Consider the following 72,089-nt stretch of genomic DNA (forward strand, 5'->3'; position numbering starts at 1 on the left):
TTGTGCATAGAAGGTACACTGAAAACTTTGAGCAAACAAATGCTCCATCCACATGCTTAATGCTGTGAAAAAATGACCTTAGAAAAATTACCTAAAAAAGCCTGAAGGCTCCTGTCTAGCAGTACACTTTGTATTTACTAGACACCTCTGATTCAACACATAGAGAATTTACTTGTGTTTTATACCTGGGAAGACCCTACATAAACAATTTCAGAAGAAAATATTTCTATACTACAGAAAATAGACATGAATTAAATAAACAACCAGGTTTACTTGTAAAAGCAAAAGGTCCAAAATAAAATAAATAAATTCAGGAATAGACTATCCAATGATAGTAAAAGGCATTGTGTTATTTTTCTTCTTTATGGAGAATATTCATTATTTTACAGAATTCAAGAAATTCAAGAGGCTTTACAGAAGCAGACAATATTTTAAGAGTATTTTTAATATTTTATACCTCTATAATTTGTGAAAACAACACATTTATGAAAGTCTGTTTAAACCAATGCTATTTTTTATCTTCACCCCCTATAAAATACTGGGTTTCTGTTGTTTTAAACTATATTATAAACTCTGTGGTTAAATTGTTTCTAGTATGTGGAATTCTGATCATAGCAGATCCTCATAAGAGCCACTAAATACCTGCAGCTTGTCTAAAATTAATTTATAATCACACAGAAACTGGATCTATATGCCTGACCTTAATCTCATGAAATCCAGGAGGAGAAAGAACAAAAATCTTACTGTGTAAGTGCTAAAAATATCACATATCGGAATTTCTTTTTTTGTCATTTAAACGAGAATAAGGCATGGGGTCAGATAAGTTCATAGAAATGCACTACAAGATGCATATATATATGCTTTTTTTGGCCCTGAACTCTGTCAGCCCCACCTAATGTCACCTAAGCCAGGAAAGAAAACATAAACTCACTCTGTAAATACTGTTGCTCTTTTACCAGCTGTACCAGTTTGGGTATTTCATAATGGGCTAATTTATCTTTCAAATAGAAATTAATGACATGGAGAACTGGTCTATTTCCTTGGTATAAAAAAGTATGCAAGTTATGTATATTTGGACACACACAAATATATTTTGATTATTGAATATATATTGATACAGGGAGAAGGACAGGAATATACCTAAACTAGATTTAAAAAAAACAATCAAACACTCTTGAAAAACTTTATAGACATCGTATACTGCCATAATATAGAAAACATGGCTGTGCTCATTCTGAACAAAAATCCACATATTCAAAAATCCTGTCTTTGGTAGTCACCAGAATAGATCATAACATACACACAAACACACATATATATATATAGTAAGTCCTCCACATTTTGCTGTCTCACCCTCAGTGATGATAATTTGGTGTCTAATTAATGTAAATCTCATTGATAATTTTTGAACCCATTAAAAACTACACAACATCATATGGCAATGGGTTCCACGCTCCACAGGTGTGCTGGAGCCAAATGAACAGACACCCAAAGCACAAGGCTTGTGCATAAGTCCTCTGCGATGCTTAACATTCTTACTCATAACCTCTAAGTGGCTCAGCAGAAAAGTTTCCCATTTAGATCACACACCACATTCTCACAGTGAACTGTATAACAAGCTTATGTATGGACTACTTTACTTGAGTGATATGAATCAACCATCTGGGACCAGTGCCTCCTATCTTGGCATTGCTTTGCTTACTTGGAGGTGGTTGAAAAATGGTCATTAACTGTAGATTTATACATATAAGATACATATATATATAGATATATATATAGAGAGAGAGAGAGATGTGTAACAATGCCAACTGGCACCGTGAGCCTGGGAAAAGGTTCTGTTGATGCGGACTTCTTTTAATTTCAGTGCTGGATTATGAATATGTTCAGATCACCAGAACACTTTAATTAAACTTTGTTGTAGACTTCTGCTGCAATACTTCTGCTGTAAATTGCCTTACAGATTTTTTGTCTCTGTTGCCTAGAAAGGGATTACATAATTCTTTAGACTTAGGCTATGATTCACAAACCAACACAAATTTTCCCTCCAAAATTGGGAGGATGATCTTTTTGTCATGTCCTGGTATATCTAATAAATGTTTGTACAACACACATTTGAGCAGCTTGTGGGAGCCTTATTATTTGAAGCAAAATGAAAAGGCAATAATTGTGAGACAACAAAAATTGGGGGGGGGGGGGATATTGAATAAATGGTTTCGCTCATAAGAATTCAGTCTAATAGTATTATCCTTATTTGTTTTCCAGGTAGACAATCTGTCTAAATGTGTTTGTCTAATAAACCTTAAAATGCAATGAGCCTCAAAAATCCCTGACTAGAATGGCTGATTTTCAATTTTATTAAAAATTCTTACATCTCATAAGTACTTTTATCACTACAAATGAATTCAAAGTCAAGAAGTTATTCATGGAATATGAAATTAGAAATTCTGGAGGAAAAAGAACTGCTAGAAAATTGAAACACATTAAAAATATTGTATGTAACAGAAACTGTTTATGGCATAACACAAGTAATAGAATATAAAGGCCCAAATAAAAGATAACAAAACCAATTAAGAATAAAATTAATTTTACCAGGAGAAATCGTTATTAATAAAATAAAAACAGTCTGTTCTAATGATTTTTTTCTTTGAAACTTGTCAAAATAAATGCGGTTCTGTAAGACATTTGGGCCTTCTTAACACTGAAACTCTGAACATCCCTTCTTACAGAGAACAGTGACTTGAAATATGGTGTGGTATAGGGAAGTAAAAAGGTGGCATGATTCAGTCTGATTCACTTCACATTAACAAAAATACTTAAGCTGTCACCAGGACTCATTCTGGTCTTACATGGCTCACAGATTTTTGTCAAATTGTGTTCATTTTCATGTTTATTGTTCAGTCTCATATTCTTGTTATGGATTTTTAGCTTCTCAGTTTTCAGAATTTTTTTTTCCACTTTTCTTTTGAAAAGACTAAGGAGTCATTTTTAGCATCTCAAACATTATGCTGTTATTCAGTAGTATTACAGGATATGAAATAATTCAAATAGGAGCAATATTCCTCTCTTAATTGAAAAGGCATTTCAGAAAATTGAAAATTTTATTTTAATAATATAATTTTAAGTTACTGACAATCTCCATTCCAAGAAATGAAATTCAGTCACATAAGGAGGAAGGTCTGGGTCCATAAAAAGATGACTTCAGAGAATGTTCTGAGTTGGAAGGAAACCACAAGGATCATCAAGTCCAACTTTTAAGTCAATGACCCATACAGGGACTGAACCCATGACCTTGGCATTATTAGCCCCATACTCCAAACAACTTTTTTCTAAAACTGAACATCCAGAAATTGATGTACCTAGACAGTGACTATGTGTATAGAAAAAAAAAGGAAGGAGTCAAAACATTAACTTGAAAGACAACTATCACTATCAGACCACACGTAAAATTGGAAAGTAGAATAAGGAGGGCTCATTGGATTCATGGTTCCCTGCTAATTCCTTATTTTTCAGAGTAGGAATGAAGGTTTTCTGGGATTTCTCCTTTTTTTTTTTTTTTTAATGTTCTTCTTTTTAAATGTTAAAATATAATAAAAACTTTTTTTCTCTCCTCAGCTGGGTATTACTCAAAGAAGGCCCATTAGGAGTATTTATCAAATGAGACAATTAATAAGACTCTAGCATTTCAACAAATATCAAAACCCATGACTTTTGTCTCTGTGGTTTTAATCCTTGAAGGAAGTAAACAAATCACTTGCACTAGAATTGCACAGTTCTAAGAAACCCAAGTTACTCTACTGAGTGGCTGGTCTGATTTTAATTGCTCACATTAGCTTTTTAAGAAGCCCTTCACAATTTGAGTGTAAGCCTACAACATCTTCTTTCCAAATGTGTAGATATTTGCACTGCTTGATGGATTGAAAACCAAATTAACAGAATAGACAGTCAGTCCTGTATATACTATGTTGCCAAAGTTGCAAGAGGCATGGGAGGGGTTCACATATTTTTGTTTCATTTTTGCTGCCAGCTGCCATACTGCTGGGGTGTTTAAAGACAGTGCCAAATACAGGGTTTTAAAGGTTCTCCTATAATTATATCAGATAGAGAAAGGGCAGGGCATGCTTTAACACTGAATCCTTCCTTATTCATTTAGAGCCTGGCTCTAGCCTTGAGAAGTTTAACACCTTGCAGAACTGCCTTCCTAGCAAGGCCTAATGCTCATGTTCTTATTCTTTCAGCCGACTATAATTTTTTAAAATGTGTTATTGATTCTCAGGCATGGGATTAACCCCAAACATCCTAACTTATCTAATAACTTTTTAAAAGTTATTTTACTAGTAATACTTATATCCTCACTGAGCATTATCTTACAATGATTGCTTTGAGCTTTTTATTTTTTTTCCCTGAAAGTATTAGGTATCTACTGTGAAATACAAGCAGCTTATTGATCCTCAGTTATTTGACCTATATGCAAGACAAAGGGATTGAAAACTTTTTAGTTGTGATGCCTAAGATACAGGCCGAATCAATATTGAGCATGACAGAAGGAATTTGGTGAAGGAGAGACATTCTGGAGAGCTAGAAAGCCTCTCTGAATAGGGATCCAAGACAGGGTTCCTAAGTTTTTGTCTTTAGCTTCCTAGGCAGCTATAGTCTTCCCCTTTTCCCTAGATATTTGTTGCTACATTATTTTCTGTATTTCAAAACTTTTCTTTCAGTAGTAGTAGATGTTTCCAAATGGACAGGAAACCTCTCTCTTAGCATTCCTTCTCTAATATCAGTTGAAGGCAATCTAAAAACCAGTCATCGCCTCTCTTGCCTCTGATTTACTGTAACAACCTCCCACGTGCTCTGACAAATCTTTTCAGAAAAACTGTATACTTTTCAGACATTCTTAAGAATCAGGAAATTGCACTGTGCAAGTTTCTCATTTCTTTTTTTTAATGTCTTCAGTAACTTCCCTTTCCTAATTTATAATGCAAAGTGATCTAGTCTTCACTGTATGATCTTCATTAAGCTACTAATCCAAGCTTTTTATTCTCATATAATGTTAATGCATTAACTGCCATTTCCGTTATGACAATAATACTAACTTAAATTTCTATTTCTTGTATTAAAAAAAAAAAAAAAAGACAGGCAACCACAGGACTATTTTACTTACTACAAATCTCACCATGAAAGTCTTGACATCTCCAGCATGTAGTATGAGCCCCATAAAAGTAGATTTTTCACAACTATTTTCTAGTACTCTACTCTGATGTATCCTGTTTTCACTTATTTTCCCCAAGTACATTACATTTTTTGCATGTACTGCTGTTGTCTTGGATGAACAAAATAATCTAGCCGCTCACCTACCATGAGCTGACATGATGTTGTGCTTTAAAAATGAGCCTGTGTTCATTCAGTTTCTTACCCTCTGAGTTAGTTAGATGTTTCTTGGTAACCAGTCTATATCTTGAATTAATTTGTATACATAGCTAGGTATAATATCTGAAATAAAGCCTAGCTGCATAACCTCATCTTCTTATGCAGTAATTGATGCTTTTCAACTTAATACATGCAGAGAGATAATACAGAAACTGCATTATGAAAAAGCCTCTTGGACATGGTAAAAACTGTTTTATACTTTCTGAATGCTTAAGTTTCTTGTTAAGGAAGGTTTGGTCACACCAGATTAAGTATGTGACCTGAAATCTGTTCTTTAATTACCCCATGCAAATCTGGGCATTTGTGTCATTTCTCTATCTTTGTTTTCCACCTGTTCTTCTCAGTAGAAGCTGGGGAAATGCAGTAAGCTAAATACCAAAGTGCACGTGCTGCCTAACTGTGTTTATACATCCTGCTATATGCATTGCCTGATAATCCATTCACAGGTATGATGTCACTTATTTAGTTTTCATAGCAACTTGGAAATTACCTTGCAGAGAATGAAGAGATGATAAAGAAAATGAGGCCTGGGTTGCTTTTTGAAAAATCGTTTTTGAATGAACAGGATGGCATATGTTTCAGATCATATTCATTTACAAAAACAGATTAAAACTACCTCGAGTCTGTTCCCACTTTGATGCCACTGTGTTCTATGAGAAACAGTGCAGTATAAGCCATGGACTAAGTAAATGGAGGGTTATGGAAGAGGAAGCACCACAGACATGAAAGAAAAGAAAAACAACCAGACATTTTGCCAGCAAAAAGGTCTATTAGAAAGCAGTAAATGTAATCACATTCGTATACAAATAACTTGAAAATGTTAATAAGCATTTGGCATTGCACCCTGAGCAGGAGTGTGTGCAAGATTTAATCTGAACAGCTTCAGCATCTAAGATTCAGTAGTATTATTATTTCTTAACTCTGAACAGAAAATACAGAGTACCTGTACATTATTATTCATCTCTCAAAGCAGCCTAATCAAATATTCATGGACTCAATTAGTATCTTTTCATGCCTGTGATTTCAGAGAATAGTTGTTTTGGGTATTTTTGAGTCTAACTAATGCAGTGGACAAAAACCCCTTATGGCAAGTGCTAGTGCACATTTCATTCTGATGAAAAAGATCATAAATGTGGTAAGATTTGGTTTGACTCTACCACTGAATAATGCAATATCATTAACTATCTCACATTTTCTTAAGTGAACATACCAGCTCAAATCAGCATATCAGTACACCCAGAACAAGGTACCCAAAGCATGTGCTCAGTCTTCTGCAAACAGGCCATTAAGGAAGACAGATCCTTTATGGTACACTACTGCCTGCTGTGACAGTTCTTACAAATTTTTGTGTGAACTTGGGTACTTTTTTTCCTTAAGGATGGGTTGTCTGAAAAGGTGGACCATTGAAACACAAATAGAAGTCCTCATGCTTTTAAGAAAATTTTCTTGAAAACGGAAGGAAAGTAAATTTATGAATCACAGAGGAAAAATATTTCATAATTACCTCCCCCCCAGGTTTCACTAAGACTGAGATGCTAACTCTGGATTTCTAACACAGCAAATGTCTACAAAGAGCCTTTTCCTATGGGCAATATTTTGTCCTTATTGCAAACTTGGGTAAAGGACTAGGTTGCAACAAATTTCCTACGAGTAACTGTAGTGAGCTGGCAACAAATCCAGTGTGGTTTGAATGAGAAGAGCACACACATCCCTTACAGTCAAGTTATCTCTGCTGGCTCCAGGGGTAAATCGCAGAGCTATCCTTCTATTGCTTCCTCCTGGGTCTTGAGGACTGGTACATACTGCTTTATCTAGGAACACAATATATATTCAAATATATTTTTCCAAGATTACAGGTATGAACGTGGAGCCTTTTTTTCTGCCATCTTGCAAGATGTGTCATTTAGATTCTTGAATGGAATAATGGAAAGAGCCTGTGCAGCCACAAAAACATGTTAGAAATCCTGGGTTAGTTTATCACAATACTTCTAAACAATTTCAATCTATGATACCCAGGATTATATTCAACCAGGCTGATCTTTGGGATACAGACTTATAAGCTTTGTTTTATGGAAACAGTGTGTGCACTCAGATTTTAAAACATTCCAGCATCTCTAAAGAGTCCAGATTGTTCTTAACATTTATGCCAAACTATCAACAGTTTAAGAAACAGTTGCCAAAGGTCATTCCAGCTACAGCTGTTTGGAAATGCAAAGGGGTTTACTGATTTTTTTTCCTTTGCATAGCTCTTTAAAAAATATTATTACATCACAAAAATAAAGACCATGACAGATGTTAATCATGGCTTGGTCATAGGGGGTGGAGGAGAACAGATGGGGGGAGCTAATCAGGGTTGGTTTGAGGGTGAAAGACTCCACTGCAATGCTATTGTTAGGTCCCTGTGTGGTAATACTGCTCTCATGATGTGACTTTGACCTGGCACTGTACTTGTCTCCCAAAGAATTAGGGAAGCTGGCTCAGCTGGTTGGGAAAGAAATCATTAGGCATGGCACTTTAGGTGGCATAAATTTCACAGCTCCAAAGCAATCTGGAGTCCTCCCAGAAACACGGGTATCATATTCAAACAACTCACTAACCCCAGAGGCCAGCTCTGACTGCTCTTATGAAGTTCTGTGAATCATGATCTTTAGGAAAACTAAGTGGCTGAGATCCAATTTAGCATCTGGATTATATTAGTTCACATTTTTAAGGACAAAGGTTATAATAACAAGATCTTGTGTTACCCAATTGACTCAATTTACTCAATTAGGTAACATAGTTACCTTAATGGTTCTGTAACAGTTTGCTGGTGTTAGGAGCAAGGTAATTTCTTTCTTCTAGGTAATACAAAAGAAGGGAATTCCATAGATGAAGGTAGACTAGTAGAAAATAAGCAGTTGGGATAAGAGAGAAGGCATAATAGGCACACTGTTGCTGAGAAGCTAGGAGAAATGACAACAGACGTTAATGATAGAGATGAAGTCTGAGTCAGAGTACTTCAGGGCCTTGAAAGCATAAGCAAGAAGTTTAAACCTGATACACCAGGCAAAAGAAAACAGAGAACACAAAAGACAAGTGTGTGTGTTAATACATACTTGCACTTGCATGTGTTTAGAGAACTTAGGACTGAAACGATGGGATTTTTCTGCCTGCCCAACACTCCACAACATTTCTTTTTTTATGGGATAACATTCGTGAATCTCATAACAGGCTACTGAGCAAGAAAATTGATTTCATCTTTCAGAATGTTAAAGTTGTTCTTATTTCTACTCTACAGTGATATACCTTGGTATTGAGAAATTTTAGTTGCATACAGTTCACATTAACGTAGCAGACAGAATCTGGCTTATAAGCAGTAAAAGTGGTTAAAAATATTTTAAGGTATAAGCTACTTTATCCACAGTTTCTACAAAGTATTTACCTTGATACATCTAAAAACTGTAACATTTAATGGATGCTTTTACATGCAAATGGATTCTGCTTACTATCAGAATAAGAGGTAGAAGGCTGGTGGACTGTTTTGAAGTGTGAATAAGGGCCCTATGTTTGTTTTTTTCGAGGCTGAACTCTATAGTTCCTCACACTGCTGCTCATGCAACTTGGGCCAACCAAAACTCACACAGCCTCAAGAGCTGCCAAGAGCCCTTATCAAAGCTTGTAGCAGCTTCTCACGCGATTTATGGAGTCTCAATAATACACACGCGCGCATATCCCCCCCTCCACGGAGCGGAGCTGTAGCTGTTGTAGGACCCGTTCTTCGCGGGGGGGGATAGAGTGAACCAGTCCTCTCCGGAAAGCCCGGGAGTGAGAAGAGGGCATGAATCTGGTCTCTTCTCTGGCTCTTGATCTCTGGGGTTCATCTAGACACTCGGGAGAACGACTTAATGACCTGCTCCGCCCCTACTCCCCCCGCCCAGGCAGATCCGGGCGGCTCTCGGTCACACGAGAAGGGAGTGGGGGGAATGAGCCGCAGAGGCGGCAGCAGCAGCAGGAGGAGGAGGAGGAAAGGAGGGAGGGCAGGAGGGAGGGAAAAAGGAAAGCGGGCAGGTGACACTGTGCTGGGTTGCTCGGGGAGGGTGGCAGCAGCGCGGCGGCCATGCACGTCAATGGCAAGGTGGCTCTGGTCACCGGCGGGGCACAGGGCATCGGACGGGCTTTCGTACAGGCGCTGCTGGGCAAGGGCGCCAAGGTAAGTCCCGGGAAGCGCGCCATCCTCTCCCTTCCCCTCCCTCTGCCTCCAGCCGGCACCCACGGGCGGGAGGTGGCGGCTGCCCCCGGGGCTCGGCTCGGCTCGGCTCGGCGGGGGACCCGTCCCTCTGTCCATCCGCCCGCCCGCCCGCTACTCGTTTTCCTCTCTCTCCGCTCAGGTAGCCCTCCTGGACCGCAACTCCGAGGCCGGACAGGAGAGCAAGGCGGCCCTGGACGAACAGTTTGAAGCGCAGAGGACGGTGTTCATCCAGTGTGACGTGACGGATCAGGAGCAGCTGAAAGGTAGGGAAATTCAGAGCGGCGCTCCGGTGTAAAAGCGCAGGGACCGGAGCGAGCCCGGGCTGCCGCACCGGTAAGGCTGCAGCGAAAGGTTATGGGGGACAGCCTGCTCCCGGTCGCTTCTGACAGTGACTCAAAAAGGATTTGTTTCCGAACCTGCAGATGTGAAATATTACTATCAGCATTACTACCACAATTTCACCCTGTTGCTTGGCACGTGGGAAAGAAAAGCCCAAGAAATCCTTTCCATTGAGTTTTGTGTGTGATATTTTTGCACGAAAGCCTCAGCAGAAGATAATTGTTATTTTATGAGTAATATATATAAACTTTAAAGCTCAGACTTGGTTTTTATGAGGCTTCAGTACAGATTCCAAGCTGCATTCCCTCGTCACAGGAGTAATAAATTCAGCGCTGGGTTGCAGTGCTCCTTCCATCCAGCACACTTACTTTCATTGCATGCTGCCACAGCTGAAAGCAAAACTGGCAAAAATTAGCATGCTACTATATCATGATGTTACCTATGGGCTGATAACACCTCACATACGTTTTGCAGGTGCAGGGAATGCAAAGAGCTTCCCTCATGAATGATTTGCATTTCTGTCTTTACTTAGTGAATAAGTAGTGTTCCCTACTCAGTTCCTAGAATATCATATAATGTTGATACACCCTTCACAATATTTCATAACAGGCACATCACTTCATCAAAGTTTCATTATTAAATGATACAATTGTAGCTAGTGACTCAGATTCAGATTCTGATATCCCTTTTTTCAGTGTTCTTTCCCCAGGTTAATTTCTGCCTTTTAGGTCTGTTTTAGTTCACCAAACTTCACTGGTCACTTTCTCAAGAGAGGTCATTGAACATATCCATTCCTCTTTTAGAAAAAATTACAGTAATTCCAGTATTCAGCAATATTGTTTACAGTTCCAAGCTACCATGATTATGCCTAAGTCCATAGTTTTATGGACTTAGGACATAGTTTTAAGTCCACAGTGTCTGTCTGTAAGAGAAATGTTGGACTTTAAATATGAGATCTTCTTCAATCAGTGAAGTCTTTATCAGCTAGGTTGACTTGACTGTTTCTCCATATGGGAGGAGTAACCTAGGAGCAAGAAAAAGCATCCCAGGGGTAGGAGTAACATCTGCTGTAGCATGGGTGTTACCCCAGTGTGCCTTCTCTCCCACAGTTCCTCCTTTCTTTAGTGCCAGGCTAGTGCCGGACCAACAGGGTGTGAACTGGGAGCTGGAATGATCAGGATGGGTCAGCAAGGGAGGTGTTAGAACCAAATTAGTAGGAAAAGAGCAATCAGAGTAGGATTGGAAAGGGCTCACAAACAGAGCAGCTGTTGCATGTGATTCTCTGATAATCATTATTAATCCTGTTGTATGTTTCTTACCATAAATTTGCAATCATATGTTATGATCTTTTGGGGTTTCTAAGTTGTTTTTGGTGTTGTCTGTTGTTTGGGTTTTTTTAACTGCTTCATTTTCAATGTTTTCGCTTGCAATTTAATGGTACTACTTAATTAATTTAGATTAATTTCACACCTAGTGTTTAAAGGTCTTATCAGAGGAATCAAGTACTGTATTTTATGTTAAAGGTCATATGCAGGAATGTAGTTCCTCCTTTTATAACTTTAGCCCTTACAGTAGGAAACAAGTCCCAGTACTAGAACTAGTATCTGTTGGTACACGAGGCTTCAAGGTAGGAAATCAGCTACTCATCTACTTTCAAGTCTTACCTTGACTTTTTCCTCCAGTGGTTCTTTCACAGTCTCCCACAAAAGTCTTCTATTTTGTCCTACTTTTGAAAAATCCCCATACATTTACTTTTGCTTTCCAAGGATATCCTCTGTAAGTACTGTTTGTGCTTGCTTTCCACTGTTTTTCTTACCTTTCCTTTAAAATAGAAACTCCTCTTCCATTTCTCTTTCTTCCCTCAATGTTTCATATGATCATCTGCTTTTAATTTTTATGGTTCCCTAAGCACTAACTAGCATGCAATGTAAAGGAATTGTTCTACATTTGAAAAAGTAAAAATGAGTCAGCTTATACTGATGTGTGAGTGAGAACTTCACTAAGAATTTACAGTGATTTTCTTCTTTTTGTGGATAGGTAAAAGATGAGATTACCATAGAGAGACTTACTGGAAATATTCCATAGATATCAAAACAGCTGAAAAGCATTTGGCTCTTTTCTCAGTGTGTAAACTGGAAAACTAGAGTTAGCTAATGAACAAATAATTAGCAAAATTACTATTATCCATGGTGGTTTTTTAAGGCAAAAGATTCTATTAAGAATTAGGTTGATGAAAGATGTTATTTAGAGAAGGCCTAAAAGGGAATCAGCCAGTTTCCAAAATTTGGAAGTTAACTGAGGACCCAAATGATATTTATTTCACTCACTGAAATTAAGGTAAGTACTCAGTTATGCTCACAATAACGCCAAAGGTTTCCATTTGCCCTTGTTGATGCAGGATTGGAAAGATGAGAAGTGACTAAAGAGTTAAGTTGAGAAAAGAGAGAAAAAAATTAGCAACAAACATAAGAAAAGCCAAAAAGGCAGACAGCCAAAACTAGAGGATTTAGTAATATTACAATATTCTAGTATGGAATAGGAATATTAGAAAAATCTGCACAATAAAGGCAGTTGGACAAATAAAACCTTTTCCATCAGCTGCCTAGCTCTTGTTTTGATGTCAAGAACATGATGGACCTGCAGTATTCAGGCAAAGAAAAGGTTGTAACAGTACTGATCATATGGTGAAAGAAAAAACTTTGTACATCCTTGCAACTGCTGTAAAAACATGTCAATGTCTGAAAGCTGTTACTATGCTCCTGAATAGCCAAATACTAAAGATCAGAGAATGAAGATGTTCCTGGGATCATCTTTCAGAGAAGTAGTTTCATTAAGAATTGTCAAGTATAATTACAGTACCCCTGAAACACTGTAGATTTTCAGTCAGTCATCAAGAAATGTTTTTTAAAATAATACTGGGGAGGTGGTGTCTTGGTTTACATAATTACAAATATTTAGTGGTAAGGATCAATATTTGGAGGGAAAACCAAACAAGTTATATGTACGTGTCAGATAATGTCTTTAGTCCTGGAAAATCTTAGTTTGGAATGAACATCTGGAAGTCATCTCATCCAACTACCCTGTCAAAGCAGAGGCGGGCTTGATGAGTTTGCTCCTCATTGTGACATCATCATGTTTTTCCATACACATCTTTTATCTCGGTTCTAAACCTTGTCACCTGGGAGAACACAATGTCATTGTGGAATTTTCCCAGTTCTTTATTTTTAAATTCTTTGGAAGACAGGTCACTATTTTTATCATCAGAATGAAGAAGATTTGAATTTGAGAAGTACATTATTAAAGTTACCTGACAAGAAGGATGTATAACATTGTATCCATAAATATATACATTTAAACAAGAATCATGATGAATTCTTTGTATTTGAAATATTCATATTAATTATTCACTAAATAAAAATTTTGTTCTTATATTTGTACTGAATCAAGAAAATTGTTCTGAACACATGCAGCTTTTATTTTTCATTTAAAATAGAAGGTGTCAAATCTTGAATTCACTAACTGTGTCCAGCTGTTACAATTCAAGCTGTAAATGTTTATATAATTAGGGTGTCAAACATCTAATGCAAAATGTATAGATGCTAAAAACTTTCATTAGCTCCTGTTATCAGACATCATAAAACTGAATGAAAAGGCAACTATGGTACCTTAATCCTTTCAGTTTCCCTCATTATGTCTAATATCAGTGCATATTAGATAAAGAATTTAATTGCATATTGCTCATTAGTGGCTAAGAAAACAATGAAGACATTTTGGTAGACTAATAAAGCATTAATTTGTATGCATGCACTGCATTTTTATGTCTCACTTTCCACAAGTGCTAAGAAATTTCACCTTTTGGTCTTCCTATAGGTGCTTTCAAAAAAGTAATTGAACATTTCGGAAGGCTGGATATTGTGGTTAACAATGCTGGAGTGAACAATGAGAAGGACTGGGAAAGCACTATACAAACTAACTTGGTAAGCATTATCTCCTTTCATATGTTCATGTTTAAACCTGGAATACACTTAACAGCCCTTGACTTGTACAGATTGGGCTATATGACAGAGCATTAATTATCAGATTGGTAAGCACAGGTATTGAAACAATAACCATGTAACTGCATGTGTACTAACCAAAGAAAGGGTGTGTGATGGGCCCTTTAAACTGTCTGGGACATGCAGCACTGCACAGAAGTACTCAGACTATCAACAGAAAACATTCTCTTTCTATAAAACAATAAAATTCTAAAGAGGAGAAAGAGAGAGAGAAGAGAGAAAGAAACATTCGACTGTTCAAAGCAGTAGAGCTGCATCCACAGTAGACCCAGTCTGTTCATATGAAGATTTTAGAACATTGTAGTTACTTATGAGACTCAGCTGGCCTGAATTAGAGGATAAGTTGCCATTTGCTGTTCAACCAAGAGCTCCACATTTTCTTCACCAATGAAGCAAGCATATAATCTGAGCCATTTCACCATCATCACTGGTAGAAGCACACCTTTTAAGAGCACTTGTTAAAAACCAGTAGATTCAACGAGCCTGTAAAATTCATTTTTGAACAGGCTATTACCAGTTCTTTGATATAAGAACCACACTATCTGTTTCTTAATTTATTTTTTTTTAATTTAGAGTATATTGGTGGGATATTTAAGTTCCAAAGGAAAGACCAATTTTCTTGGTTAAAAAAAATTCTGACCAGCTAGTATTCTACCACTTGTGAAGTCCTAATTCAATAGTGATTCAACAAGTCACCCCATGATCACACTTACTGCAAAGAAAGTAGCAAAAGGATGCTTTGAAGAGTGAAATGTGAAGTTTTCTCATTTAAAATTTGTTGTGCAAAAAGAAAGCTCAGAATGAGAAAACTGAGTTTGCTTTTGTCAAAACTTTAAAGGATGAAAGTGCGTGTCTTTGAATCCTAATGCCTCCATGAAATGCCTCCACTTCTTGAAGTGCCTTCAGGAAATCTTGAAGATATTTACCATCCAGGTAAATATCTTAGAGTGGTGACCTAATAATTTTTCAGTGACAAGAGCTTCAAACAGAAGACATCGAGAACCTCCTTCTACCATTTTGCAGATGACACCAAGTTGGGTGGGAGTGTTGATCTGTTGGAAGGTCTCTACAGAGGGATCAGGACAGGCTGGATAAACGGACCAAAGCCAAATGTCTAGGGGGGTAATAAGGCAAAATACCCAATCCTGCACTATGTTCACAACAACCCCATGCAGAACTGCAGGCTGTGGGAAGCATGGCTAGAAAGCAGCCCAATGGAAAAGAATCTGGGGGTGCTGATTGACAGCCAACTGAACATGAGCCAGCAATGTGCCCAGGTGGCCAAGAAGGCCAATGGCATCCTGGTTTTTATCAGAAATGGTGTGGCCAGCAGGACCAGGGCAGTGACTGTCCCAGTGTACTTGGCACTTGTGAGGCTGCACATCAAATTCCATATTCAGTTTGGGCCCCTCAGTACCAGAAAGACATTGAGGTATTGGAGCATGTCCAGAGAAGGGCAGCTAAGCTGTTAAAGGATCTTCTAAGGAGCAGCTAAGGGAGTTGGGATTGTTTAGCCTGGAGGAAAGGAGTCTCAGGGGAGACCTTATAACTCTCTAAAACCACATGAAAGGAGGTTGTAATGAGGTGAGGGTCAGCCTCTTCTTCCAGGTTAGTGATAGGACAAGGAAACGTTCTGAAGTTGTGCCAGGGAAGGTTTAGACTGGATCTTAGCAAACATTTCTCCACCAAAAGGGTTTTCAAGCACTGGAGCAGGCTGCCTAGGGAAGTGGTTGAGTCAGTATCTCTGGAGGTATTTAAAAGAGATATAGATAGGGTGCTTGGGGTCATAGTTTAGTGGTAGCCTTGGCAATGTTGGGTTATCAGTTGGATTTGATGGTCTTAAAGATCTTTTCCAACCTAAACAATTCTATGATTCTATTCTTTTTTTTTTTCCTTATTACAAGTGATAGAGCAAAAGCAGACCCAGGCGAGTTTGAACCATCTCAAGTAGCAGAGAAACAGAAATCCAAGGCTAAAAAATGTATATACTTAAAAATGTCTCTATTTCCCTCATGTAGGATATTTTAAGTATTCTTTGTATTATTCCTAATAACAGGAATAATTACTACAGCCACACAGTTTGATACACATAATACACATATTTTTTATTTTATAAAGGGAAAATAAACACTCTACATGTCAGTTGTTGTCTTAGTGATATCATTTATATATTGAAAAGGTAAATATTTCCTGCCCCAGTTTAAAGTACAAAGTACAAAAGTAGAGCAGTACAGAGCAAGATAAATCAGAACAAACATATCTGGGGTGTGTTCTTTATGGCTAAAACAGTTCACAGAACCGGTTGGTCTTCAGGAATATTTTTAAAGGAGTGTAAGGGAGTTCTCTGCTAGTACTGCATGAGAAAGCTTGAAGAACAGAAATGAAGAAGCAGGTTCAAAAAGTGGGACTTAATTTACAAGGAAAAAGAGGGAAAACCCACAATTCCTACTTGTATCAGTTACAGTTTCCCGAGAGCAAGGAAAGACAACTTGATAAAGATGGGGATGGGGCAGGGGAGGAGAAGGAGTATCAACTGCTAAAAAAGTATTTCTCTTGTGGTGTTTTGCACCATTTTGCTCCAATTTGTGCTAAACGTCCATCTTTTCATTAGTTTATAAGTATTTCTGTCATTTTCTTTAGTTAATTATTCCAGAAATGCCATCTATTCCTCACCTCAAAACTCCAAACTCATGGCGTGGACTTGATCGATATCAGCTTAATCAACAGCCGCTTCAATTGCTCATACCCACACGAGTGTTCACCTTGTTACTATGGTAAAAACAAACAAACAAACAAAATCCATACAGGAATTCCACTTTAAACAGATATTACCAGTGTATTTTCAGCAGTTCATCACACACACACACAAATGCACAGAGGCAATATGACACAGACGTTCTTACGCAGAGTCCCACCTACAGCCCTCCAGCATGAGAATAGTGTTTATTGCATTCCACTTCGTATGGGCTTTTACCTTAGGGATCCAAAAATTTTATAATCAGACTTTTTTCTCTTCAAATCCCTAAAGCAAGAAAAGGGCCCAAATCTTTATGAGTCTTGAAAATATATGTTAGTTTAACACAATTGGTTATTACAAGAAATTTTGATAATTTTGTCTTGTGTTGATGATGTAGGCTTTCTGGAACCACTGATATTAGAGTGGTCACTGTAACTACAGTATCTTTTCTTTGTAAAAGTGCACTTAGCAGATTTTATACTAAAGACAATACCCCAAATTACATGCAGGTTCCCTTTTTATCTTTGTGTCAGAGATTTCTGAAAACTGACATAGCTTGCAGTATGCAGTTAAAGTAGCAGTACTGGTATCACATTTTCTTGCATTTTAAATACTACATTAAACAAAAATTCAGAAGCACTTTATGTGACAATTTGACTAACTTTTGTTTTATTATGCCAAAAAAATATATTTTGTAGATACAATTAAACCAATTGCCCAAATGTAATTAAATAGATTTAAGAAAAAATTTGAACACAAAATCACAACTATCTCCTGTTTTTGTGATGATTTTGCATGCTATAACACATTCTAGCAAACCTTTAAATTGCAGGCCATAAATTGGGCACATCAAAAAAAACCCCAGTCACATAGGATCCAATTATTTAGGCCTTCCCCAGAAAGAAGTAGAATTCAAATGCATTACTAGACAAAATGTAGAAATACCCAACAATTCCAAGTTTTTCCATTTTTTATGGGTTTGCATATTTTATTTCCATAAATGACAGAGGTAACAAGTTTCAATAAATTTAGAAAAGTTACTAAAAGTCTACCAAACTCATCATTTGTCCCTGCAAAGTACTTGGATTGGAACTACAGAGAAGATAATGCAACACTGTATATTTATGTGTGACTCCTTTCAGTATAGCTCACAGTGCAACAAATGTTCCAGTAATTAGCAAACCTTGCAAAATCAGTTTGCTCATCAGTCAGGAACTATTCCTCAAAAGGCCCGTTAATGCCTTGGCAGAAACCAGAGGGGTAACCAAGTAAACGTCAGAAGTGATTAATTGAATTTATTTTTGGGACAAAGACTTCATGATCATCACAAGGCTGTTCCACCATGCAAACCACAAAAAGGATGCCTTGGGAGTATGCTGCAACCGTCATCTGGTCCATACACATTGCTTGCCTTTCCCAGTGTACCAGGAGAAATGACAAGGACTGAACTTTCATCCCAAAATAATGGATTCAGCAGCTGAAAATAACCACTGAATTCCACAATACAGACAAAGACAAGCATTTTCTTAATGCCACCAACACAGAAATAAACCAAAACAAACAGTGCTATCTGTAGAAGATAAAATGGTATATGTGACTGACTTACCAAGCTTGCCTTCTAAGACAACTAGAAATGCACTAGCTTAGTTGCCTATTCTGCAGTATAATTTTATGTCAGGGAACCAAGGGTCTATGGAGAGATGTGGCCAAAAAGTAAGAGACACTTCCTTTGAAATTAGTGACATGAGGGTCAATACTGTAAGTGCATAAAGAAGTATATAGGTATAATTATTTTTGTTGTTCATATTGCATTAGGAAGGACACAGTGACCTACCTTAACTGCACAGTAAGTCAATGAACTTTTTAGCTTACAGTTTTAAAGTCTGTTTACAGCAACCACAGTTGAAGTACAAGGAAAAGAAAATGTCTTTCAGCTAAGAACTTAGCCTAGCTATTCAAAATGCAATACCATTCTTATGTCCTTCAGGAATGGAGGTGTATGGAGTGGGGAAGTAAAGAAAACTGCACCATAAAAAACCTAAAAGATAGTGTTTCACTCCAACCTTGTAAAAAAAGCTATTGACTTGTAGCAAATGAACAAATCCTACTGCACATTCCTTTCTCCTTTCTACCTCTTCTTTCCTAGACTTCTTTTTTTTTTTTTCACCGTTTGAGTTGGAAATTCAAACTCAAGCGCCTCAATTTCATTTCATAGCAATTAAATTAACTTCTACATAGCAATACCAAGGGACTTGCATGCTTGCTACAACTTGTCTACTTCTAGAAAATATACATTAAAAAAAAAAAAAAAAAACAGTCACGTAGGATCCAATTATTTAGGCATTCAAATGCATTACTAGACAAAATGTAGAAATACCCAACAATTCCAAGTTTTTCCATTTTTTATGGGTTTGCATATTTTATTTCCATAAATGACAGAGGTAACAAGTTTCAATAAATTTAGAAAAGTTACTAAAAGTCTACCAAACTCATCATTTGTCCCTGCAAAGTACTTGGATTGGAACTACAGAGAAGATAATGCAACACTGTATATTTATGTGTGACTCCTTTCAGTATAGCTCACAGTGCAACAAATGTTCCAGTAATTAGCAAACCTTGCAAAATCAGTTTGCTCATCAGTCAGGAACTATTCCTCAAAAGGCCCGTTAATGCCTTGGCAGAAACCAGAGGGGTAACCAAGTAAATGTCAGAAGTGATTAATTGAATTTATTTTTGGGACAAAGACTTCATGATCACCACAAGGCTGTTCCACCGTACAAGCCACAAAAAGGATGCCTTGGGAGTATGCTGCAACCTTCATCTGGTCCATACACATTGCTTGCCTTTCCCAGTGTACCAGGAGAAATGACAAGGACTGAACTTTCATCCCAAAATAATGGATTCAGCAGCTGAAAATAACCACTGAATTCCACAATACAGACAAAGACAAGCAGTTTCTTAATGCCACCAACACAGAAACAAACCAAAACAAACAGTGCTATCTGTAGAAGATAAAATGGTATATCTGACTGATTTACCAAGCTTGCCTTCTAAGACAACTAGAAATGCACTAGCTTAGTTGCCTATTCTGCAGTATAATTTTATGTCAGGGAACCAAGGGTCTATGGAGAGATGTGGCCAAAAAGTAAGAGACACTTCCTTTGAAATTAGTGACATGAGGGTCAATACTGTAAGTGCATAAAGAAGTATACAGGTATAATTATTTTTGTTGTTCATATTGCATTAGGAAGGACACAGTGACCTACCTTAACTGCACAGTAAGTCAATGAACTTTTTAGCTTACAGTTTTAAAATATGTTTACAGCAACCACAGTTGAATTACAAGGAAAAGAAAATGTCTTTCAGCTAAGAACTTAGCCTAGCTATTCAAAATGCAATACCATTCTTATGTCCTTCAGGAATGGAGGTGTATGGAGTGGGGAAGTAAAGAAAACTGCACCATAAAAAACCTAAAAGATAGTGTTTCACTCCAGCCTTGTAAAAAAAGCTATTGACTTGTAGCAAATGAACAAATCCTACTGCCCATTCCTTTCTCCTTTCTACCTCTTCTTTCCTAGACTTCTTTTTTTTTTTTTTTCACCGTTTGAGTTGGAAATTCAAACTCAAGCGCCTCCAATTTCATTTCATAGCAATTAAATTAACTTCTACATAGCAATACCAAGGGACTTGCATGCTTGCTACAACTTGTCTACTTCCTAGAAAATATACATTAAAAAAAAAATCAGCCCCACCTTCCTGTCCAACAGCAAAATGCCAAAATTTTCCATGGGTACCGCTAGCACCACTTAGTTTCAGACTTTTGAACTTCGTCTTACGCAGTTCACAAGGTACTTTAAATGTTTCCTTATAGATAGTCATCAATTTACAACATCACAGTATGAAAGGCAAATGATCTTGGGTCAAATTCCAGCTCTGTGCTAACCTGCTTTATGAAACCACAAGTCCAGGGCTCTTTCATTTTTATTCATTATCCCTAGCTCTGAACTATGTTAGCTCAGGAACCAACATAAAATATTAGGACTGATTACCCTTTTTTTCTCAAAGGTATTCATATTGCTGTACCCCCTCAATAGCAATATAGTACTTATATTCAACACTGAAGGTGCTGATATATTTTCCCAGCATGAAATACTAGCATGTATAAGGAGACAGCAGAACTATCAGACAGAGGTGGAAGGGAAACCTCATTAAATAGGTATGACAAACTATTTCAGTTGGAACACCCGCCTTGAAACACTAGAAGAAAGCACTTTGTACTAAGTTACCTTCAAAGAAATTGTCACTTGCAAAAGATGACTATTAATGATGTTCTGATGGGCACTATCAAGGAAGAACTAATTTTGCCCATTTGAAATCATTAAATGAGTTACTGGTTATTGATGTGATACTCTCAAAAGCAACTGCAAATGCTCAGAGTACTTGTACAATAATTTTACAATGTTTACCATGCTGTCAGATACCGCTTTGGGTTTATTAATTTATAGTAGGTCTGATTTGCTCTAATCTAAATCTACAATTTATGAAAACTAATGCTAGGAGATGCATCCACACTCACATTATAACTGTATTGGAAAGAATCCTAAATTTTCCACTGGCACTTAAAGAGTAAAATTGCCTATCTTGAGAGTACACTCAAACTTCTAGAGCACCTTGATGGCCCATCTTCATTATGTGCTATAGTAAAGCACTGTATATTGGTAAGAAAATAAACAGCAATATTGCTAAATCACAAGGGTTTCAACAGCTAGAAGGACAGTGATTTAGATCATTTTCTGATTTTAACGATACTGGTTTTCCATAGCTAGGGTCGAAAACACTGGGCGAGTGTCAGCTGTCCCAACTTTTGATTAACCTACACTTAATTACAAATCTGACTACTTTCATACTCTTTGTTCTTGACATGTTTATGAACAACATCTATTCAGCTAAATGCAGTTTTAAACAAAAGAACTGTAAAAATTTCAGCTCTAAATTGCTTTCCTGTACAAAGTCTCACAGCATATTTTTATCTTAAACCAAGTCAGACAATTTTTTTTTAATTAGGTAATTTTAAATTTAACTTTCCCAGAATTTCTATTTGCAGCAGATAAGCTATGAATTATTGTTGGTTAAGAGCACAGAATTAAATTATTTTAAAAGTTCAATTAGAGAACTACACAGTCTGAAGTGACCTTCAGTTTCTTCCAGTTTACGTAAAGGACATTACAGACATTTTTAATCATATCAAAATACCAGAAAACTCTGCAGAAAACACATAATTCTTTTCCCATCTTGCTTTTTACTGTGCATTTCATGGTATAAGGAAGCAATAGATGATGATTTTTCTTCTAGAGTGCAGACTAAGTATTCTGACGTCAACAATTAGGAATCCAAAGTCACGTATGAGAGGAGGCCTGAGGCTGCAATTTGTGCACTTGCAAAGACAGATTTCATAACAAAACCAAAAGCAAATATGCTATTGTTCTTTGAAAACAGTAATGTAAATACTGGTTTTCTTTGGGAAACCTCTTTCCCATTTGAGTGTTTGACACCCATATGTGAGGAGCCAGTTTCCCTTCATGAACTCAGCTGGATCAACAGGCTCAAGTGGAAAGTGGCGCTAAGACTGCTAAGCAACAACATTGTGTGAATTCCATACTATAGTAAGTTCTGCCACCACTGTCTTCCTTGGGGAAATATTGAGAGAATTTCCTCTCCTGGAGAGTGGTGGGTTCTGGCAAGAGAATGGGAAATCTATTACGCAATACTTTTCATCTGAAGTGCCATCTGCTGAGTGTGCAGACAGATAGGTCACCCTGCATGTGGGGTTCAGAGTTTAGCTATCTAAAGAATATAGTAATTCTTTATTTTATCAGCCCAAACAACATAAATAGCCATTTCACCCAAAATCAGCCACACTCAATGAGGTATTTCCAAGGATTACAAGTAAGGATTACAAGGATAATAGCAGGTGTAAGAGGTAATATCCAAATGGAAGTCTGCCTTTATTTTGAAGATCACCTCTCACAATACCTTTATGTAAAAGAGAACATGTTCCCAGTCACTTGAAGAAATACTAAGATAATGGATTCTAGAGAGAAAAAAAGAACAATACAGTAATTTTCATAGGAGAGTCAAGCAACCCACTTCTTTTCTTGTTTTATAATTGTGGTTTGGACATGGGCTCATCTAGCTCTATTATCTCTTTGAATTAGAAGGCTGAAGGAATAGAAAAATCCTTAAGGAACCCCAAGCTGCTTCCTTCTTCAACTGATTTATGTTCTCTAATCATCCTAAGTGGAATTCTCTTTTTCTGCTCAGCAGGCTGAGCCGCTGCTCCAGGGCATGACGAGACCTGCACCTGCTCTCCATAGACAGCATTAACCCCTTTCTTTCTAAAATATCTTTTTCACAATCCCTTTCTTTCTAAATATCTTCTGTACAGCCTATCATATATACATATTAAAAAATACAACCCACTCCCAAGTCCAAATCTAATTTCAATTGAGTTGCCAGTAAGTTTATGATCAGAATAAGTATAACTTATGGCAACACTAGTAGGCATTAACAATCTTGGGTTTAATAAATCAAATTTATACATGACAATTAACATTAAACAGCATTAAACCCCTTTATAAGGGGCTTTGCTACTTTCCAGGACATGCAAGACAAATCAGATTGTTTGGTATGTTTCAAGACTGAACAACACTCCAGAGATTTTTGAAACAGAAAGTTTCTGTTAAAGCATTTAATCAATAGCATCCTTTTGATAATAATCAAAATATTTTTAAAAAACATGTTAGCTGAAACAAAACTTTCCAGGAGAGAAACAAACAAAACCTTTTTTATGCAGTAACCCTGTAACTTTTCACAAAAGTTACTATCTTCCACAAGGAGCCTCGTCTGCTGCCTTTCTCTTACTGTTTGTTTAAATCTCAGGTAAAGTGACTCACTCTCTGGGAGAAATTCTCTCTCATGATTCATCCAGGAGGTTGATAACCTCAGGCTTGTTGTATATTTGGACATCTCAGTTTAAATGCTGAAGTTCAGTGAGAGGAATCCCAGCAGAACTTCTAACTGCAGTAGGGATCAAAAGCAGATTTTAAGGAATCAGGATTATACGGGTTTCAGAAATTTTCTTTTTCCTCAAAGCACTTTCTTAAAAAAAAAAAAAAAAAAAAAAAAGTAAAATTCACATGCTGCAACTAATATTAAGCTAACAACATTTCACATCTCTTAGAATGTTTTTTTTACCTTATCTATATTAGCCTGTTTGGGCTAACTTTCATTTGAGAGGACTAGTAAAGGTCCGATAGCTTTAGTCAGAAAATAATACAAATTTTTAACATCCTGGGATCAGAAATATATTCTTAACCCTAAAAAGTGTGAATTTCTTGTGACTTGAGCCAAATGAAGTTTTAAGTGTTAATGTTATTTTCAGATACAGCCTGGACAGTTTTTTATTACATATAACAGTGTGTCTTGACAAGAATGATGGGATTTAGATCAGTTCTTCTGTCACTTACATTTTTAGATAAGGTGTGGGTTTCATCTATAATTTACTTAATTAATTTCTTTCATGACTCTTATTTCACTTTGCAATATTTTAGTTTGATTAATGATATCTGCTTAAGAAAAATAAGCAAACTGTGATTACTTCTATTTGTTGTAGTCTCACTTCTGAATTTATGGAGTTGCAATACTGTGAAATGTCTTTTGTGTTTATAATCTTCAAAGTATAAATAGCAATACAGGTTCTAAGCACCACAATAAAAGCAAGTTTCAGTTTGTAGGAGTACAATAGAAAGATACTTTGAATAACATCAATAATTCAGTAAGATATTTTAATAGCTTCAAATAATCTTTGAATATCTTTGATAATTTCTTCCTCTTATACCAGACATCTGTGATTAGAGGAACCTACCTTGGCCTAGAATACATGAGAAAAGGAAATGGAGGCAATGGAGGAGTAATCATTAATATCTCATCCTTGGCAGGTGAGAATATTTTCTGCATAAACAGTTTCTACTGCTTTTTTTTTCTAAAGTAAATGAATCATACTTATCAGTCATACTTTTTCTTCCTTCTTATGGCTCTTGCCTGTTTATATTTATTATGACCTGTTTTTCATCATAGTAACAGAAGCACATCAAATGTCCACAACTTTCGTTTGCTTTTTTTAAGCACAGTTCAATAGAAAAATCATTAATTTTCCTAACCTATCAGTCTCGTATTTAAAATCTTGGGCATATGAATTCCTCCATTCAATTCCACAGGAGCACAGTTGTAGGAATATCTAAAACTAGATAGTATCTACTTTACTAGTAATTGTCATGCACCTACTCTGTTCCAAGTCCTTTCAGATGTGACCTACCTGTGCTTGAGAAGCCATAAAATTAACATTCATATTTCACCAAGCTTAAGCAAGTGTTTTCCTTGCTCACTCTTTGTCTGTGTTATAATTGTATTTCAGTTTATTGGCATAAAAATAGCATTATATGGGTCAGGGTTATTGCTGCTCAGTTGTGGGGCAGAATTCTGCACTTTCCTGTAGGTACAATCAGTGTTGCAATGATTGGGCTCACAGCAAAAAAGCACAGCTGAAGGGGAAACTATACATGGAGAAGGATGTCATCTGACAGCTTTCCTCAAAAAATGTGTGGGAAAGCACTTGCATTCTCTCTTTTCTGCTTGAAGAGTTTTTTCTCCTTTTTTCTCTTTTGGGAAAAATAATACATATGCTAGCTTACACTTGGATTGTCAGAGCTTTCTTTGGTATCTGTGCAGATTACCAAATTAGAACAATTTTATTCTGGGATGTTCCTATCTGCCTTAACAATGAAAAGCCAGCTAAGAGCACTGGCCATAGTTACTGCTTGTGGATAGGTGTAGATGTTCTGAGTATTAAGTTCTCCTGTAAACCCTAGCTTTCATGACAAAAAGTCTAGTTCACCCTATTAAGATAATGCATATGGATCTTGAGGATCTGACTTCATACATGCACATATCTCATACGGGTGAGAGGTTCTTTATTAAAAGCCTCCATGTATGTTTAAGTCAGCATTTATAATACTGCCTGACACATTGCCCACTGACGCCTCTAAGTTTATCCCTATTGGCTCGAATGGACATTGTGTTTGGATCAAATTAACCTGAAGGAATTGTTGTTGCAGTACAAGAGTTCATCAGCACAAGTAAAAGATTAAACATTTTCATGAGAACACTGGTGCCCAGGCAGTTCTCAAGAAAGGGCAGAGGTAGCAAGTAGTTTGATTTGTTTTCTAAATAGTCTCACATGAAGACAAAATGACTTTGTTTTTAATACCTAAAAGCTTGGCTGTTCTGTTTGTTAAGAGCTTGTAAGAGCTGTTTTAATTATTGGATTAAAATTTGCATTTATTTACTTAATTTTTTATCATTAACATTGGGCCATTATGATTGTGGGTATCTGACAAAACAAAGTGTTCTTTGTTTTATTTTCTTTTACATGGCTTGTGTTTAGGAATTGTTTCCAAGGGCATAAGGAAAAACACGCTTTAAAAGCTAACATATACTAATTTATATTGTTTACTTATTTACTACTACTTATTCTTTATGACTCTAATTCTCCTTTCCAGTTTGGAGGTCTAAGTTCTGTAGTTTATTCCCTATATTGAAAGGCAAACTGCCACTGGCTTGTTTAATATTCTGAGTGTTTTCTTTTCTTAGAACTAGCTTCTGTTGATCATTAAACTTTTGAGTAGCTTTGATCCCCTCTGTGCAAGTTCTCTGTAAGACGCAGACAGCAACTACTGCTGTGTCTTGCTGAGCAACAAGAAGAATCGTATCTGGCGCTTACATAACATTCAATAATATTTGCTTTACACATAAATAAATTTCCAGTTCTCTGTCATAGGAATTTTTCCCAATGATTTGGACTAGAGGTAGAATCAAGCCTTAGTTTTACATTTCCAAACACCGTTGGTACTACTTAAATGCTTCCTATGAAGTGGATGCTTAAAGGGTTCATTCATCTCGATTAAAGCCAGAGCATCCACCCTGTCTTTCCAGTATTGGGTTTTCTTTTCTTTAGTCTCTCCACAAGACAGAACTAGGTAAGAGAGGGAGACAAATACGTAAGCACATGCAGCAAGCACTCAGCTATGTCTCAAAGCTATAAATCTGATTGTTATTGGATTTGTGTATTCATATCAAGAAGAAGTAATTCCACTAAAGTGAGATAATGAGAAATGTATTTTAATTTTAACTTGGCCCCATAAAAAATAATTCCAATGACTGCAGGTTTTTGCATTGACAAAAATTTTATTTCAAATTCAAGGAGTAAAATGCTCAAAAATTTCTTCTGTAGAAAGCTACACATTACCTTTACTTTGTTTAATGGAATAGTTACAAGCAACAGAGAAACCATACAAAACTAAATTTAACTTAAGAGATTATTTACCTGATTAAATTTAACATTGTCTTCTACCTTGTGGTGCCTGGTACCTTACACTTTTTGCAAGTAAAGGGAGAAAGAAATTCATGCATACACTTGTCTTGGTAGCTTTCGTATTTTCAAGAAGGTATTTTATAAAACCGAAATTGTATCTGTCTGGATTCCAGCAGACAAAAAAACCTTCAGAGTTTTCATAGAGGGATTAAAAATGGTAACATTTTCAGCACACCACCACGTTTCTTTTTTGAGAGGTTGTTCAATATGCAGTGAATCCGGTCACTTTCTGTTGCACAACCATACAAGTGCTTTAATTGCACTCAACTTCAAGCACTCAGATTCCACAAGCAGCTCATTTGTCCTCCCTTTATACAGAAAGCTTCAGCCCAAAGAAATACTTAAAGTACCATCACAGCAAACAGGCTTTTACAAGACCTGATCCTATATATATTACAAGAATAAAACTAAGTATAAGGTTAACATCACTGAGTAAGGACTGTATCACAGTGATACAGGGGAGCAGAAATGTCAATGGCTGTACAACTGGTGCCTTCATTTCACAATCATGAAAGAGCTTCTGGTCCCTCCCCTTTAATAAAAGAAGGATGCTGAGCAGAATCCGATGGAATGAGGTTAAAAAAATTAGAAACTATTCCCTTGAGACTTCAGTTCACTATTAAAGGAATCATAGAAATTGTTAGAATTTCTGCTAGGATTTCTGAGTGTCTTTTGTTTTGGTACTCAGCAGGACTGCTAGGATGTCATGAGGGTATACAGGGAAAAAAATCAGAAGGGCCAAAGTCCAACTGAAAACTAAAAAGGTTAATAAATCTTATTCAAAGAGACTTGTTCAAACCTCTGAAGGCAACATGTATTTAGTGGGAAAGCGTAACTGGGGAAAAATGCTTAATGCTGTTTTCATCAAAGTTTTTCAGTGGACTGAAGGGAAATTCCAGTTTCAACAAAGCTTACTGGTAACAATACAAGCTTATTGATAGAATTTTCCACCTGCAGTACTAGTTTCTCAAGATGTGGATATTGAAACTATTGACCATGATAAATAAGGCATTGGAATGAGAAGCCTGACACCATGTCTCCAGTGGTAGAATGATCTTGCCACTCTAACAACAAGGTGACTAGACTATAAGTAAGGGCAAGAACTGTCTCTACAAGCCTACCAGAAACTGAGAAAAATTAAACTGTTCCAGCAGTTAACACTGGAACACAGGATTACTGTTGGGCTGTTTGAACTGGTTTTGGTAAACCAAAGAGCATCTTGAGTCAACATAACATCATTTGCAATTCACTGTGCAGCAACTGTCCAGAGAAAGGCAAATGTAGCCATAGCTTGCCCCCCGTCCCTTGTTAAGAAAGATTAAAACACACATATATCACTTTCCAGAAGTACACTGACCCATCCATTTGAACACCCTCCCCTTCCTCCCCTGTTATTTTGTGCATAATGTTCTCCAGTCTGTGTCACAGTCATACTGTAGTTGCATAAGATAATTAAATATTCATGGAAGGAGCATATACAATCCAGCTTTACTAACAAAAGAATGCCCTAAGTAATATGTTATAAACTCATCTTTGCTCACTGGTTGAATAAATATTCAGGCAGAGCAGGCTCAGTATTACACAGTGGTTCATCACATAATACTTGCTAGGAGTTTCCATAGGACACATCACTAACAGGTTCAGCTCTTCCCAGTGCAGAGAAGTGGCTCAGAACTGCAAAGCCCACACTGTGGTTCTCAGTACAAAACTCAAGAAGAAAAGTAAGACAGGGTTGTCATTGTTTTGCGTGAGGGACTAGTCTTAGCTGCTTGGGTTGAAAATGAGTCAATTGATTTTTTCTTGGTTCTCCACTTCAATAAAAATAATTTCAATCAGAAAAGAACTGGTTTCTTTGAAAAAATTATTTGTTCCTCCCTTTCTGCTTAGTTATTCCTGCTGTCTTTGCCATTTGAGTAAGCCTTTGAACCTTATTCCACTTCATTATTGTGAGCTGTGCCCTTCCATTGTTTATTTCTTGGCTTTGCTTCTCATCCCTCTCAAGTAAAAAGTAATTTGTCTCACTGTGCTCAAAAAAATAAAAATAAAATTACCTCTAAATTCCTCCTCTGTGTCTCTCACTAAACTGTGTCAGTTTTATTTCTGTTTCCTGCAGCCTAATTGGAATTTTTTTTATCTAAAGCATGTAAAACTACTTAAGAGTTTTTTTAAAAATAGTGTCATAATATTTCTAATGTGCTACTATTTCAATGTTTCCAATAATTTGAAGAATGGTGATGATCATCGAAATTCAACAAAAAGAGGAATAATAAGCCTGTGTTGTAATCACAACCCACGGGAGACAACACAAAGGCCATTTTCATAAAGTGAGTTCTCAAGCAGAAGTTTAACACATTAATCTAAACTAAGCAAATAAATACAAGTTAAAGAGAACAACCAGCCACCAGGTTTAGTTCTTCACTGCCCACTACTGAACAGTGCTAATAACAGTCTTGGTTTCACTGGATCACGAAGGTAGCGCATGAATCAAGATAAAACCTTGAAGCTTTCAGGTTTGTAATTAGAGCTTTGTGCTGTCTTAGATAGGTTTTTTCCTTTAGAGAAAAGAGATTCCAGAGCAAAGAGCCCATTCAAGTCTCTGGCAAACATATTTTTTCTGGCAAATCCATATTAAAACCTGAGTTGTGAATTCCTCATCTCCACTGAGATAAGTTCCACCCCTTCTTGAATGTATCACTTAAAGATATGAAATACGAAAAATGAAAGTAATGTGAGTTATTAATTGGGATGACTTCCATTAGAATCAAATGTTAAGGCATCAAAATCACTACCCAATTTTACAATACCACGTTAGGGAACATGGACTAATTTTATCCTCTAACTTTAGGAAAGGCTGATGTTTTCTATCATAAGGGCCTAGCTTTCAGGTGAAACTACAGCATTCATATGGTCCAGTTCAGCTTTTGTTGTATAGTGAAAATTGTTGGCATAATGGGCAGGAATGAATATGCACTCATGGTCTGTCATTTCTTCTTGATTAGCTTCTTTGGCCATCAAACTCAGTCTTACTAGAACTAAGCTCTTAATTTTCCTTCAAAACCACTATTCTTTCTTCTTTCTCTACTATACATAAAAATTTTGTGCTCTCCCTCTCTCACCATCGAGGTTCACAATGTTCGCATTCTTTATTTTGCTTCTCCTTTTCCTACACTTCCTCTCTGAAGTCACAGTAAATTAATGCAGGTGTCCAGTTCACATGTAAGCTAGGATGTTAGAATTTAAAGCTTATCTAAAATACCTGACATCTTTTGTATACTTAAATACTTCACTAATTCTTAGAAGATGACTTAAAAATCTCATTCTTGAGTGTTTTCTTCGAGATCCTGTCCTCTCTTCTAAGTCATACTTCATAGATATAACTTTTCCTCTTAAAAGTTACACTTTCTTTTATTACTCTTCTTTTGACTCTTTGTGGTTTTATCCATCTAATATCTTTTCCCAACCTGTCTCAGATTATAAAACATAATCTGCAAATTTTTGCTACTCTATTTTGTTGTACCTCTATAAACATATCATAATTTTTTTTACCTTATATACCTATATGTGTGTTTAAGGTAATCATAAATAGGAGTACTCAATGTCTTTATTCAGCTACCTTTTTATTTTAAAGGACTCATGCCTGCTGCATTTCAACCTGTGTACTGTGCTACAAAGCATGGTGTAATTGGATTCACACGATCAATAGCAGTAAGTATGTGTTTTTGACAAGAGTACCAGCAGCCCCTTTGGAACATGCTGAAGTTTTTCATGTTCCTTCTCTATAGCCACACAACTGGAATTAATTTTCTGAAAGGAAACAAAGTGTCTGAAGCAGTGGAGGTTCCCTCCTTTTACAAAGTGAATCCAAGGATGGAATAAGTATGGCATCTGTGTGTTTATGACTGATTTGAGGTTTTGGGAGCATGGAAGAAAGAAGTTGCAAAGTAATTTAAGGACAGTGGGAGGAGCCCAAAAAGCAAATTCTAATCCAAGATTTAAAAATTTTTTCAGAACCCCGTCTCAGTATCTAAATATTTTGATTTCCTTATTTGTCAGTCAGGTTGGTTACTTCTTTTTTTATGATAAATAGGCACTAAAGTGTACAAAAGTGACTTGGACACACCATTATTTATTCTTACTGAGTCTCAATACTAAAAAAATGCAAAATGACACATTCAGGATGGGACATGTAAGATGACCAGATAGTAAGTCTCAGGCTCTGACTCCAAAACCTTCTAGTTAAATTGAACAAGCAGTGTAATGAAATAACTTGGAAGAAGCAGATATGGTTACTTTCAATAGATTAAAGGTAATCTACCTCATAGAAGATTTCCAACCCAATTTCCAGAATTATTCACCTAAAATAACACTTTGGATGCTTTATCCATATTTTATACCCCCATTCCCACACAAATACCTTTTTTTTTCAGATTAACATTAAGGGAATAGTATGGATAAGTGCTTCATATACCACTTTAGGCACATCATGAACCTGACACCTAAGATTGCATTTTTGTTTTCTCATTATAAATATAAATTACACCACCTAAGTGCAAAAATAAATTAGAGGAAACACTGTCTTTGAGGAATATGAGAATGTTGAGAAGAAAAGGAATAATAAATTTAGTGAACTACAGTATTTACCAGGGAAGGCAGTACAGCCTAATGTTGGGCTGGTCTGATACCTAACATCTAGGACTTCACTTTCTTTTCTCCCCCAGATCAAAGGGGCAGACTACCATACCATGAAAATGACATGAGACTTACATAATATCTGAAAGAATTCCTGTCAAATATTAAAATAAATAGAATGTAGCCTTAACATTTATGGTTATTCTTGAGTATGCCATGTATAGTTCATAAATTCTGTGCTAAGACAGTTCATCCAGTATTCAACACATGCCTGAATGCTGATCAAACTTCTCTGCTACATACACACGTTGGTAGAAATGAGGGCACAGAACAACTTGTGCGTCTTGCTTTCATCATGTTCCTGAACTACTTCCTGAAAACATAGTGCCTCTTTCCTGGAGTTCACAGGGACTTTCCTGTGGAGATGCTCAGTGATAGCTTCATACACTGGTAGGGACAACAGGGCAACTAGAAAGGTTTAGTATTACAGTTCTAGGCGTAGAGACTAGATCCTATTTCTGTTGATGTAAGGAGGTAAATTTAATCTTAGAGTTGTTTTGGTAGGGGTTTTTTCAGAGTTTTCTTTTAATAAAAAAGTTCATATAAGATTAGAAGCATACATTTGGGAGATGTTCACCCTAGAATACCGTTAATGACGTGCTAAGATGTCACTAATAACAAAAAATATTAGAAAAAAACAGCTTCATGGAAATAAGAGTGTTGATTTCTTGTAGAATTGTTCTCCCAACAAAACAAATAGGTTTCTTCCTAGTAATCTGGTATGATTACTACAGGAAATGTGCTTCAAACTTAGTTTGAAACAAAACAATCAGTAGTAACAAAATCTACTTGCTAAGTGAGGCTGAAAAGTACTCAGTGTTAAATCTCATTATCTGAAAATTTACACAGTAATGTCTCATAAGGTTGATAACAAATGTCTAACCCTTTCTCTTTTCTAGTTAGCTGCTACTATGGACAACTACGGTGTGAGACTCAACACAATTTGTCCAGGATTTGTCAACACACCAATTCTTCAATCAATAGATAAAGAAGAGAATATGGGACAATATTATTCATATAAGGATGAGATAAAAAATATGATGCAGTTTTATGGCGTGATGGAGTAAGTCAAGTCAGATACAGTGGGGTTTTTCCCTTTTTTTATGAAGAATTAAGGCACAAATAACACTTCCAGAAAAATTAAAATAAAAGGGAAATGCTGCCTCAGATAAAAGACTATGAAATGTATTTTCCTATAAACAAGGAAAAAAAGGAAGATATCTAAGGCTATTTTAACAGCACCACCTGCACAGTAATATATCCCTATATGTTTCCCAATTCTCAGCAAAGGGAAAATCAAATTCCTAAGTTAAATATATTGTGTTTAGTTTTTAATAGACCTAGGTGTTCCCTCAAATTTTGTTTAACCAAACTTCTTGTGAGATACAAGGTATATAATTTGCATTGAATTTTGACAAAATTTGGCAGTGAAACAAGATGGAAATCAGACCAAGAACTGAAAAAACTGGACTAAGTTCATAAGAGCACAGTAGCAGCAGATCAAAAAGTTACCTGACCCATTACAGTACTGCTAACAAAGGCCAGAAGCAGAAATCTCGGACAGCCTGTGAGAACAAGACAAGCATAAAGTGGTATTTTTTTAAACACTTTCTTAGTTTCTAACAATTGGCTGCTCAGATGCTTCTGGACAAAGGAAGTGGTATGACTGTGTTGTTTCACCCATATTTTTCCATATGTAAAATACACTGCACCTATTGACCACAGCAAACTGCACAGGAAATTATCCTTATGCTAATTAGTATGTCAGTCCTCTACAGAAACAGGATAAATCAGCAGCAGAGCTGCAGAGGATTGTGTAAGGATTACTTCTGTCCATTTTCCTGATAGAGAAAACTTCAATAGGAAGTCCGGTAGCATTTGTATGTTCACAGGCGTTCATCAGAAACTAGAGCAAACAAACGATGATTTGTAAAGCAGCCACTTTGCATTTATGTCCTGACTGAGGAGACTAAATATCTCTCCTGAAACATTCATACCACCTCTGCTTTTCTTCAAAGTAAATTTGCTCAAACAAAAATTTGTTTATTTTCAGGTTGTATAGATTTACATTGAGTTTCTTTACTTGTCCTTTTCACCGTTTTATTATATCATGAATCTGAAATAACTTTTTTTTTTTTCAGCCCATCAACAATTGCTGAGGGACTGATAACAATAATTGAAGATGATACTCTAAATGGAGAAGTAATGAAGATTACAGCGTCCCAAGGGATTCATTTTCAGCAATACAGCCAAACACCTTTTACATCATCAAAGAGATAAATAATTGGTTTTTACTAATTACTCTTGGTTTTTCTTAAATACAAAAAGTTCCAAAAAGACTAATTCTGGGGAAAAAGGTTAGTGTTGTATCTAGAGCAGTGACAGTGTTCAAACATTTGCATCCCAGTAACAAAGAAATGGGCAAGAAAAACTGGTGTGGGAAGATGTTACTACTCTACTCTGATTATATAAACACTAAGAAGAGTACTTATTTAGTATAATAAACACACTGCTTTGAAACTATTGTTTAGTAAGACAGGCCACTTTTTTCATTCTGGTAGTTCTGATCTACATGTTCCAAGTGTATTTTGGTGGACCTGACTTACTTTCTTTAAACTCTTTTCACTGCTGTGCCTACTTACATCTTGAATTCTTCAGACTAAAAATTCAGTCCAGGGATCTAGCCCACAAGCTCTGTAATGAGTTAAGAATTTACTTTTTCTTATGAAAATTAAATAGAGCAAGAGACAAATTTCAAATTCCTTATATATATATGCATCTATATAAGTATGTTCGAAATTCAAATTCTTTATGTATATATGCACATATATATTAGTATGTTCCATATCGTATAAGAAAGTACAGATTTTTATCTTCCTAGATTTTAGCTATTTATAAAATAGTCTAGAAATATTTTTGTTTTCTTTTTTATATATATGTGTGTGTGTGTGTGTGTGTGTGAATTTTCTCTCTCTGTACAGAAGGGTTAATACTTTGGCATTGATTGAAGCGTCTGTTTACTCATTAGATCTTATTTTCCAAACCGTTAAATCTAATTTCTTGCCTGATTGATTAAATATTAATTCAATCCTGAATAACCTGTGTATTTTTTTCATGTTTTATACATGTCTATTTTGGTTTAAAAATACATATTCTCAGATGTAGCATGTTACATAGTGGCAATGAAAATAAAAATTGAGCTTCCTACCTCCTGAGCACTACCTCATCTTCTGAATCCAAGTCAATCCCCAGCTACATTTATCCAACAAACCTAGGTACTCCATGGGTTACATGCCTGACAAAAATAATTTTTTTACATGTTCATTTAATTAGGTGATGACCTACAAAGATTTAATAGCTCCTGAAAAAGTTGGGAAAAGTTAACATTTACCCTTCGTTAGGACTTTAATTGCACAGATCTTTTTTTCAACAATGTATCTGAAAGAGTGGAAATACTAGCATTTACCTTTTGTGAAGTTGGTGGGAAGAAGAAAAGAAACAGACACTCATACTTTGAATTACTCATCATTCTCCCAGTTTTTTGGCTATGTTAACACTAGTTTTAAAGCCCATTTTGAATGCACATGTGATGCTAGCCACACCTTTAGCACCCCTGGTAGCATCTATATATCCATCTGGACTGACAACTACTATCTGATTTGATAGTATTAATTTCTACTTTTGTCTCAATAAAATGAGAGCATTTCTAATACGGGGCAGACTAGTGTCAGTGATGTAAACTTGAACTCAGTATGTGTTAGTTAGGTCCTAATGTTGATAATTATCTACCTCTCTATGTCTCCTTGTTAAGCAGTATTTCAACATATTTTATAAACAAGTGAAGGCTTAGTAATAATGATACCATATGCAAAACATGTAATGAGCAAACACCATGCCAAGAGAGTAACTCAGCAGCTTCTCTTAGTAACACACTTCAAATAACGATGAGAATATTGTTGATGATATATTGCTGTCTTGACTGCTTTTGTTCATCTCTGCTCCTTGTTGTCCCAAAAGAAATATCTGTTAAACAGCGTGGGTTGACTTTCCCAAGAGATCAGTGAAAGCATACATAATTTAAGAATGTTAATAATAAGACGCTAGAAGTCCAATGTATGCTCCCTGGGAGAAGAAAAAAACAGAAAGAAATGTAAAGTTAATTAGAGCTAATCACTTTAGACATTGCACAATTAAGTTGTGATAATGCACTTGTACAAAATTCTAATTCTATGAATCATCAGTATTCTAAGAGTGCATTCCATTTATGTGGTATATCAATAGCCACATGAGAAAAAATTAGATTCATAAAATATACAGTTTGACTCCAGGACACCTGGAAAATCTAAGCCTATATCTGGGAAACAATTGAAGTCACAACTTTTTTGTATGTATGGGTCTTTTCTTCTGGTTTAATTTTGCAGCTCAAAAGACAGATGTTTTCAAATCAAAGCCATACAGAAAACTCATGAAAGGCACATACTGCACTGATTTCCATCTGATAATCTGATAAGGAAGTCTCAGAATGCAATACATGCTCATTTGATCAAATAAACATTTAAACTAAAATAAATCTCAAACTTTTAGCACATCTGGAACTCACTGAAAGAAACACATACAATGAAGCAAAACCCTTGATGCAATTTATAATAGGGAAAACTAGCCATCAAATTTCAACCTTTTAATTAAAAAGTGCCCCAAACCAAATATTACAGCTTTGCAGTTTCAGTTAGTCTGCATTTAAACACATCTGAGGGTTTTATCTGCACAGGAAGAACAAGTCCTACATATGTTTTGGAAAGGTTTCCTGTAAGACTTCCCCCCAACCTTTGGAAGTCTTCCAGTAAGAAAGAAAAGGACCATATGTTTGATTCACAGAGAGAAACACCCAGAGAAGCAGTAGGTAGAAGGATAAGTTAAAGGGAGAAAGTGAGTTTCATTTTTGCACAAAGATTGTTTTTAAACTTCATCTTCAGTTAAAAGTTTTGACATAATTCCAAGACTTAATTAATTCTGCCTGGGAGACCATAATTTTTAAAACAACTGTTCCAGTTTTGAAGGGAAAACACAGCCAAAAGGAAAAATAAATATTTTAAATGAGATACAATAATTGCCAAGAACATAAAATAACAAGTAATATTCTAAACTCATATAATGATCATTATTTGGAATGAATACTCAATCCCATGTGACAGGAGTTTACTTTTCAGTGGGTCCTTACAGTTTCAACTAAGGTTTTTTTAAGGGTAGAGGATATGTGGATACGTGGATAATAAATTACATTATGTAGACTTCAGAAGGACATGGAATTAATTTGTATTATGAGTATCAAAATCATATGTGTATTAATTTCATTATTGAGCAACGCAGTAATAAGTCCTTTGAGTTTCTTTAAATTAAGGAAGTCCTGGTATGAGAGCCTAGACCCTTTCCTCTTGCTTGGGACATAAGCTTTGCAAACAGTAAACCAAAAGTAAACTTTAATAAACCTGAAATCTGGTTTACTCTGAAATCTTGAATACGAGACTAATCTTTAAAGGAACAGCATTAGACACTTAATGCTATGGCTTTTGGGCAGGATGGGACTCCTCTGACAGATAATGATTTCCTTCCTCCAGCGTTGAACTGCTCTAAAATTTCTACACGATGATGCTCCAGCTTGAACTTCCCTTTCAGCTAAGTCTATTTGCTTTGCATCAAGACACTGACAGTTTTCAGCTCCAGAATGGAGCTGAAATCAGACAGTTCAATGAAAGGGAAGAATAGCACCATATGACTTGGATTTTTTTCCCCTCCAGTACAGAAAGGAACAGCTTAATGTCAGGTCAAATTTTAAATTCAAACTGAGAGGGACAGGAAACAATAAGAGTTTGTTCTTGCTCTGAAGGGGACAATAAACAGGAAGAGAATGGGCCAGGTAAAAATATATAAGATGAAAAGAGGCTAAACCTGAAACATCTTTAAAATAAGTAACTTAACCCCACTGTTTAAGTGGAAAACCATGACTATGAACTGTGGCCCAAATTTAAACCTGAATGTTTTTTTGATTTGTATAGAGACAGCCTAACATGTTATTCACAGGGACTCAGAGGATAAAATCAGGATCTTCACAATAAAAATTAACCTTATTTAAAAAAAATCAATGTATTTCAAGCAATCATTCTTTCAGCAGTGAAGCATTTGCGACAGTTATATATACAGCTCCTTTTATTATTCACAAGTGCTAATTCACTGCTGGCATCTTCTTGGCAAACCTTACAGAGATTATTACTACTGCAAAGATGGAATTGATTTCTTGCTTGAATTGAAGAATTTAACTTTTTCAGTGTTCACTTTCATCAGAGGGTTCCTAGCCCTCCTGCTTTCACACAGAAAGGAAGCTACACAGGACTTGATGATCATCTGGTCACAGGAATTCTGGATGGTTGAAGGCTCTAGATTTAGCATCATAAAGCATAGATTTACTGTAGTGACATCCAAGAAGAATGCAAAAGATCTATCTATTCCCTTTTCTGTCACCCTGGCAACTTCGCTGCATCTTTCCCCTGGACTACCTTAAACACAAACATTTCAGCAGTGAACTACACTCCAGCTACACCAAAACACAGCTGCGCATCTTCATCAGTCACTGAGGACATATTCACATAAGATATCACTGATTTCAGACAAACTGTAAGGCCAGTTTATTTGTTCTCATGATGCTCCATGCCACAGAAGTGGCTCAAGGTATGTCAGTAGCATTTTTGTCTCTGCAATGAGGCCTTTCCTCAGCAGCGGTAATCTTGAGAAAGTCAAGAAAGGAAATAGGCTCTCAGTTACACAGCTTTGAACTCTACGATAGGACATGAGAAAAAGCACACTTCTGCTTGCTTTCAGGAAAAAGAAAGAAAACACAAAGACAACTTTCAGTGCACTTTCTCACAGCTGTAAACAAAACCCACAGAGGAGAAGAGAAAATACAGACATTTTTGGAACACAGGAATGTAACATTTCTCAGAAAAAATAGTTTTATTTTAGCTCATCTAGCCATTCCTATTTACATAAATGACTAACACTTCGGAATCTTGTACAGTATTTGTCCTTGAAGTCTTCTTTCTGCAATTAACACTACAAGCAGTTAACTTCAAATACACATGAACAGTGCAGTTCTCAAGAAAGACCCGGAGATGGGCAGAGAACACTGAATTCTCTGCTACTTATTCTGGAATAGTTCTTACAAACGTGAATCAGCTTCCTTGTACAGAAGCCTTCTGGCAATTTCACTTCAAAAAGATATAGTGTTCTTTTATGGAGCTTTTATCCTTCTCTGCATTTGTAAATACACTGCCCTCAGCAATGCTTACAAATTAGCTGACACCAAAACTGTTGTCTTGAGTTACTATAATTGGCATGTATTAATGTAAGGCTAGAGAAAATGCAGATAGCACTCTTTTACCTGTTTATCTATATATATACACACATATCTTCACATATATGTATCTATATATCCACACACTCACAGACCACACATCCGATAAAAATTATCATTTGTTCTAGAGCAGTATTCACTATCTATGCATGTGCCTGAAGATACAACTTTTACAAAAGTTGTAAAGTATTATTTCTCAGTTTATCTCCCAAATCTGGTATCTGAGGTTCAAGGAATATGCTTAAATCTATATAAACTAGCAGGTTTTATCTAGTCTAATTTGCAATTTCATTTTTCTTCTCAGTTTCTGAAATACACCAAAATTATATTTACTCTTTAATTTAAACACTCATAAATTAGCTGATGTATAATCTTTGACATGTGATGTATCCCTTAAATTCCACCTGCTGAGGTATATATATATAGTCTTATCTGTTATAATTTCTTATATATTATTTTATATATTATCATAGATAATCACAATCATGGAAATGTTTGTGATGGTATACACTGGACACTTCCCAGATATTTCATGGCAGAGCCTTTAGAATCATAGAATCACTTAGGTTTAGAAAGACATTTAAGATCATTTAGTCAATCTCTGTGGTAGGACAAATTTGCTTTTTTTTCCTATAGGTTTTCCTCCTCTTGTTTAAACCACTAGCGTTATTAATTTTTACTTGTAGAAGGGGAAAACAAAGTTAAAGAATAGTCCCAAAACTCAGAGAAAACCCAACTTTTCCTTGATAGCTCCCCATCCAAATAATAATGACAAGGAAAATCATAAAAGAACATACACTGCCATTACATTTATTGAATAGAACTGTCCATTGAATACAACAGTGGATTCTACTTCAAAAGAACAACTGTGCTACAATGTGGTCAAAACAAAAAACATGATCACCTCTGAGACTGCATTCCTTGGAAAATTATCAAATATATCATCTGAGTACCCTCATTATTACTTGTCATTCCCCATTTTGTTTAATGTCAACCATTCAAGAAACAAAAAACAAAACCACAAACAAACAAAACCACAGAAACAAACCACTCACACAAAAAAACCACCCCAAACATAGAACAAAATGTTTCCATAAAGTACAAAGCTTGTGCTACACAACTGAACTGAAGACAAGTTGCCGTATGTTGCAGTAGAGATATTTGTCTATGACAAAAACATGGTGCAAACTCTAAAAGAGTAAGGTTCATTTCTGTGGGTCACAGAGTCTGTATAAATAATGGTATGAATAGTAAGGTTGCTACTGGCCATTGAATTTCCCTCAATTTTTCATGCAAAAATAATTATTTATACAGCTTAAGGACGAAAAATGGTTCAGCAATCACTCTACACACTGAAATGAAATTCAAAGTGAGAGTTTCTTAAAACATTTGACCAGGAAAACACATTGGCAGCATAAATAAAAATACTACAAGGTGCCAACAAAAGTCTGTGGGGTAGATCTGTTTAACAAATATAGGGACCAAAACCATCTCAGACTTTGTTAATAGTGTTTTCACTTAGCAATAGCTTGAAAAGAAATCACAATCATTTAAATACACTATATGTGCTTAATTTCTGTAAATTTCAAGCCTTGGTGCCACAATTAGAACAAAGCATTTTTGTTCTCAAATTAAATGAAACTTTAGCACTGAAACATTCATGATTTTGAGGAAGCATCTGCGTGCAAAGAAGTATTTGAAAATGCATGCTAAGCTTCACGGAAAAGCTTAGATGTCATCAGCTTCAGTGAAACTGAAACCAGCCTACAAGTCAGCTGAATTTGTGTTCAAGTCTCTGTGCTAAAGACAAAAAATAAAGACTCAGCATATAGCACTGAAACTGCATTACCTGCATACAGGTCCTGAAGGCAGGAAGTTTTTTTAGTTTGTCTAATCTTCCTCTGATGACACCTTATCTGAGCTACATTAGCTGTCTTAGTTTTTTAGCTCTTTGCCTCCAACTTCCCTTAATTTCTGGATATTCTGAGCAACATCCAGTTAAAAGCCATTTTTGGCCTAACCCAGAAAACTGAAATTCATATCCAAACATATTGGAACACAGCTTCTGAGCTGCGTAATTCTGGAGTCAGTGCAGAAGAAACTGTTAACTTACATGGACTTGGGCACTAATGGTAAATGCTGCTCCAGAGCATGTGACAAATTGTGTAGATTTGGTAACAGTATTTGAAAATATGCATTAACTGAGTTCCTGTTCAATTTCTAAATGAAATGTTAATGTCAAATCAAACTGACCACAAATACTCTTTCAATCCTCTGCAGGCAGAGGTGATCAAGTTCTCAGTTCTGAAAGTCAAAAACATTCCAGAACAAATGAAAAGAGAAAGAAAGAGCTGTCACAAGATGAGACTTTAGAGTCACAGGTACAGATTAAGACAAAACCACCTATAAACACTGTAGCATTACAGTATAGTAATAATTTGAAATTTTTAATATTTAATGAGATTTTCTTAAGGGGGTTTGCTATCAATAATCAGGTAATTTTATGCTAGCAACACTATCCTCAACAAATGCTAATGCTTAACACTCATTGCTATTGAACTCTGGAGTACGAATACATTTTACATCTCTGTAAACATGTAAATAACTGCTAATAAGCAGCATGATAATCCTGTCTTGGAACTAGGCTAACTCTATAATATTACAACTTTGAAGAAAGATCTGACCTGCAAAATCATTGTTATTGGTTTCTATTTACTTTACTTTTTTCTTCCGTGTATTCTGGTAGGTTTTGTATATGTAAAGCACTCAGAAGGTATGAACAGGCCTCTAATCACCTGTAAAGCAACTTAGACTACTGGATCCTCAATATTTGCCTGACATTCAGAATCAGCTGTGTAGATGATCAGAAGCTTTGCCAGTGGTATTTGGCACAGGAGCTGCAGTCTGACTCCCAAAGCAGAAATGCAAATTACAGTAATACAGAAAGCAAATGCATTTTGATTTGCAAATCTGTGTTTCAGATTTCACAGTTATTCATGTCTGATTAAAACCCATAGACTGAAATACAACTATTATAATAGCATTTCTAAACCCTAATTTTTCAACTCATTAGTAATTCATGCATTTTGATCAAATTTTCACTCTCTAGTAACTCATTAAAGTATATCTTTGAAAGTGAGTTACATAAAAAGTTCTATGATTAGACAGATTCAAACCAATTCAGTAGCTTTGTTTATAGGGTAGCTGCCAAGACCTGAGTCACTAAGTCAGCCTGTGACATGCCCGCTTGTATAACTTGTGTTCTTTGGCAGCATTTGAGGGGTTTGCATATCTCTTGTTGGATACATAACTCTACTCACATATCAAAAAATGAAATGGAGTGATAAATTTGTATAAAATTAGTTTTAAAACTGTACTCATTAAATCCAGTGGAGATGAGTGTATTTTTTTACATCCTGCACCACCCTCTTGGTGGCGAAAGAAAGGGAGAAAATTTGAAGCTGGTAAATGGCAAACTTCTTGCCTTACATCACAGTTTTGATTAAAAGAAAGCTTTAAAATCCACCAGGCTACTGTATCTTCTCTGATAGCAGAGGTTGGTAGATATACAAAAGGAATAAATTTAATGAACTTGTCACAAGTACCATTGGCGTCAGCCTGCTGCATATCGAAAGCCACCTCTGTGTGGAGAGAGAAAGCACATTCTCTCTTGCTCTTTCTCTCCATCTACTTAATTAAATTAGGGAAAGGACAGGTGAAAGAGTAATAAATTTCAAGTACATTTGTTGGCTTTTTAAGCTAAAATTGGATTCAGTACTGAAATAATTTGCCTCCTCCATTCAGAAATCTGTTCCACTATTTTTCTGCAAATTTTATGCCTCTGAGAGTTGTATCTTAACTAAGTGGTTCAAGCAATAAACATTTTGAGATATGATTTGCTTTGCTTCCTCTAATGTCTAGAAAATGGTTAGTCTTTTTAAACCATCAGCTTGTAGCCCGATAACTTCATTTCAGTTCTGGATTAAAAGAGTTTCTGGTCATTAACAGTTACTTTTGTCCTCCTAAACAGAGGTTTATTTAGTGGAACAACCAGCTCTTAACAATTTGATATCTCTGGCATACTCTTTAGGTGGTATAATACAATCCAATTTCATAACAGATTTCAAAGCTAGTCAGAGCTTGCTTAGCAGTTCCTATTTATCTTTCTCTGGAAAAGAAAGGAAATGTTTTGTTTGCTTTTTTGTCTCATTTTTCCTTGAAGGATTCCAGTAGGCCAGTTTGAAATCCAGAATATTAATTACTTTATATACCATTACATCAACATGATCTGAAGGAAACAGATTTTTCTGAGTTTCCTGTTCTAAATGATGTGAGTTCAGATAGAATATTCGATAGTTGGGGACTGAGGCCTTGCTACATGCAATCATTTCTTCCTTATCTAGCAAAGCATTGTTTTTAATTTCATATCCTCTTAGTGCCAGACTGAAATGAAATTGCATTATTTTTCATATTTGACCTTTCCACACCTACAACTTTACACTTTGAGATAGGGTGTCTGATGGTCAAGGATGAGAAGGAGAAATAAAAGTAGATATTAAGGAAGTGAATCTGTAGAGCCTGAGGTCACCTTAGAGGACATAGAATCAGAGTGTTTCCCCACTATCTAGAATCAGACTGGTATTGGGTAAGTTTTGCTTGAATTCTGATTAAACACATTCATCAGATGACTAAACAGAGAAGAACTTGAAGAGGAATTTGTCACCCACTGGCTGGAGATCAGTACACAGCCTGAGAGGTGACGTGTCAAAATTTCTATGACAGAAGAACATGAATCAGTTCCAGTCAAGAGAATGAAAGGTAAAGAGGCAGACAAGAATCCACACAGGTTGCAGGAAGGCTTTGTCAGAGGCCTCTCCTCTGGGACAGAGACATTTTAGGTCTCTATGATGTTTTAGGTCATCTAAATATTCTCATCTATGCTCCATTTCCCATTAAAGGTTGAACCAGATGATTTTTCAATGTCTCTTCCAACCTTGCCTGTTCTGTGGTTAGTGCACATTACTTTTTTAACACCCTCTATATGGGTCATACTGTGGTGCTTCTGGAAGTAGTCATTTTCAGACCACCATAAAACCCCATCAACCAGGCTGAACTCTAATCTGTTGACAAATAGTTTATGTCAGATGGTGGCAAGCAATGTCATAAAGACCCATTGTACAGTGTACGGCTAGGAATTTCCTTCCAAAAAAGAAATCATTTTAGGCTTTGGGTCAGAAGGAAAAGAAGGTCAAAATTACTTTTCGGATGCAAAGTTTTTGGTTTCTCTTGAAATCACTGGGTGTGGTTGCCAAGTTTACTTTCTATGCCAGATCCAGAGGTTTAGAAATTATGCACAGAAGAATGGGCTGAAGGATTTTATCTTGTAAAAAGTAATTGATAACAACAATGTTAATTGTAGTGTAATAGGAAGGAAAAAAAATACACAGAAACCTGAAACCAGTTGGGAGGCTGGCCACTGTCTGAAACAGCAAAGGTCTGCTTCCATGTGCACGACCTGATGAAGGAAGGGAAATATCTGTTTATAGTAGAAATAAACCCCAGTGCTTCTAGCAACACGAGGGCACCTCACACAAGGTCTTCATTGTTTCTGAGTTACCCTTGATGGACAAAAATAATACATCTAATTTAATCTGAGTAAAAGAGGGCTTTTTTTCTTAAACTGGCCTGGAATTGGCTGTGAAGAGGTGATATATAACACACCAAAGGGCTTCCTGGGCCATGGTATGCTGCTACATTAAGGAAACTCCAGACATGACAGCCTGGGATGGAAAAGAATCATCTGAATGCTTGCACATCCCTCCTACATCAACTCTGCCAAGGAGGAGGTCTGGGGAGTTTACTGTACTTGCCTTCCTCCCACCCTTTCTTGGATTATGTATCAACAGGAATTGATTAGCTGATTTGGAGTATGCAGCAAGTGCATCCATCACTGGTCCTAATTACATAGCAAATCATGGCAAAAAACCCCACATTTCCAAGCTTGGAAAGCAAGCTGGCAAAATGGATTGAAAGGCTAAGGAGAGAACTTAAATTCATAGGTCCCTGTTGCAGTGTTTACTGAGATATAGTAATATTTGGCTTAATATTAATATCTGCAAAAGCAGACAATTTTCTAGATGGAAGGTAAATTATAGAATCACAGAATCATTAAGGTTGGAATGACCATTAAGATCATCAAGTCCAATGTCAACCCAGCACCACCACCATGTTCCCCACTGAACTATGTCCTCAGTGGACACATCCACATGTTATTTGAACACTTCTGGGGATTGTGATTCCACCACTTTCCTAGGCAGCCTGTTCCAGTGCTTAACAACCATTTCAGTGGAGAAATTAAATGGGATTACTTTAGTAAGGCAGGATTCCTCACATAAAAACATCAAATTCTAAATTAGTAAGATATTCTCATATCTCTGATTTCCCTGTAATTCCCTATTTGTAAGAAAATATTTTTCTCTTTGCTATCCTCATGTTGAAAACACTTTTAATACTTTCTTAGCATTAACAGGAAAAACAAAAGTTAAATTTTATCCAAAAGATAAAAAATGCTTCATATGAAAATTTTAGTGTCAGTGATAAATGCAATCCTGAATTTGTTTGGTCTGCTTGAGACTAGGAATATTAGATGCAGTTACTCATATTATTTCCTTGGCAGGAAAATATTCTACCTCAGAGCAAAATGTTCTGTTTCAAAGCAAATGTGTGCTGTTGCACCACAGAAAGCTTTTCCAGTTTTACTGGCCTTAACTCAACTGTTTGTTCTCAAGAATCCTCCTCGGAACTGAAACTCATTTTGTAACTGCATAACTAAGTGCTACAACTACCCTATTGTGCAGGGGTAGCAATTTTATTTTTTAACTAGTGATTGGAACTCAAATATGATTTTTATTTTCTCATGAACACTAGTTGTCATACATTTATCATACTACATTGTGAATGGATAAGCCTTCAATATACAATATATTTTAGAAGGAAAGAAACTGATTGGGTACAGAGTTGAAAGATAATTTCTTTCTATTAATATTTAAAAACCTCTATGTAACAGCACACCATACCTTCCCTACTCTGTTGTAAACACTTGAAGTAGCCAGACAGGTTTTCGAAGGTCACATTGCATTATTATGGATGAAGCTCCATAAAAAGGCTGAATTACAGTGTTTCTGTTGTCATTTGTGGCAATAAGTAGAAATAAACATGAGACCTGTACCACAGATGCTGTAATTTGCAAGTTTTTTCAAAAAGAAACATACTTTATAATAGCTGCATGTGTGTGCTTGTTGGTTTGGGCTTTTTCCAACTTACATATAATCACTTTTACTACACAGGGCCCATGACGAAAGAGGGAACAAAGTATATCCACCTTCTGTTTCTTGCATTAAAAAAAAGTGATGAAAGTAAGCTTATTGAAAAGCAACAGCTTTGGAGGACATGCTTAAATGCAAAGGTAGTACTGAAATTTAGGATGGCAGGTTAAAAGGGAACAGAAAGTACAACCAAGAACCTGCCTATACCCATGCTGCCTCTATTCCTTCTCTGCTAGATGTTCATCCCATTTGGTCCTGCTACAAGTTTTCTCAATGAGTTGTTCCTATAAACAAGTTAGCAGCTGACAAAGTGCACCGTAATCCAACAGTCTTTGTACCTCACAATATGTGTGACAACTTTCAGAAGGTTGAGCCAGTTCATATCAATAGAAAGCACTGACATCAGCACTGGTGTGAGATCATGGAGGTGCCAGGATGACTAGCAAACCCACATCCTGATCGTGCAGGAAGATGTTTATAAGTACATGACCAGTTTTGCATGTTTGCTTTTCTTTCATAGACTTGGCCTGAGGAGAAAAGCGTATTGGATTAATTAAATACTTAATTTCCAAACCATAGAGTATACTTGTCAATTTAGAGCTGCTGAAATTTTAAAGGAATCAAATTGAACATTTATAATTTTCTCTCTTTCAGCTCTGTTTTTTTTCTCTGCCTTTTAGCTGTCTGCTGCTGGTTTGTTATATATAAAAAAAATCTTTCATTTCTCTGCACTTATATGTTTTGAACCATAGGATTACATAAATCACTAGTTTCCAAACAATTTGCTATTTCTGGTACTCTATGAAACCATTTTTAATAAATATGAATGTCCTCCTTCTCACTAGAAATCTTGCAGCAGCCAATGATACAGAACAATATGAAAGGTGTATGAATCAAATATAAAGAGAAGATGGAGAAACACATTGCAAGTAAAATGCCTTGTGAAATTCCTGAGACATTTCTATGTGATGTTTATTCTCAGAAGAAATAGTAGAGTGTAAAATCAGTAGCCCTAATTTAAGTTAAAAAGTGTTTCAGAGAAATTATATTAATTATAGGTCCTGCCTTTCTGTTATAAGGTTTGCAGACATGACCTTTATAGAGTGTGTATGGAAAACCAGGGAAAAATGACAAAGTACTACATTGTTGATAGGCAGTGGCAGCCTCTCTTTGTCTTTGCCCAACAAGTTCTTCTCAGACAAAGGCAGAACTAGAACATGAAAAATGGTTTATATTTACAAGGAGCAGGTGATTCTGAACCTCTTTCCTTCTCCTAGTATTTTGCTAGAGCACACTTAAGTGCCTCTTTCATCCAGGAACTTCTTGGAACCTCTTACTCTGTCTTGGGTCTATTAAACTACTGACACTGATAACAAACCTCTTTCTCAACATGCCCTTACTGAAGCAGAGGAACTTTCAGAAGTTAACAGCAGCTTCCAGTAAAGAGATTTAAAAATCAAACTAGAAGACAAGGATTGAAAAATGGAGGTAGTAATAAATAAAACTGAAATTGCAAATAACACCAAAAGTTACAACAAAAACATTATACATGGTTTCATTTCTTACTCAGCTGTTGTTTTGACATAGCCCCTAAACATTTGTATGACTAATACCACAGCAAAACCCAAAGTCTTTCTCTTCCTGAGAAAACACCAAGAACCTCTCTTTTGGAAACATAATTTTTGCTGAACTTGGGTTATGTAGGTGAGCCTCTACTAGAAAAAGCAGCCTAGAGTTAATTAAGTTTAATTTTTAAAATTAACTGCTTCAACTTAAATATTTTGCTTCCCTTGAGACAAAAATTGTCAACTGCAAGCTTTTATTTATATACTGCTCAACATAATTTCTAACCAGAAATGAAATATGCATTACTTTATTTGCTTGCACGCTTTTCTCCAGAGTCCACTCTACAGTTTCTGGAATGCTAATTACTTCATAATTTTTCTCTGCACTATCCCTAATCCTGCTGGGGATCCAGACAGAGAAAAATTTAAGCAAAATTAAATAGACTGTAGAAAGGTCAGACTTTCAATTGCATTCTGCACTACTATGTTATGTTTTACTACAGTTCCCATTCTCACATGAATGAAGCATATTCTTTATTTTCTATGCTTGATTGTGCAGAAATGAATAACTACAATTTACAGTGGAGTACCTGAAACAGGGAAACATTAAAGATTAAGTCCTACATTTAAGAAGTCTTTTACAATTTTCCTTAATGGAGATAGTATTTTGTATGGTAAAATTCATATGGGCGCATGATGGCCATGGACCATTGAAACAAACTTTCGGATTTGTTTCTGACTCTTTAACCACTTTGTATATCCTTTTCATACAAATCAGAGCTGCCCTTTGCACCATGAGCATTTAGTGGAGAGAAGCAAAATACTTTCTCTGGGAAACACTAAGAAATGAAAGAACCTGCAAGATTACCACCAGCATGACCCCTTTTCCAGCTACCACACAGAAGACTATTTCACTCTCTGTTGAAGTTTCATATTCTAAGAACTTTGATTTGCAGATTGAATTTTAAAGAAAGAGTTTCTGTAATGTGTAAACTCTGTTTATCTCACCAAAACTTCATTTCTGTTTGTTCTGGAAGCTGCTTGTCTGAATTTAAAATGAAAGCAATTGGTTTGCCCTCAGGGCTTAGTACAAACAAAGATTTGGGAAATAATTAATTTGAATGCATAAGATGTAGTAAGGGAAGAGTATTTACATGTAAACATCTTTTTTTAAAAAATTCAGAAAAAATCAGAGAACTGCAGAAAATATGCAACTGGGAAATGAGATGGCCAGATAAGCAATAAAGTATATTTTTTTGCTTAAAACGATATCAATTTGAATTTTCAAGAATTAACTGGGAAATATAATCAAAAAATGTAGTTGAGTCAAAATATCAAGATACATAACTAAAATTTAGCACCAAAAGAGTACTTCTAAGTAACATATCTATAGAGAGAGTAAAGAGCACCTGTATAATATACAAATATAAATGTTAACAAAATCTCATGAGAAAGCAGTGAAAGTACTGTTGGTTTAGCTGTAAATAAAAGATGGTTAAAACTACTAACCATAGAAAAAAAACCACTCATAAACACATAAAAAGTGCATGTAAAGATAAACATATATGCTATTTGACCTGTACTAAAGAAGAAGATAATGTTCTGGAAACTTTTATTTATTTATTTATTTATTATCTCAGTGGGGTCTATTTGTTTCATATACATGATGTTTGTTTGGGATTTTTAATCAACCCTGACAGTTCTCTACTTAATTATTAAAATGTCGAAAGCTTCTGCTCTGGAAACTTTAGAACTTCTTGTAGCTGACATAATGGAAACAGAATTGAGGAGTTTCTAAGCTATTCTATGAACAGTACGTTCAGAACATAAGAACATGGACATCCTACCACATTATTTGACCGTTAAGAAAGGAAGGGCTGTTAAGAAGTTATGTAATATCATCACAGATGTGGGTGTATTAGTGGTAACATCCTAAAAAAATATAACAGTTGGGATTATGAATTCATATACACGCACCCCCATCCTATTGCCCAGACATCTATATGACCTTTCGGTATCTCCCAAGCACCATACACACATTCGTCAGCCTTTTTTTTTTGTTGTTTTTCCTATATTTAAAAAGGATTCAGGAGGAAAATCACTTCCTGCGTTTATGGCCGCAAGTCTGAATAGCCCTGAGCCATGTTCGTAATGACATTCCTTATCTGTCGCAATCTTGGCTTCCTTTTGTTTGCCGGGCTTTTTGGGAACACTTTGTATAGTAATTACTCTAATCTTGTTCTCTTTCCTAAAACACTTCCACGTTAAAAAAAAAAAAAAAGAAAAACGGAATGCAATGCAGAATAATTAATTTATACTGTTAGAAACAAATCCAATAAACTGGGAAAATCTATCAATTTCAGTCACTGTAAACAGGGCAGATCCTGAGCATCAAAACCGACTACAGTGGCGCAGAAAACACAAATGAGAATATTCAGCAGCTGTTTCACAGTGTTTGGATTTTTTAAAACAGAAAAAAAGGGATCAGAATTGTTATGAAATCCCTGAAAGTGGGACAGCAAAGCCTTTTGTGTTCCTTCCTCCTACCGGGTCAAGAAAAAAAAAACTTAGTGAAAAAAGGTAGTAAAAAAAAATTACATATCTGAAATGCACGCAGCTTCTCCTGCACTTTTCTGGCACACGGGCTTTTCATTTAGTCTTTTTGGTTGTTTTCTCCATTAAAACTACAAGCAATGTAGAGTGAAAGTATTGCCCCCTGATTTACGTAAACAGTGAACGTATCAGAGAGTACACAGGAATTGTCAAACTTCCATATCCTGTCTCTGATAGCAGTCACTATCACTGTAAGAAGAAAGTAAGCAACAGTAACAAGATATCCTTATCAACAAGGAAAGTTGTTCCCACCCTCTGAAACTGATTCATGTACAGAAGATAAGTAGCCTCAAAACAACTGTAAAAGAAACATACAAATAATCTTGCTACCTCTACAATGTGGCAGCCTGTCCTTTAGTCATTTGGCTTTGATGTTACTAAAAATTCTTGATGTTCTAGTGCATTTCCAAGAGAACACCTCATTTCTCCGTCACAGCACAAGATCCCATCTCTTGCTCAATTCTGTTGCCCAATGATAGAAGACTGTTCTTTTTCCCAGCTTAAACACACACACTTCTAGTGTAGGATTGCCAGTGACAGCATACAAAAACAAACTGTACCAGGTTTCTACTCTACAACCACCCTCAAGATACATTTGAACAATGATGTTCAAATTATGCAATGTATTTGTTCATCATAAGAATTTAGAATTTATTCAGATATTATTACACAATTTTCTATGGAAATGTACTAGCAATGTCAAAGTAGGTTCCCTTACTCTCTCTATTTTACCAATGTCTAACTCCAGGACTTTTGTGAACCTTGTGCTGCTTCCCAGCATCAGACAACGTAATTTAGAAAAGTCATTGACACATGCATCTAATTCTTCAGGTATGATGTGAAACCAATGAAGAGAACAATTTAACTTTTTTCCCACACCTTTGGTACTCTGTTTATCTGTAAGAAGTCAAGTCTTCTCCAAAGTAATCTCAAATGTGAATTGAAAAAAAAAGAAAATGAAAAATCAAAAAGGAGCTTTTTCAATGTGAGTGTTGAAAATTTCCACTGGAAAACTGCAAAGAAAATTCAGTATAAAAGAAATTTAAATAAGTTTTAGAATAATATTGTCCTTTGCAAACTCATTTAACTTTCTCCATCAAAAAAAGAAAAAAGGTAATCAAAAGTTACAATGAGTAACACTGTTACTTAAAAAAATTACAGGTGCTCTTGTATTGAGAGGGCAATAAATGACCTAGTGTCTAGTAAATACTAGTAGAAGGATTTAGGTGAAACTTTGGAGAGAGTTTTAATTTAACAATTCACCTTAATACCATCTTATGTTCCCCTTGTTGTTGGGTATTATCACATCAGATAATTAGAACAACAGTATAAAATTTCAAAGTTAATTTTTTCCTTATCTTTTGCATCCAATCCTTCTATGCCATTCCAAAAAAAAAAAAAAAAAAAGGAACCTGCTGGATTCTTTACAAACAAGATTGCTTGTTCTAAAAAAATCTGCAGTGTTGGGATTTCCACAACTTCTATCAAATGTCCCTTTCTTCACAGGTTTCACTCTCAAGAAGCTTTCATATATTCAAATCTGAATTTTATTTTACAGATTTCATCTTGTGGTATTGGCTTCCAGCTCAGTGGATTATTCTAAATACTTCCTCATTGTTTGCATCTGAACTAACAATATCAGGACAGAGATGCAGCCCATGTCAAAGCTGAGTGTGAAAAAGGGAGACAGCAAAGAGAGAGGCCACTAAGTGCTCTTTAAGTGAAGATAAATTGCTCACAGTTAGTATAAGATATTCTGGGAATCAGCACAGAGCTGCAAATTCCAAAATAACTTACACTGCCAACTATGCTGTTCAATAAATAATTACTAACTGACTAATCTACTTTAAATTTCCAAACTAGAGTAATGTGAGGACTAATTAAACAACAGAAAGAGGGGAAGTATAATGTTTACATTCTTTTCACATAGCAGTATCATTTTATGCAGAAGTATATAAATAAAAGTAGACCATACAAAAAGAATTTGAGGAAAATTGCTCAGTCTTTCAGGATGTTGGATATCTGCATTATTTTGTCCGTAAGTGTTTTAATTAATTCAGGATTCCCACAAAGAAAAGTCTTACTGTGAATCACCTCAAGTCTGTCTGAATTTCACAAGGCCACAGGAATGTTCCTACTCTGAAATGTACATTTAATTGGAAGGAATTAATCAACTGTTTAGAGTAGAAGAAAACCACAACAGACTCCGTATTCCTGAGAACTCAGTAGTAAACCTTTCCACAAATTAAGATTTCTACCCCTACACGGAACTGTAGTGGTACCTGGCAAACCCCATTATTTCCAGAACGTGAATGGGTTAAATTTTAATGTGCTATGATGGAGGCCAGTACTGCAGAGTCATCCCACAATGAAAAGAAACACCACATTGCAACACAAAGGTCTCTGAACAGCCTGTACAATCATCAGCTGGTAGCACGTCAATGCTAATTAAATAGTTGACACAACTTTTGTAAGAAGGTGTGGAGAAAGGTGCCTCAGCCTGGGAAAACTTGCAGGTTTTTTGAGTAACTTGTAGTTTTAGGTAGTATCTGATTTGTATAACATTTAGCAGTCCTACCTGGGAAAAAATATTACATATGTGTACTCAAATCAGAAAGGAGAAAAAAGTTAATCTGCTTGAATGCCATTGAAGTAACATGTAATAAGTGGAAAGTGTGAGAAAGAAAAATAAAATATTGATACAAAGTAATTCAGCTTGAAAGGTAGAAAGATTCCTGATGTCTATGGGGGATAGAAATTCACTAATGTTATGCAAGTTATTAAAATAATACAACTCTATTTTCTGAAGAGTCACTAGACAGGACAAATCTATTGATTTCATAAATCCTGCAACACAAGTGCATAATAATAATGCACAAAAATATATTAACCACTTCACTGATCAGAAAAGTAATGCTTTACATTTATTTTAAACAAAATAATGTTTATATATTCTTAATTCCATTTGTCTTTTAGATAAGTCCATTGTGCTATTTCGTGTGGTAGTTATACCTACATAGTCATCTGAATGTTTTCCAGGCAAACAGATTATTCACTTCAAGCCAAGGAGTATCCACTTTTGAATAGGTAATAAGGACAGACTTATTCTCTTATATAAGACTCTTCACATGCAGCACAATACTCCCAAATTCATTAGAACAGAGTGGATAAGAAAACTTTGGAGCAAGACAACTTACTGTCATGGGTTACCTGCTGTAGGCAGCCAAGCTCCACCCAGGCACTTGCTCACTCCCCCCACAACAGGATGGGGGAGAAAATCAAAGGCTAAAAGTGTGAAACTTGTAAGTTGAGATAAAGACAATTTAATAGGTAAAGCAGAAGCTGCGCAAAGCAAAACAAGGTATTAATTCACCACTTCCCATGGGCAGGCAGGTATTCAGCCATCCCCAGGAAAAGCTGAGTTCCATCACGCATGGTGGTTACTTGGAAAGACAAATGCCATTGCTTCAAGTATGCCCCTTTCCTTCTCTTTCCCCAACTTTATATACTGAGCACGGCACCTTATGGGTATGGATTATCCCTTTGGCCAGTGGGGATCATCTGTCCTGGCTCTGTCCCCTCCCAACTCTTTGTGCACCTCCAGCCTCCTCACTGGCCAGAAGGTGTGAGAAACAGAGAACACCTTGACCCTGTGTAAGTGCTGCTCAGCATCAATACGAACATTCCTGTGTTATCTACACTGTTTTGGCCACAAACACAAAACATAGCACCATACAAGCTACTTTGAAGATTAACTCTATCCCAGCTAAAACTAGTACACTCACATGCAACAACAACAAAAATGTAATCAGAACAAATACAATTTTTTAACAAGATATAGGTCAAATGTGCGAGCAGAGTCAGCTCAACACCATTTATAAACTAGGTTGTTATAAGTCATGAAAAGAGAAAAAAATAAAAAAGGAGGGGTAGATGCAGTCTCTCTGAAATCACTATCTACACAATATTTTTCACTTACGGAAAGAAAAACAGTATCATATGCTAAGGGCAGGAGTGTAGTTTACAGTATTTTTTTAAGTTATTGTTTCCTGTGAAAATGGGCATATACAGACACAAGCCAAACAGCTGTCTTAAGGTTTTAAGCCAATCATTTTTTTGAGAGAAGGAATTTAATGGAAATTTAACAGAGCACATATTGAGTTTGAGATATCTGAGCGTTGCAAGAGAAGACAAATTGCAAAAATATTCCTGAGTGTTTTCCCCTTGGTGTAGGTGAATTCTGTTCAAAAAGATAAATAGGAAGGCTGAGAAAAATATCAGACTTTTTTTGTGTAATGGTAGCCTCAAAGCAGGTAAAAAGTCAGTGAGAAACCAATAATGCAGAAGATCAATTGCAATGAAAATTACAAAAAGAAAAACAAACAAACAAAAAAAACCCCACATAGCCAAAGAGCATGTATTGAAAATATTAATTTTAAGTGACCCAGATGAAAGGAGTGCATGTTTGTTAAGAAAAGTGCCTGTCATATCTTTCTTTGTGAAATAGGTCTTGGCCCACTTAAACACCTCATACTGGAAAAAAAATTCATAAATAAGTTTCAAAAAATCAAGGACATAAATAAGCAGGGCCAGTGAAAATATTATTGGTGCTTTCTCTCCTGTCTCTGCTTCTAAAAGAAAGACAAGTTATTAGTTTACAAGATGAAACTATTTTGACTGGACAAAGGAAAAGCAGTGGCCACTACTGTCTGAGGCACTGCACAGGCAGCAAAAGCAGCAGCTGTATGTGCATTAAATATTTTAGGAAAAGATGAAAGTTTGTGATGCACCAGGTTTTGAACAATGTGTAGGGAGGAACAAAATTCCTGAGGTCAGAAAGGTCTCTACCACACTGGATACCAGTTGGAGTTTATCATGATACTCTGGAATCTGGCTCTGATCTGTATCTTTCCTTTGACCAGATAAAACCAGCCCAAACACATGCAATGATTAAAAGGCATAAAAGATCTCTTACAAGTGGACACACCAGCAAGGAAGTCAAAGATATTGCCTGACAGCTGAACAAAGTAAGCATCACACTGTTCTTTGCCTGAAGCAAGAGAGTTTTCCATGAGCTGGAAGCATGAGGGACAGCGGCCGGGTACAGTTCAGCACTGAATTGTGAAGATGACTTCAAGACAGTAGGGGGTTCAGTGATTATATGTCACAGCAGGCAGAGTAGCATGAGGTCCCAATTAAAATGATTTGGCAGATATGCAAAGACTACTGTTAGCTGGAACAGCAAACACATTCACTCTGTGGAGAACAAATTCATTGTTGTGTCCAGTGAATGTGTATCAGAATGCCTTTCCTGTTATCTGGCTCATTTGTCACTTTAAATACTATAAAATAAGCATAGTTGTTGTTGATATGCACTTGTATAAAGAAATTCACAGAAAACCCAGAAAATCTCAAGTGTGAAACAACAGCACTAAGGGCTGAAAAAAGCTGCTACAGAAGCAAAACCAGTAAAGTTTGTTGCTGTATCTTGGCACTACAGAGTGCTGATATCTTGGCAGAGGCAAATCAACATGCATAAGTTATTGATTGTAAAAAAGCTGCTAGTATGACATTCTCAGTTCTTCTTAGTGCTTCCTCAGTATCTACAGTGAATGCTGGTACACTGCAAACAAAACTGAAAATATCTATTAATTTTTATTAGCAGCTTTTCTTTATTTGAAAGGATGAATCACCTCTTGGCTCCCCAAAACTCTGAGTTAATCTTAGCCACTCCTGAACTGACTCATACTCACTACTATTATTATTGTGGGGACTCCAGTGAGACAATCCAGTCCATATTACTAGTGCCATAACACATCTGATTCATCCCGAACAGCATATTGCCAGTGAACACAGTATACAATGCCAGGATGTATGGGACAATGGAAATATAAAATCAGAAATATGAAATATTTTTTGCTAAAGGTTTAGCAGCTGGACAAGACACTTGATAGCTCTCAACAATATATTGCTGCTTGAATGATTGAGATTGAATTAGAAAATATAAGAGCCCTACAAAGTTCTAAGGAAAAAGAAAAGAAAATAATTCACTTGTAGGCAAGGCATCATCAGCTGGGAACTTCCTCATTTATACACTTGCCTTAAGAAAAGCAAGGGGAAATGCACTCTGAACCCTAGGGATCATTTTCATCATCCAGTTTTCTCCACAATCTTGAAGAACATACTGTAAATGTGTGCATACTTGGTAATCTCTCCACTAAAGGATGATGCTATGAGCCTACCACTATCACATATGACAGGTGCTTATAATAAGATCCAAAGCAAGTCAGGATTGTAAGGGCTCCCAGTGTGAGTCTTTACAAAACCACCTTACTAGAAAAGTGCAAAATAAAAGGTGCTATTCCTTAGAACTATTAGTTTAACACCTGTTTGCTAAGGATTTCAGAAACAGTAGAAGCAACAACGCAGTAGCATGATGCCTTAATGGACTGTTTAGCTTCAGGTTACAAATATGCTGCTGTTGACTCCCATCAGTACAAAGTTGGTATCTAGTTCACAGATAGTACAGCTATAACTGCTATCCAGCTCTATAGCAAAACAATTAAGTGGTCTACTGCCTGTACTCTAAAGCAGCTTCCCAATCCTGTAGAGATGGTTTCTTGGGTTTGTTGATACTTGTCTTGTTGGGTTTTCTTTCTTTCCTTTCCTTTTTTTTTTTTTTTTTTTTTTTTTAATTCAAGTGACATTTCACTTTCCCATTCCTCCCACTAGGTCTTACCACTAGGAATCTGAATGGGAAAATAATACATGGGTCTATCAATCTGAAAGATGGGGAAGTCATCTGAATTAAAACATACTCCTGAACTTTCTTAGACTGTAATGCACAAACTGCTTGGAAGTGTTATTTTAATTGAAGTGGTCCAAAACAAAATAAGACAACATAATTCTATTTTACTGGACATGGAGCTGGTAAGGATAAGACAAAGTGAAGAAATAACTTCTTATGCTTAATTAAAAAAAAAAAAAAAAAAGATACTTTTCACTACTTCTCATACCTCCTTTAGTAAATGAAAAGTCAAGAATTTTGTTACTTAATTTAACACAGTGTGATTACAGGATGGTTCACCTGCATTATTACATTCAATATTCACAACCATTGTTATTGTAGAGGATAAACCTAATTACTAGTAATTATCCCTCTTTCCTCTCATTCTAAACCAGACTTTATTTTATTCCAGGAAATAACCTTCATTAAGTCTGATGTCCTCTTCTGTGCAAGGACCATATGCATATTTTCTCAATCTCTGGACTACTCAGTAATCATAGAATCCTTTAGGCCGGAAAAGACCTTTCAGATTATCAAGTCCAACATTTAACACAGCACTGCCAAGTCCACCACTAAACCTCGTCTCCAAGTGCCACATCTACACATCTTTTAAATACCTCTGGGGATGATGAATCAACCACTTCACTGGGCAAACAGTTCCAATGCTTGAAATTAGACATTTTTCATCATATCCAATCTAAAACTCCCCTTGCATAAATTGAGGCCTTTTCCTTTTGTCCTATAGATTGTTACCTGGGAGAAGAGACTGACCTCTATCTGTCTATGACACTTCTAACATTCCTTATCCCCACTTTCTCCTACCCCATAAACCATGTTGTTTTTTTTGAAAAGTTTGTCCAAGACTTCCTTCTCATAATTTTTCTCCAGTGCCTACTTTTATTAACTATTCTGATGGCTCTTCCTCCTGCTTACCATTTTTAAGTGGATTCCTTTTGCCCTTTAAGTTCATGTTATCAAAGTTCCTGACAACACTAGTTTTCTGGGGGTTTAATCCAAAATTCTTTTTACAAGATCTTGAGAATGGGAAGATTATTGCGTCTTTCCTTACCGTACATAGCTTTCCTCTTAAAATTTTTGTCTTTTCTGATGAAGCTTTTGCCATCTGAACAAATGAGAACATTTGAAGATAAATAACATAAGTCTGGATTTACTGAATCCACCTACCTTATTGATCTTCAAATTTTAAGTTATAGAAACAAATTATTTCTTGAGTTAGTTTATCGTTTCCACCTATGTGCAAAAAGCCAATATAAATCTGTTCAGTAAAACTGAGCGAGAATTGAGGTAACCTTGACCATGAATCTGTAACAATCATGTTATATAGATAACTATGGTTTTGCTGACAAGACATGTACAGCAATTCTCTTGTAAGTGACAAAACACATCACTATCAGTGTTGGATGAGCTGCAAAAGGACAACTTTGATTAAAATTCAGTGGCCTATTTTAGCACACACAGCTGTGCAGGACTTGCACTTGAATGCTCCTTGAAGAACTGACACTGATGTGATGAAGAAGTGTGTTCTGAAACAGAGAAAACTGAGAATTGAGCAGGCTGGCACTGAGACTGCCAAGAAATTGACACCCTTCATGACTCAGCCCCATTGACCCAATAAGCTAAATGAGAGAAATTGTTTTCAAGAAAAAAAAATATATTCTGAAGGCAATCAGAAAAGTAATTTCCCACACAAAGTTCATATTCGTTCTTTTGTGTTCAAAATACCGAAGAATAATTGAAAATCTCCTATTAAGCCTTGATTCTCTCACCCTGACTTTTATATACAATACTGAAACTCAACCCTTTCTGAGCCACTTATCTATGTAAACAGTTTCCTCTGAAGAATAAAATAATCCTTTCTGCAATGTTTATATTATTTTTAACATGAAAATCCACTCCTTTTAACGCTTTCATTGAGCAATGCAAGCTACCTCATTTTCCACATTATTCCTCCAGTCCCAATTCAAATTTAATTCTTCCTGTATTTAATTTATATATTTGAATTATTTTTCACTGGCTTAATAATTCTGGAATGCAAAATATATGTTATCCGTCATGCCTGATGCGTCATGTTTGGATTGTCTAACAATTTTCAGCCAAGTAAACTCAATGTGGGTTTGTTATCTCTACTTATCTTTTATTGTAAATTCCTCAGGGCAGTGACTGAGACCTCAACAAGGTACTGAAATATGCTAAGCAAACAACAGTAGTTGACCTATACAGTAAATTTCCATGACTTCACTGACAAACATATTGCCAAACAGTTTTCACTACAATAATTGCCAGTCAACTAGCAAAGGCCACGAACATCATATCAGCTTCAGAAGCTGATGTAAATTTAAGAAGCATATTGAAGCTGTATGATAACCTAAGTAACATAACACAAATCCTACTGGACACCAAAATAGTGAACATATTTGCACCAAATCACTGGCTGGGGGGATTAACCAAACATATTCTTTGTTGGCTGTCTTCCGTACACTGGCGAGATGTTCTTTCCATCTTATCTCAGTGCACTTGTGGAGACATACAACACGCAGAACAGCTGTATTGCTAATCAGTAACATACCTGTGTAAAGCACTAAAAGCCTCAACACTTCCCTGAAGCTCACACTGATGTGCCTGTGCCAGCCAGATAAGAAATAGGCCAAAAGGACAAAGATAAACTTGTTAGGTCTCCAAGACTGTAGCATAGTTTTTGTGCACTGCTACAACTCAGCAAGGTATTCGATACGGATACGCTATTACGTTTGACATAGCGATGAAAGGTGGTTTCTTCATACTGAAACTCCTCTCCATTTTTTCCACTTTCCCATGGCGGCAGTCAAATCAAGTTGTAGGAAGCCTAAGTCTTCACATTCTGGCATTTCGTTTTAGCTAAACTTAATTTGGAGCAAAGCAGCTTACCAATGAGTTAAAGGGATTTGAAAATACAGTTGAGTTTGTTACACTGTCAGATGGCATTCTGTAGCAATCATATGGTACCCATACATTCCTCAAGAAAACAAACAAAGAAAAAACCAAACCAAAACAATCAAACAAGAAACTTTCTATCACTTCTACTTCAATGATAATTCTACAAACTGAAATCAACAGAAATTATATACTAGAAATTTGATATGCTCTTAATTCCCTATTTGGGCAAGGAACACTGACAGTGGTTTGACCTTTATTTTTTTGAGATGTATATTTGCCTTTTCAGATACATATTTGCCTTTTCAGATACTTGGGAACAGAATTGGGGGAGAGCACATTTGCATATTTTAATCACATTCTAGAAAATTAAATAACTCAATTATTTTACAAATAAGATCACTTACATTAACTGAAAACTCTCAAGTACTGTGTGCAAAAGCCATCTGGAGCACTCATTAGTGGACAGACAATTTTTATTATACTGATTAGAGCAAGATATCACTGGATGCAGTATGCAGAAAGTCTTAGATGCCAGAAGACCTCATCGTGTTAGGTAATGATGTTTTTCTCCATTTTTGGGAGAAAGAGAAAAGTCAGCAAATTCAATTTAACTTTGGAAACCTTTCCTGCTGTTTACTGATTCCTGACATGCATAACAAAGCATTTATAGTTCAACTTCCAAAAACATGTTACAGTCACATACATTGCTTGATAAATGTTTAACCTCCAGCCTCTCTGCCTCTCCACCTACCTTGTTTTGAAATGTTTTCATTATTTCTCATACAATGATAACATAAGTATAGGCAGAACTAAGTTGATTCCACACATCTAGTAAAAAAATCCCGAACAACATGCATGAAATCCTTGTAAATCACAGGTTTTATTATTTAAGAGAATAATCCTGCCTTGCTCCTAAACTCATAACATAGACAGCAGTTAATAACAACTAGAGGACTGAATGCACTATGAGGCCTTTAGGAATACATACACAGGTGAATGGGTATCCACAAAAAGGACCACAGGTTCTATACATGCAAATTCTGACTGTACAGTAATTTGCGGAAGTCTGTTCTCAAACATTTTTTAAATCAAATTCAACCAAACAACAGCATTTACTCTCCAGTTTGCAAGATTCTATTTTTTTCAGTCCAATAGTGATGTTTTGAAAATAAAATATGCTCATTTTCCTCCTTTGTAAGACACGAAAACTCAGTTGCTGGCTGCTTATGAATAGTGGGAGTTCCTTTTCATATTCAAAAAAACTGAGATAATACAACTATGTTTAATTTTCAGCCTTATATTCTCATGACTTGTTGTTTTGACCTAAAGATTAATTGCTTTTTTCTGCTCTATGATATATCAAGACGTTATAAGTATCAAATACACATTTTATTACAATAATTTGGTTTTCTGTGATGTAGACAGTGACCTAGAAAATTTCTTTTGAGTGCCTAAAGACACTATTTCATCTAAATTTTGATTGCTTATTTCCAAGACTTCAAAATATTCTATATTCTTTAATATCCTAAATACTAGGACTTTAAGAGTCCTTCATTTTCTTCTGAATATTTGCACTAGTTTTGTACAAATGAAAAGAGTTAGATCTCACAAACAAACAAACAAACATGATACAAAACTCCCTTTTTCGGTCACAAGAAAACACAATTATTCCTGATTTTTCCAACTGATCGGTCTAAAAAAAGTTGTAAAGTAGTGTGATAGAACATGTATTAACATCTTATAATATTAAAAAAAAGGCCTATGGCTCTTTGATTGCCTACCAGCTCTGTTCAAAATAATACCTAACTAAACCCTTTTTGGGAGTTCTTAGATTAGAGGACCTAGCAGATATTCTGTGTAACTCTTTCTGGAGAGCAGTGCTCCCAGCCATTTTTAGTGCCTCCCAGTTGTGTTTCCCTTGGCAGATGCACCAGCTGCTCATGTGCACAACGAGCCATTATGCTGGAGATGCTCTAAAATGGTGTGGATGTAAAGCTGGAGTTTCGGCAAAATAGTTTTGTGAGGTTGACATTCTCGAAGACACACTGCTACACAAAGTGCAGACTAGTATTTTCTTGGGAAGTTTGAACTATATCTCCATGATTAAAGAGTTTTAAAGATCAGAAGATGTATTTGTAGGTGCACATGAAATTCCACTCTGATTGGCCAGAGAGAGATCTGTTTGGTTGAATGAAATACACCACAGCAAAATTCACACAGATATAAACACTTATGAAAGAAACCTTTCTACCTTGAGAAGAGGAATTAGGTAAAACCCTCAATTAACTTCTAAGTGGAGGGAGTGGGCAGGAACACAAGGTGGAAACCACCCACCCCAAAAAACCCTATCAGCCTTATCTTGAAAAAATTTTGGACAATTAAAAACCAATAATACTTGTGGGGGAGCATTTTGTTTCTTAACATCAAAACAAAACATTTTTTCCTCATAGAAACTTCTACTCTGTGTTTCGATGATAAACCTTACCCTTGATTTTACCTTTGGGCTAAAAGATGCAAAAGTTTTTCATCATCTTTTGTGTTCCTTCACCATGCATTATCCAAACAGACACCTCATTGCTCAGAGTGCTTATGACTTCTAAACACAAAAATAAATCATACTAGAACACAGTGGTAATGAAAGTTACTGAAATTCTGTGTCACCCAGGATCTGACTAATTACAATAATAAAACATATAGCGATAATTTGCAGCTATAAATTGCTAGGTTACCTATAACATTCTCTTGGATTTTGCAGAACAATTTATTTTAGCTAAGAAAAGTTAAAAAAATGCACCTACACCGCCATCTTGTGGAAAGTATCCATTTTCCATTTATTGGATTTTGCTGAATCAAAAACCATTTCAAAAGGAAATTTCCATTTCTTTAGTGTGCTGCTCTTAGCTATCCGAAAAGTAAACTTTTTTTTTTTTAAATAGGATAGTATTAATTTAATTTCAACTCATTTTCCTACTCTATAACATAAAAAAGATGAGATAGATTCTGCACCGAACTTGTAGTTCAAAGTGCAACTCAGATAAAACCAGCATCTTGGAGAGAAAAAATCATATTACACTGAATGCATCTCAGTGATCAATTGGAATATTCTCGTTTTCCAGAACCAGATTTGTACAATCCCCTTTCGAACACATCTTCTCACCTGCAATTTATCCATCACCTGCTCAGCACTTCCAATAAGGCCACCAATAACATCTATACATTTCTCGCCCTCAGAGGAGCTGTCACAGAGCAGAATTCATGACCAGAGTGGGACTAGCTCTGCTTTGAATATGAAGGAAGCACTTCATCATCCTTTCCAGGTTAAAACACACTTCCTTTCCAATGTAGCCTGTAAGAACAACAAGGTATGTATTTTTCACAGAGGGCTGGCAAATAACCATTAATCAGTTACAATTAGTGTTATATAAGGTAGACTCAGAAAAAGGATAAGAACTTGCCTAATTTTCTATTTGCATGAAATGCTTTATATCGAGATAGATAATTTTGAAGGAACCACCCATAAAATTCAAAAGCAAAACACCATAACAAAATATCATAACAAAACTATGCAGCATGAACAATAACTGCAGCAAAACTACAGTTGGGATACAAGTCTGGAGTTCTGTAAATGTGCTCTGATGCCTCTTTTATGGGCTGTCAGTTTGATGCATTTAAAAAACATGTACTCAAGTCTTTCACATTTTTACCTGGACCTACTCCATCTTCAAGTTAATCGCCCTTATCTGTCTCTATCACACTTCCACAGGCCACTATGAGTATGAATACATCTTTATGCACATCACATTTCCCAAACAGGTCTAAAAAAAAATACTTTGGCATTCTTGAGCTCAGGAAGATTATACAGTATTTTCTTAGCAGTTTTACTCTATTGTCCCCAGCAGGAAGACTACTGAATTCAAAGATCCTGAATGACAAAAAGAGTCCATTTCAGTTCTCTTTGCCCTCAAAACACAAACAAGTCAACCTTTGTCCATTAGGTATGGGGCAGAGAAGATTACTTGGCAAAGTGGGGTGGGAGACATGGAACATTTTTTACTTGAGTGAAAATTGCAACAACCAATAAGACCCTCCTCGGTTATGATGAACTACCAGATTCAGAAATCCTCATGTCTCCCTGATTCAGATCCAGTTGAGAGAAACAATAGCAAAATTATAAGAAATTTTTATTTAAAAGGTTTATTTTAAAAAATAAATGCTATTCAATTAATAATAAGTCTGATATTCTTCCGCATCTCGAGACCATGAAGTTATTTTCTCAGAGATATTCTGGGGGAGGTACTGTTGCCCAAGTTAGGTCAATACTCTTTTGAGCCTGGGATTTTTGGCACAAAAAAAAGAGAGGAAAGTGAAGGTGAACCAGATTCTGGGGAAGTTTCAAATGAAGATAGGATAAATCCAGGTGCAAGTGTGAGAAATTCTGAAACCACCTGTTTATTAAATTTCAATAAATGATAACATGCATGAAAATAATTACTTAATAGAAACATTGAATCTTTTCAAACACAGGTACACAAAAATGCATATGTGTACATTTGGTCTAAGACCAAATATACTGTCTTGAACAATGTATAACATACTTTAATAGTGTACATAAAAAAAGTCTTTGTCAAATAATTTCCACTAGGCTGCAGTACTTCAGGCATTTGCAAAATGCTGTCACAAACTAATCTTATTTCTGTGATACAAATTAAATAAGTATATGTTGTCACATGCATATTTTCTCATTGCGTTATCACAAAATAAATGCTATTTTAAGGCTGTTCTAAAGACAAAGGATGAAATTATAAAATAATGTGCTAATGTTTTTGTCACAGTTCTAGTTTTTAGAAAAATAGGTATCTGTCAAGAGAGGAATGACTGTATTACAGTGCTCATAAACAAAGTTCCTCTCATGTGAAATTTGATGACAAATAACCAAAATGCATTAAGAAGGGAACTAACACAATTCTCAATGAAATTAGAATGGTAACAGAGAGGTTTATGTTTAACTATTTGTACCTGGTGATAAGTTATTCTTTGAATTCCAACTCTTTATAAGATGTGATTATTTTAGTAGAGCTCAATATGTTGTTTTGAACATGTGTGTCTGTATTACTGCAGTGATAGAGTAACATATAGATACAAAATATATGCACAGATTTAATATTCTTGCTAAGCATTTTGTATTAATTCTCAGTACCAACTGACAGGTATCTAATGGGAGGCTGTCTAACTTTCTGGAAAGCTATTAATCTCTTTTACATACTTAAGGCTATCCGGTAATTTCTTCCAGTGTTGCTGAAAATGCAAAAATGTTTTGAAATAATTCAATGTGTTGATGGTAAATATGCTGCAAGGTAATAATCACCTGGCATATCCTGACAGCAGACCAGATGTCAGTTGTATCTCACCAAGTGAGCTGAAAGTAAGCTAGAACCATAAAATGCTACTGTGAAAGGTGTCAACAATGAAAACAACTTAAATTAAAACTTTTTCCCAGAATTCAGTTAAACCCAAAGAAATTCCACCTTGAATTTAGCTCAGACAAATTTGAAGACCTTCAGAATTCACCATATGATCCTTAACATATTGATAGGAAGCATATGACTGGAATGTTACAAAGCTTGGGGATAGGCATACACTTAAATCTACAGATATCAGAAGCACCTCACAGGCCTAACGAAACAAGTAAACAAAGAAACAGCCAGAAAACAAACAAAACCCACAAACCATAGTTTTTCCACACATGTTAATGCCAAATATCCTAGATGTTTTGGTTTGAAGCTCCCAGGAACTAAAAAGAAGCTGGTATCCTGAAAAACTAGAGCTACAGGACAAATTCACCAAAATTGACTCCATTGTCAATTTTTAATACTGACTGTATTCTTAATAGTTTTCCAGTGTTTAAATATCAAATTACTGGTGATGCATTAAGTAGTAGAAACCATGTTTTCCAGCTTCAGCTTAGACTCGTGGACTCTATGTCTGCTCAACTGTAGAGAATTAGAACCAACCAAAGAAATATTTTGCGATGATAGGTTAACTCTAATAACAAGAGATAATAACAAGGCAGGTTTGTCATGGAACAAATCTACTCTAAAAAAATTAATTTTAAAAACAAGCATCTCTGTCCAGGTTACTATACTGCCCTTCTTCCAAAGATATTCGAGCTAGGAATCAAGCACAATGCCATCTGTTATGAAAGGTCTTTTTTCTTCCTACTTTTAAAACTACTTCAAGACACTTAATGCTTTCCTTTAATTCAGAACAGAACAGAATTAAGTTGCCGTGCCACAAAGAGCAAACTGTGACACCTGATTTCAAAGCAATCCTTCAAGACAAGTCCTGACTGCCATGTTTTTATTCAGCTGAAGGAGATTACTGAAAGGCTGGATGAGCAAGAGCTGCTGTTATACAACCTCAGTGGTCTCAAAACTGCAGAAGGAAACATATGGGTAGCATATCAGCACCAAAAAATGGCAGGTCTGCAAATGTGCAACATCCTCCTGATGGCCATTATTATCATATAAGCCCAGTATTCACACATAAAAATATGAAGATCTATTTTTATTGCCTTAGAGCTGGACATCAGAAATCACTTTAATATTTTAGGGCTCTCAACTCAGTGTGTCTGAAAGGACCATGGCTCCATGCTCTGTTCAATAAGGATTTGATTTCTCTGTATTATTCAAACATCCACCTTTAAGGGATTTTGTGTCCCTTTTCTCCTCAGTATATTTGCGTAATTTCTCACAGATTCCTAGAAACTCATAAAATTTTATAGATGCGTGTCAAGGTAAGAATAACCACTTTCAGGTAAGTAAAAGTAGTGTCTGTTAGGAAAAGCTGTAGACATCAAGAGAGCTAAGTAACTCTGGGTTGCTTTAGGGCTTTGATTTTGCATTTATTCATACGTTTACCTCAGGTAAATTCCTACTTTTTACATGTTGCTTATATTAGTGGCACACACAATACCTTCAGTGCTATACTCCTGGACACTGAACAGTTTTTCCAGGATGCAGAAACCAGTAACCTTCTATAAAGGATTTATTTTTTAAGCATTCCTCCTAAAAGTTACAATTTTATTCTGCTGAGATTCCCAAACATAGTTTGAGCCTTCAAATTCTCCTAAATATGAAATGAATGTGGTGACTTTTTAAAGAGAAATTGTACAGTTTATTAGAGTTAAGTGATTGGTGCACAAGACAATACTGCCACAGACTTCAGTGGTGCAGTAACAGGCTTTGTAAGAGCAGTCATTCCTACCTTTTCTGTGACTTCTAAATTCAAACTATTTTACTGGCTGTTTTCTCAGAAGAGTTTAATTTTTGCACATTAGAGAACGTTTACAATGTTCAAACCATTAACTAATAAAGTAATTACGTATACCCTACAATATTAATTTATTTAGACATTATTCAAAAGACATAGGATCAAAAGCATATTTTATGCTTATTAAATATTTAAACTGTCTAACCAAGACAAACGTTTTTATAGTCTGAAGTGTTTTTCTTCACATATATTATTCTTTCTATGCATGCAAATTTCTTTATCTATTTATCTCTCTCCTTTTCAGTACAGCTTGAAACAATAGAAAATTATGGATGAGAAGACAAGAATAGACCGAGCAGCAGCATTAATTGAGTATCACAATCAATACCCCTGGAAAAAGTTTTCTTTCTGCCTCCCTCCCTTCTTGTTATAATTTCTGCAGGTATCCAGAAAATGTATCACACCAAACAGTTACAAGTCTGTATCCCTGAGAGAAATTACAAACATGCTCCCTGTCTTGCTAACACACTTCCTTTGAGACAAGGATATTCTCATGCAATAGTGATACATATCAGACACAAATATTGCATAAAAAATAATAGATTAGTTGAATTAAGGGCTGTACAGGAGCTTGGAGGCTTTAAAGAAAATCCAACAAACCATTTCCTCAAATAACGGGACTTTGATATACTCTTAAATACCATTCACTTACTCTGAAAGCAATGACCTGCTCTAGACTTCTTTACACATAATAAAAGAAAAGTGTTAAACTTGTGAGTATTGATACTTAAACAATCTTATAAACTTATGCAAGACTGACATGGCCATAAAAATACTGTTATCCCTAATAAATCACTCCCTTTATTTTAATAGCAATGGCACAAAACCAAATACCAGTTACCATCTAGATTCAGTGATGTAACTGAGGTCAGTGCTTGGATCAATGTGTTTTAGGGAATAGTTATTTCTATGCACACTTAAAAATCTGAACCATATAGAATTAATGAGGTTGCAAACAAAGGAGAATAAAGTTCTACTTATCATTTGCCTACATGCCCGATACACGGCACCTGTGCACAAAGAGAGAAACCGGTCTCTCTACTAAAGGAGAACTTTATATTTAGAGGCTTATACTGAGCAGGGGGAAAGGAAGTGCACAATATGAACCAACAAACTGACTTTCACTACTTTCCTGCTCTGTCTCTGTACAGGTAAGTGACCACTAGTCTGCCAAAAAAAAAAAAAAAAAAAAAAAAGTATGGTTTCAAGGGGTCTGTTTAATAAAAAGCAGAGGACCCAGTAGCTCAATTCTGGGAAGAAAATCAAAGTCATACTGAACACAGATAGATCAATTCAATAAACACCACAAACTACAAAACACCTTTGAATATGCACCATCAATTGCAGAAATGCTATTGTTTAATTTAGCTGGGGAAAAATATGCTGTGACTGTTTGTTGGAGTACTGCATTTCACTTCACATGGGATAGAGAAAAGAGGACAGAGAAAGCGAAGGAGACCAAAACTGGTTTTCTGTCCATACTCTCTGGTAGGGAATTGGGTATATGCTCTCTATGCTGCCAACAGAGGCATTCATATCACATGTCCTTGAAAAAGCCCCTAAAAAGATACCTGTGTTTATAGCTTATTTCACTCTCCAGCATTGTTCTGCCAAGCACAGCAGGACATGTAGCAAAACTTAAGTGAAACTGAACTGACAAATCCCTTATAAGTGTTCTAACTTAATAGGATCATGGTGGTGTGCCACCAAGAAGGTCCTCCCTCCATAAGTTTACTGTCCAACTAGATTATTGCAACTAACAAATGGAATTCACAATGAAGAATGCAACTGAATTTATTATTTCACATCACTTGTTAGATTCTAAGCTTGTTTTGAAAGCCTCTACTTTCCTTTTTTGTATCCACAAAGAACATAAGGTAGCAAAGCCTGATGTATTTAAAGGAATCTGAGAGCATTCTTGGAAGAAAAGGAATGCACATGAAATTATGATTTCTGGAATATTTATTTTTGTAACCAAATCAAAACTTCTCTGCACCTTGCTTAAAGCCATCTTGCCCAGAATTTTCTTCACACATCTAGAAAAATCTCTGTAAACTCACCTCTCACATGGGGAACAACAAGAGAACAGCAAGCATCGATTGCTTTCAAAAACAGTTTTGGAAAAAGATAAATGCCATTCCTTTTGCTCTCAAGTTTACACATAGGATCGTGGTATGTCTGGGATTACCATGCCACAGACTAAAATACTGCACAAAATGTTTGCCACTTCTTCACAAAATTCATTTATATAGAAAATCAAACCGAACGAACTCAGCCCTTCAGTGGTCTCTCACCAAGCTGACATGCACCATTGCACACCAGTTTCTCTCAAGTTGGAAGGATTCCACAGAATCTCCAAGGACAAACTATAGAAGGAGGCTTGAGTTAAAACATTGGCAGCACATAAATCTGTCTTTTTAATGGCAACCACTTTACATTGTTTAGCACATTTAGCAGGATTTAAGGATGAATCTAATGCAGTCACAAACTCTCAGAAAAAGCCTGTGAGGTAGAGGGGGAAAAAATGGTGAGGGATGAAATATATAGTCACTGCCAACAGGTCTTGAGCAAGCACTGCATGAGCAGGTGAAAAAAAATCTAGTGACTGTGAAGAGCTTGATGACAGCTCTGGGTCTGCTTCCCTTATTCAAATGTTTCCACTTATATTCACCCCTGCATCTGTTATATATTTAGGAGTGTTTTTATTAGTAGCTTTGGATCCATTGAAGCAGGTGAGCATGTATTCAAAAGACAACTAAAAAGAAAATAAGACATTAAAAAGAAAACATTAAATAATTCAGAGAAAAGTAGAAGAACAAAGTGTGCTCTTTGCAAAGAAAGGCATCCACATTTTAACTGAGTTTATGCCATTTGAATGTAGACAAAATGAATAAAACAGTTTAGTTTTAAATGAAATCAGGGGAATGTAATTTGATGCATATAATCTCTATTGGCAAGGACTGCTCAAGAAGGATAACAGCAAATACACACACATACCACCTGCAATGATCTTCCTTAAGCAGCTTTCCCCTATCTTCCCACCCTTCTACTTTAAGCAATTATTTAAAACTCACTTTATAATCTTACCTGTTTTCCTCTGTATTTATGTGCTGACAGAGGTCCCAAGTTAGAAAAGCATGTGGTATGCACTTGAGATCCAAGCACATAGTGGCAGGGAGAAGTGTTAATTCCCCACAAAATGCCTTTCTGAATATGAACTCTTTGTCGAAAGGTGACGAATTTATGCTTTTATTTTCAAGCTGTTCTTGGAGGAAAAGGAAAAAAAGAAAAAAGTAACCCACAGACTTATCTCCAAAGTACTTAATATCTTTTGATTCATATGTAAATAGGGTTTTGGAGTTTGGTTTTTTTTATATAACCTTACTTTAATACCTTCATTGCTGGGTAGGAAAATATGCAGCTATATATTTGGGACTATATGGAAAAGTGTGAAATAAATTATAACAATTAATTTTCTTTGTACTGTTGAGACTACTCTGAAGGACTTCAAAGTCCAATAGTTTGTAATTTCACATCTAAAAAGTTTAGAGGTGCTGCAGAACCACTTAAGTACTTGGCCAGCTCCTCCCTCAAAGGAATACAAAGGAATCCAAACATCCAAACAACATGATACATTGTCTTGTCTTCAGACAGCAAAGCCAGTTTAAGATGCTCCCATGCATTTCCTCCCTGACCCCAGCTATTCCTTCCCTCCTTTAAACTGCTCCCTGGAATAAGCCAATTACATAAAACTCTGACCAAAAAAAAAAAAAAAAAAAAAAACAAAACCAAAAAACAACCAAACTTCTTTGCAGTTTAGATGGTCTACCTACAGTAAAATATCTCCCTCTATTTTTGATTTTTTTGATCACAGATGAAAACACCCTTCAAATTACAAGTACCTACATATTATTGGAAGGAAGACACTTTTCTCTTCTAAAACACCCATGGTGATGATGTTTATAAAGTAATCCAGAGGAAATTGTCTGGACCATAATGACAAAAAATTCATGAAATTCTGGTCTAGGCATCAGGGAGCTCACAGAGAGGCAGCTTATATTCCTTTTGCTTTTGCCAAGACTACTTACCTTGTAGCTGTATATATGATGCAATAAGAAGCATAAAGGTCAAAAAACCCACTTCCTGGTGAACTACAGATTGGTGGTTAAG

General features: G+C 36.0%; 1 protein-coding gene across 2 annotated transcripts; it reads left to right on the forward strand.

Moving 5' to 3' along the window:
• The first annotated feature begins 9,427 nt into the window (after nt 1-9,427).
• On the forward strand, nt 9,428-35,168 carry HPGD (15-hydroxyprostaglandin dehydrogenase). 2 transcript variants are annotated; one of them, XM_050338526.1, is made up of 7 exons: nt 9,428-9,613; nt 9,792-9,915; nt 13,862-13,968; nt 24,684-24,780; nt 30,901-30,977; nt 32,861-33,024; nt 34,103-35,168. In XM_050338526.1, the coding sequence occupies exons 1-7, from the start codon at nt 9,521-9,523 to the stop codon at nt 34,239-34,241; spliced, it is 801 nt and encodes a 266-aa protein (XP_050194483.1). In that variant the 5' UTR covers nt 9,428-9,520; the 3' UTR covers nt 34,242-35,168. The 2 variants fall into 2 exon arrangements, with proteins under 2 accessions (XP_050194483.1, XP_050194484.1); XM_050338527.1 differs by lacking the exons at nt 9,428-9,613; nt 9,792-9,915 and adding an exon at nt 12,184-12,328.
• Nucleotides 35,169-72,089: the final 36,921 nt, after the last annotated feature.

The sequence above is a fragment of the Myiozetetes cayanensis genome, unplaced genomic scaffold, assembly GCF_022539395.1.
Source record: "Myiozetetes cayanensis isolate MyiCay16 unplaced genomic scaffold, myiCay2020 scf7, whole genome shotgun sequence".
NCBI lineage: Eukaryota > Metazoa > Chordata > Aves > Passeriformes > Tyrannidae > Myiozetetes > Myiozetetes cayanensis.

Bases quoted from the DNA above. Each gene is read 5' to 3' on its own strand.
- HPGD (XM_050338526.1), top strand. From the start codon at position 9,521: ATGCACGTCAATGGCAAGGTGGCTCTGGTCACCGGCGGGGCACAGGGC. The intron at 13,969-24,683 runs GTAAGCATTATC...CTCTTATACCAG, and splicing joins GCACTATACAAACTAACTTG to ACATCTGTGATTAGAGGAAC. The intron at 33,025-34,102 runs GTAAGTCAAGTC...TTTTTTTTTCAG, and splicing joins CAGTTTTATGGCGTGATGGA to CCCATCAACAATTGCTGAGG.